Raw genomic sequence first — 65,362 nt, forward strand, 5'->3', positions numbered from 1 at the left:
TTCTGACTGAGCCAGCCAGACGCCCCCTATCAGGTTGTGATTTTAATTTATGTATCCCTAGTGACAAACTATGTTGAAATCTTTTCCTGTGCTTATCTGTCATTCATATATCTTTTTTGTTGAAGTGTCCAAATCTTTTGCCTTTCTTTTTAATTGAGTTGCTTGGGTTGTGGGGTTTTTTTAAGTTTTGAGAGTTCTTTATATATTCTGCATACAAGTCCTTTATCAGTATATGCTTTGCAAAGATTTTCTCCCAGTCTGTGGCTTGGGTTTTCATTCTTTTAACAGTGTCTTTTGAAGAACAAAATTTTAATTTTGAATAAGTCAAATTTATCAATTTTTTCTTTTATGGATTTGGTTTTCGGTGTCATATCTAAGACATCTTTGTCTAACCCAAGGTCACAATGATTTTCTCCTATTTTTTTTTAAAGATTTTATTTATTTGACAGAGAAAGAGACAGAGAGAGAGAGAGAGAGAACACAAGCAGGGGGGAGTGGGAGAGGAAGAAGCAGGCTTCCCACGGAGCAGGGAGCCTGACGCAGGGAGCCAATCCCAGGACCCTGGAATCATGACCTGAGCCGAAGGCAGACGCTTAACAATTGAGCCACCCAGGCGCCCCTTTCCTTTTTTTTTTTTTTTTTAGAACTTTCATAGTTCTATGAATAGTTTTAGGTTTTATGTTTAGGTCTTGATCCATTATCAGGTAATTTTTGTATATGATGCAAAGTATGGGTCCAAGTTCAATTTTCCTACCATTTATTGAAAAGGTTATCTTTTCTCTTTTGTTTTTGTGCCTTTGACAAAAATCAGTTGCCCATATATTTGTGGATTTATTTCTGGAATTTCTATTCTGTTCCATTGATCTATTTTTTATGGCAATACCACACTTTCTGTTACTGTAGCTTTATAATTCTTAGGATCAGGTGTTTTTAGCCCTCCCAATTTTGTTCTTTCTCAGGGTTTCTAGGCCCTTTGATTCCCATATGAATTTTCAAATTATCTTGTTGATTTCCACAAAAACACCTGCTGGAATTTCAGTCAGGATTCTGTTAAATCTATAGATCAATTTGGGAAGAATTGATCCATGAGCAATATGTACCTCTCCATTTATTTACCTTCAATTTTCTCTCAGCTGTATTTTGTAGTCTTCAGTGTTTTGGTCTTTCACATCTTTTTGTTGGATTTTTCCTAAGTATTTCATATTTTTGATGCCATTATAAATGGTATTTTTTATTTCTGATTTTTCATTATACCGTTGAATACAATCAAGGTTTTATATATTGATCCTATAGCCTGAAAACCTTGCTAATAAATTCACTTACTAGTTCTAGTAGCTTTTTTTGTAGATTCCATCAGATTTTTACATAAATGATCATGTCTGAGTAAAGACAGTTTTACTTCTTCCTTTTCAATCTGAATGCCTTCTGTTTCTTTTTCTTGCTTTATTGCACTGGCTACAACTTCTAATACAGAGCTGAATGGTGAGAGTGGACATCTCTCTTTAAGTTGCTCTATTCTAGTTTCCTAAGGTAGTAGCTGAGGTCATTTATTTAAAGCCTTTTTTTCCCCCCTCTAATACAGGTGTTCAGTGTTATAAATTTCTTCCTAAGTACTGCTTTAGTGACATCCCAGAAATTCTGATATGTTATGTTTTCATTGTCATTCAGCTCAAGAGACTTCTAAATTTCTGTTTGGTTTCTTTTTTTTTTCATTATTTAGAAGTGTATTATTTCGTTTATAAATATTATATTGGGGAATTTTTTTCAAGGATTTTTGTTACTGATTTCTAACTTAATTCTCTTGTGGGCAGAAACCATAATGGGCAGAGACTTTGTATGACTTGAATCTTTTGAATTTATTGAGACTTGTTTTATGGCCCAAAATATGGTCTATCTGGTCTACGTACACTTGAAAAGAATGAGTATTCTGCTGTTCTTGGTGGAGTGTCCTATAAATGTCAATCAGGGCAAGTTGATTGGTAGTGCTGTGGGCAAGTTGGTTGGTAGTGTTGTTCAAGTCTATGATATCCTTGTTGATTTTCTGCCTGCTTGTTTTATCAGTGATTGTGAGAGGGGTATTGCAATTTTTTACTACAATTTAGATTTGCATATTTCTCCTTGCAGTTCTGTTCTTGCTGTATGTATTTTGAAACTCTATTAGATGCATATTGTCCTCTGGATAAATTTATTCCTAATAGTAGTATTTGCTCTGAAATGGGACTCCAGGTCCCTGGGACTCCAGGATCATGACCTGAGCCAAAGGCAGACACATAACCGACTGAGCCACCCAGGGCCCCAATTTGTTTTGTTTCTTAAATTACACATATGAGTGAAATCATATGGTATTTGTCTTTCTCTGATTGCCCTATTTCGCTTAGCATTATACTCTGTAGATCTATCCATGTTATTGTCTTTTTTTTTTTTTATTTTTTTAAAGATTTTATTTATTTGCAAGAGAGAATGAGAGACAGAGAGCATGAGAGGGAGGAGGGTCAGAGGGAGAAGCAGACTCCCTGCTGAGCAGGGAGCCCAATGTGGGACTCAATCCCAGGACTCCAGGATCATGACCTGAGCTGAAGGCAGTCGCCCAACCAACTGAGCCACCCAGGCGCCCCTATCCATGTTATTGTAAATGGTAAGATTTCATTCTTTTTGATGGCTGAATAATAATAATTATATACATACCACATCTTTATCCATTCATCCATTGAAGGACTCTTAGGTTGCTTCCATAATTTGGCTATCGTAAGTAATGTTGTAATAAACATAGGTGTGAAAACAAAACAAAACAAAACAATAAACATAGGTGTGCTTATATCCCTTTGAATTGGCATTTTTATATTCTTTAGGTAAATACCCAGTAGTGGGATTACTGGATCATAGGGTAGTTCTAGTCTTAATTTTTTGAAGAACCTCCATACAGTTTTCCACAGTGGCTGCACCAGTTTGTATTCCTATCAACAGTACACAAGGGTTCCTACTTCTCCACATCCTCACCAACACTTGTTGTTTCTTGTGTTTTTGATTTTAGCCATTCCATCAGGTATAAGGTGATATCTCACTGTGGTTTTGATTTGCATTTCCCTGGTGATGAGTGATGTTGAGCATCTTTTCATGTGTATGTTGGTCCATCCTTTTACTTTTAACCTATTTGCATTTTATATTTAAAGTGGTTTTCTCGGGGCACCTGGGTGGCTCAGTCATTAAGCATCTGCCTTCAGCTCAAGTCATGATCCCAGGGTCCTGGGATCAAGCCCCACATTGGGCTCCCTGCTCGGCAGGGAGCCTGCTTCTTCCTCTTCCACTCCCCCTGCTGGTGTTCCCTCCCTCGCTGTGTCTCTCTCTCTCAAATAAATAAATAAAATCTTTTTAAAAAAATAATAAAAATAAAATAATAAAATAAAGGGTTTCTTTATAGGCAGCATATAGTTTGGTCTTGCTTTTCTACCCAACCTTGTAATCTTTGCTTTTTAAATGGAATACTTAGATTATTTACATTTCATGTGATTGTTGATTTGGCTAGGTTTAAGTCTCTAATCTTGCCAGTTGTTTCCTATTTGTCCCATCTGTTGTTTCCTTTTTCTTCTTTTTCTGCCTTCCTTTGGACAGTCACGTACTGTGGTCCCCCCTTATTTGTGACTTCGCTTTCCACAGTTTCAGCTACCTGCAATCAACCATGGTCTGGAAGCAGATGATCCTCCTTCTGACATATCATTAGAAGGTCAATGGTAGCCTAATGCTACATCACAATGCCTACGTTATTCACCTCACTTCATCTTGACATGTAGACATTTTATCATTTCACATTATCACAAGAAGAAAGGTGAGTACAGGACAATAAGGTATTTTGAGAGGAAGTGAGGTTGCAATCACATAAATTTATTACTGTATATTGTTATAATTGTTCTATTATTAGTTTTTATTATTAATCTCTTACTCTGTCTAATTTTAAGTTAAATTTTATCATGGGTATGTATGTGTAAGGAAAAAACATAGTATATATAGTGTTCAGTACTCTCTTGGGTTTCAGGTATCCAGTGGGGGTCTTGGAATGTATCCCCCACAGATAAAGGGGGAATACTGTTTGTTTGTTTGTTTGTTTGTTTTAAGTAAGCTTTACGCCCATCATGGGGCTTGAATTCACGATCCCAAGATCAAGAGTCACATGTTCTACCAACTGAGCCAGCCAGGCACCCCTACTGTATTTTAATCTCCTTCATTGGCTTACTGGCTATACCCTCTTGTTTTGATATTTTAATGATTACTTTAGGGCTTGTATATATATCTTTAACTTATCACAGTCTACCTTCAAGTAATATTAAACCACTTTACATATAGTATAAGAACCTTAAAATAGTATACTTACATTTCTCCCTTCCTAGCCTTCATGTTATGGTTATCATTCCTTTTTACTTTATAAATCCCACAATATACTGTTGCTATTTTTATTTAAGCAGTTGTCTTTAAAGAATTTGAATAATAATAAATCTTAGGTAAGTACCCAGGTAGGTACCATTTCCAGTGGTCTTCATTCTGTTGTATAGATCCAGATTTTCATCTGGTATCATTTTCCATCTGCCTGAAAGACATCCTTCAACAATTCTCATAGTGAAGATTTGCTGATGATTAATTATTTTAGCTTTTATATGTCTAAAACATCTCAATTTTACCTTTGTTATTGAAAGATATTTTTGCAGGGTATAGAATTCTAGGTTGACAAATTTTTTCCCCCTTTCCTAGTACTTTAAAGATGTTACTCCACTGTCTTTTATTGCTTGCCTTGCTTCCAACAACAGATCTGATGTCCTTATCTTTGTCCCCTCTGTATGTAACAAGTCTCTTTTCTCTGACTGCTTTTTCTATGTCACTGGTTTTGAGCTATTCAATTACGGATGCGTTGGTGAGTCTTCATATTTCTTATGCTTAGGGTACATTGAGCTTCTTAGAACTGTGTGTTTATTTTCAGTAAGTTCAGAAAGTTTTATACCATTATATCTTTGAATATTTTTTCTGTCCCCTTTGTCTCTCCTTCAGCAATTCTAATTGCCCGTATGTTAGGCTGCTTGAAGTTGTCTCACCACTAATACCCGCCCATTGAGCCTCTTTTCTTTTCTTTTTTTTTTTTAATTCTTTTTTCTGTATTTCATTTTAGATAGTTTCTTTTGCTGTGCCTTTAAATTCACTAATCTTCTGTCATGTCTGCTCTGCCATTAATCCCGTCCAGTATGGTCTTCATCTCAGACATTGCCTTTTTAATCTTTAGAAACTTGATTTAAGTGGGGGTTTTTTTATATCTTCCATATGTCTACTTAACTTTTTGTGTAAAATATGTGTAACATACAATAATTTACCATTTTAACCATTTTAAAGTGTACAATTTAGTGGCATTAAATACATTCATAATATTGTGCAACCATCACCACTAGCCATCTCCAGAACTTCCTCATCTTCCCAAACTGAAACTCTGTACTCATTAAACACTGACTCTTCATTCTCTTCCCACTGCAGCCCCTGGTGACCACTATTCTACTTTCTATCTCTGAATTTGACTACTTTAGTGGAATCATACAATATCTGTCCCTTTGTGTCTGGCTTATTTTACTTAGCATGTCTTCAGGGTTCATATACATTGTAGCATGTATCAGAATTTCACTCCATTTTAAGGCTTAGTAATATTCCATTGTATGTATATACCACACTTTGTTTATCAATTTGTCCACCAGTGGACATTTGGGTTCTTCCATCTTTTGGCTATTGTGGATAATGGTGCTATGAACATTGGTATACAAATATCTGTTCAAATCCCTGCTTTCCAATTCTTTGGAGATATATACCTAGGAGTAGAATTGCTGGATCATGTGGTAATTCTATGTTAAATTTTTTGAGGAACCACCATACTGTTTTCTACAGTGGCCACACCATTTTACATTCTCCTTATGAAAATTCCAATTTCTCCACATCCTCGCCAACACTTATTTTTCTATTTTTTTATAATACCCATCCTTGTGGGTGTGAAGTGATGTCTCGTGTTTTTGATTTGTATTTATCTAATGATAAGTGATATTGCCCATCTTTTCATGTGTTTATTGGCCATTTGTATGTCTTTGGAGAAATGTCTATTCATGTCCTTTGCCCATTTTTTTAGTTTAGTTAAAGAAGTTCTTTAAATATTCTGGATATTAATCCCTTGTTAGATATGTGATTTTCAAAATATTTTCTCCCATACTCTGGGTTCTCTGTCCCTTCTGTTGATAATGTCCTTTGATGCACAAAAGTTCAATTTTAATGAAGCCCATTTTATCTATTTGTTTTGTTGCCTGTGCTTTTGTTGTGACATCTGAGAAATCATTTCCAAATCCAATGTCATGAAGATTTTCCCCTATGTTTCCTTCTAAGAGCTTCATAGTTTTAGGTCTTACAGTTGAGTCTGTGAACTATTTTGAGTTTAATTTCTGTATATGGTATAAGGTAAGGGTCCAACTTTATTCTTTTGCATGTAGATACCCACTTTTCCCAACACCATTTGTTGAAAATACTGTCCCTCCCCAATTGAATGGTTGGCACCTTTGTCAAAAAATCCTTTGACCATAGGGGCCCCTGGGCAGCTCAGTTGGTTAAGCGTCCAACTCTTGATCTTAGCTCAGGTCTTGATCTCAGGGTCATTTGACTGTGTGTGTGAGAATATATTTAACTTTTTTATTTTATTTATTTATTTTTTAAAGATTTTATTTATTTATTTGACAGAGGGAGAGAGAGCGAGAGAGGGAACACAAGCAGGGGAAGTGGGAGAGGGAGAAGCAGGCTTCCTGCCGAGCAGGGAGCCCGATGCGGGGCTCAATCCCAGGACCCTGGGATCAGGACCTGAGCCGAAGGCAGATGCTTAACCAACTGAGCCACCCAGGCGCCCCTATTTAACTTTTTTAATGTATGAAATACAGCTATAACTTAATGTCCTTAATCTGCTCATTTTGACATCTGTTTCTGTTGTGGATTGGTTTTGATTGCTTGTTTTCCTCCATATGGATCATGTTGCCTGCCACTTCATAGGCCTGCTAATCTTTTTTTTTTTTTAAAGATTTTTATTTATTTATTTGACAGAGAGAGACACAGCGAGAGAGGGAACACCAGCAGGGGGAGTGGGAGAGGAGAAGCAGGCTTCCCGCGGAGCAGGGAGCCCGATGTGGGGCTCAATCCCAGGACCCTGGAACCATGACCTGAGCCGAAGGCAGACGCTTAATGACTGAGCCACCCAGGAGCCCCGGCCTGCTAATCTTTGATTGGATGCCAGACATTGTGATTTTTACTTTGTTAGGTGCTGGATATTTTTGTAATCCTACAAATACTCTTGAGCTTTGTTCTGTGACAGTTAAGTTACTGGACATTGTGGGCAGATATCCATTTCACCCCTGATGCTTGTTCCAAGCAAGTCATGGCTTTGTGCTCCCCCTTGCCGATAACACATTCAAGAGTGGACATGTTACCCGGTTCTGGCCAATTAGATAAAGGATCTAGAAAGTCTACAGTAGTTACTGTGAAAGGTTTTTTCCATTTTAAGGAAGCCATGGGAAGACACAATCAGCCTTCTTTGGAGTTGCCACTTCCTAAAGTGACTCTTGGAGCTAGTGCCACCATCTTGGCAACAAGCTGAGGATGGAACCAACAGGAAGGACGGCAGATCAGAGAAGAAGGTCTAAGTCCTTAAAGCTGCTGAATCAAACAGCCCCAAAGCCTATCTCACCTGTGGATGTTCACGTACTGAAAAAAAGAGAGTTTAAGTCAATTAAAGTTAGAGTTTCTTTTAGATGCAACCAGAAGCATTGTTGCTGAGCCAGCCACCTGGCAGGCGGGAGGTGTAAATGGAGGTAGGGCACCTTGCAGGGAATTTCTCCCTCTGCTAAGGAATTCCAAGTTCTCCTTTAGACGAGAAACAGGCTGAGAACTGCAGAAAGCCATGCCCAAGGCCACACAGTGGGGAATCAAGAACACGCAGGCCTACCAGCCTTCCAGTTGGTGCCTGCTCCACCACAGCCCCATGGCCTTGAGATCCTGAGTCAGCATTGATGGCGGGGGCAATGGGGTGGGGGCCTCAAAGTTCACCGACCCGAGTCAGTGTTCAGTTCTGCTGAGCGAGGGCAAACAGATACCAGAGACTTCCTTGAATTTCTGTGCTGAAATCATGTCCTTGGAGGAAAAAAATCAAAGTCCCCCAAAGTGTAATCAGGGCAGTTACAGGTAACAACTAATTACTATAGTTTCGGGACAGATTTTTCTGATTGTAAAAATTGTCCAAAGTTCCTTCCCAGGCCAACAGAACAGGGCGGACTCCTGAGAGCAGAGGTGAGCAAAGCCCTGGGGTCAGAGGCTCGTGTTGCTCTCCACCCCAGAGCAGGAAACCCCTCCTCCCCTCTTAGAGCAGGTGTAAGGCAGGCAGCCATCTCTCTGGAGGAGGGACCAGGAATGGGCACAGACACTCCCTGGAAAAAGGCTACACTGGCCGCACAGGGTTCCTATTCCTAGAGATAATCTTCCCCTTGCCCACCTGGAAGACCCTCCTAAACCTTGAGTGTGTAAAGTACTCACTGATTCCACAAAGAGTTTCTGAACCCCGACATGTGCCAGGGGCTATCTAGGTGAGGGGTATTCAGCAGTGAATAAAACAAAGTCCCCACAAGGGGAGGAAAAAAAAGCAGGTATGTAAGTGAATAAATGAATATAATGTCAGGTGGTTGTGAGTGCTCTAACAAAATTCAAGCCACAGAAAGGGAGGGAGAGCGACAGGGCAATTTATTTATTTTAGAAAGAGAAAGAACGAACATGAGGGGAGGGGCAGAGGGAGAAGGAGAGAGAGAGAGAGACTCTCCAGCAGACTCCCCATTCTGAGTGCGGAGCCTGTCGCAGGGCTCTATCTTATGATCCTGAGGTCACGACCCTGAGCCGAAATCACGAGTCAGACACTTAACCAACGGAGTTACCCCAGGCATCCCAACAGGGCAGTTTTGAGAAGGGGTCATCGGGGGGGCTTCCTGAAGAGATGAAATTGTAACAGATGAGCTGAGAAACCTTAAGGAATAGAAGAGCCAGCCTTGCATGCTTGTATCTGGAAAAGAAGGTTCCAGGCACAGGGCAGAACAAGCAAGTTTCTGAGCCAGGTTTGAAGACTAGCAGGAGGTGGTGTCGCAGAAAAGTGATCTGGAGGAGGTGAGCCAGAGGAGATGAAGTTAGAGAGGTGACAAGAGGTCAGATCATGAGGCTTTTGCAGGTCGTGAGGAGCACATTGGTTTTTCCTCTTGCATGTGATTGGAGCCTTTGGAGGGTTTGGAGCAGAGGAAGGACATGGCCTGACTCGGGTCTAGAAAGCCACTCTGGCTGCTGTGTCCATGGAAGCCCCTGGCACGTAGTATGTGCTGACTAAACGTCAGTGGTTAGTATCACTGCTTTCGGCCTCACCATTGGGCTCTTGAGGTCACTGAGGGCAGAGATCAGAATAGTCCTCTTGGGCCTCAGGGCCCATTATGGAGTGGTTGCTAAAATATGTGGATAAACAAATGAGTGACTCAGGATCTGAATGAGGGAGCAAGCAGAAGTGGGTTCTGAGGACAAGACTCCTGGCCCAGATGGGTGGCTGGGACACACGGCTGGCATGGCCCCTTGCTGAGATCAGTCACAGAGTGAAAGAAGCGTACCACTGGCCATGCAGCAGAAAGATCAGGTAAATGCCCGTTTTGGTAAGCACCATTGTCTAGGGCCTAAGGATGTGCAGCATGCGACTGGGCCCAAATGTGGCCTCTAAGAGCCAAAGTGCACCTGCCAACCACCAGGTGCAGGGCAGGCAAATGACTTGGGGCACCAGTTTCCAGGATCACCAGAATGCGTAGAGGCTCACTCTGATACCCTTGGGAGCATCACAAACAGGTGTCCGACACAAAAGAGAAACCCAGAGGAGGTAGCCCAGCCAGGCAGTAGTATCCAAAGTTTGGGTTCAAGGCTGCCACGTGGGAGGTGGCAGAGATTGTTGCAGGCAAGGGCAATCTTGGAGGGCTTCCTGGAAGAGCTGCAGCCTAAGGTCAAACTGAAGATACTAGAGAGCTGGAGTTGCAGACACTCCCCTCCCCTTGCCTCCAGCTGCCCTGTGAGCTCTCCTCCTCTGAACCACCTCTGATACCCCTCCCCACTATCCATGGGCTAACGCCTTGGCTTTGCATTCAGAGTTTGAGTTTCCAGAAAATGGCCTTACCCTACCCACCCAGCGTTGTCTCTTCCAAGCAGCCGCACCCAGGGTACCCGCTGTGGTACCTGAAATCGGGCATCTCCTATCCCCGTGCCTTTGGTCATGCCGTTGGCTCCCTCAGGAATTCCCTATCCAGCCCCACCTTACCTAAACTGCTGCCTTTGCCCCAAGGCCCAGCTCCCGTGTCCCAACATCAGGGGAGTCTCCACCCTCCGATCCCCCATCACACACATTTGGGGTAAGCTGTATGCCAATCTGGACTTTATCCAGATGTGTCAGAGTATTGCCCGGGCCCCGGCCGAGCAAAGAACAAGGCATTGTTCCTGCCCGAAGATTTTCGGCTGGGCAGTGACGGCCCAGCTCCTGTGTCCGTCAGGGGAGGCTCCTGTCTCTCTGTCTCTTTGGGGTGACGGTCCTGTACCAGTCAGGCTTCTTGTCCCGGAGTCGTTCTTAGTAGTGGCCCTTTCACTCCCAGATATGCTCCAGCTGCACAACACATCACGTGGCGACCCGTCAGTGTCGCTGTTCTCCCGCCCCATCAGAGGAGGAAGGAGAAGAGAGGAAAACAAGACCATTTCAGAGAGTTACAGTGATGTGGAGAAAATCACTAAGGGGCGGGAAGAAGGGATGGAAGGAGGTAGAGAATGACTTCAGACAGGCAAGGCCGGGACGGCCTCCGGAGAAGTGGCGTTTGACTGAGGCCTGAAAGAATGGAGGGAGCCAGAGAGGACAATATCTGTAGGAAGAAAATTCCGGAGAGAGAAAGACAAGTGCAAAACCCCTGAGGCCGGAATGTGCTCCGTAAGAAGCAGCAGAGAGGCGAGTGCAGGGGTGAGTGAAGAGGAGATCAGTGGGAGATGTCGGCAGGAGCCAGACAGTGCTGGGCTTTGTCAGCCCTGTTAAGGAATTAGGACTTTTTTTTTTTTCTGCCAATGGAGGATTCTGGAGGGGGGAGTAACATGATCTGAGTTATTTTTTCCCCAGACTGAAAGGTTTTTATTTCTTAACCATGCAGATAGAAGACAAAAGTGCCATGAATCCTGTTCTGATTGGACAAAGCCATCCCATGAACATTTCTCTGTTTAGAAGCAGAGACACCAGTTACAGCAATGCCCATTACATCATGGCGACCAGGGCACACAGTCATCAGGACCTTACAGATTTCTTTCTGGACAGAAACATGTTAACAGAACATGTTAACAGTTCCCAGTTTTAAGTCCTACAGAACCACTTTATTCATACTACTTCTGAGTACTGGGCTGTATTAACAGGCCACAACAACTTGATCACCACCACGAATAGCCACCTAAGTCTCCAAATGGCGTGGCATGGAGAAATTACATGGACATTCTTGTAAATGTTCTCAAGTAAAAGCAATAAGCAGTCCTAGACAGCTCAATGTCTCCACTGGGCAGAAACGGGGAAGGAGATGCATAGGGTCTTACTTAAAAGCAGTGAAATGAAAAATAGCATTCACTTTCCACATTCACAGGTCACACCTGGACCAAGAGAACCTCTCAAGTTTCAGTGGTCGGTTAATAATTCTCATTTAAAAAACATTTTGGTGAATCAGAAAAGTTTAGAAGAACCAGGGGACTCTGCTCCCTGCACCCCATGGTCTCTCAGCCACCCGAACCTTCCCAGCTGCCTCTGCTTCCATTGCATTCCCCTGCGGAGAGCATCTGCCACCATGTTTTGTGTCAAGGCCTCCCCAGGTCCTGGGAAGCAAAAGACCAGGCCTTCTACCGGAAGGTGGACTTCGGGAGGCAGCTAAACTCTTCCACCTACACAATCCCACAGTGGGGGTTGGACCTGGTGGAAGGAGAAGAAAGGAGTTGGTCTAAAAGAACACAGCACAGAACAAAACAAAGAACTAGCCCCGCCGGCGGGGTGGGGGGGCGGTGCTTGCTAAAGGGGCGGGGCACGGGAAAGAGGCTGCGAAGACCCAGCGCAGCAGTCTACGGCACGACCCTCCTTCTCTAGAGCCGGTCAAAGAGGGGCAAATTCATTAAGAAAGACGGCCTCCTTAGCTGTTTTAAAACTGTGCTTCTTCAATTATTTGTTTCTGAGCTGTCATTCTAAAGAAAATGAAAAGAAAGATGTGCGATCTGGGCAGGCCCCATGACTAGAAACACCCCTCCTGTACCTGCAGCCTGGCAGCCTAAAAACAGGCAGAGACTGGGGGTGGCGGTGGGGGGCTGGATTCCGTGTGAGCGCAGTGACTGGGGCTCAGGAAGGTAGGCTCCTGGGAGGGCCCCCCATCATGGCCCCTGCCTGAAGCACATGCCCAGTTATGCCAGCGTGCCAGAGTTCCTAGGAAGTTGGGGGCTTTCTTGTGCCTTGGCAGGTGGTTGTTGAGGTCCTTACAGACCTGGGAGCAGGCAACAATGTTGGTGGCAGCCCCGGCAGAACTCAGACACTGGCACCGTACCACAGATCTTGAGAAGCAGATAGCAGGCTGTGCGGTAGTACCAACACGGGTAAGAAGAGCAGTGTGATTATAAAGAATGCCTGGGGGCACCTTGTGGCTCGGTTAAGCGACTGTCTTCGGCTCAGGTCATGATCCTGGAGTCCCGGGATCGAGTCCCGCATCGGGCTCCCTGCTCGGCGGGGAGTCTGCTTCTCCCTCTGACTCTCCTCCCTCTCATGCTGTCTCTCATTCTCTCTCTCTCAAATAAATAAATAAATAAAATCTTCAAAAAAAAAAAAAATGCCTTGCCCACTGCTTCCGGCCCTTGACCTCAACCATGCCCAGTAGTTGTCTACTGGCTGTGTGACCATTCTACCAGCTGCCCAGGAGCCAGGAGCCTGGGGAAGCTGGGCCTGTGGTCCTGCAGTCCTGAGGCCCTGAGGATGGAGTGTCCAAGGCCGACTGACAGCCAGCACCAAACGCACCTACTTCTTCTTGGGTGATGAGACTCAGTTTGCCACAACCAATATTCCGCACTCATAAATATGGAGCCCAACATGTTGTGGCCTTGAAGTAGTAGGCCTCAAAGAGGCACTGGTCCTTCTAGCAATGACTTGCGGGTCCCCATGTCAAAAATGGGTGGGAAGGGGGTGTCTGGCTGGCTCAGTCGGTAGAGTTTGAGACTCTCAATCTCAGAATCATGAGTTCAAGCCCCACGATAGGCATAGAGCTTACTTAAAAAAAAAAAAAATGGGTGGGAAGGAAGGCCAGGATCATGAAACTGATGGCAATACCCATCCATAGCACTGGGTGCTTGGTAGACACTGTGGCATGTGATGCATGAAGGCCACATGGAAACCGAAGAGCTTGGCCATGGAGGCCACAATCTTGGATCAGAGTCCACTGAATGTTCAGAGGGGCCAGGATGCATGAAAGTGCAAGCAGACAGAGGGTTATGTCATTGGCCTAAGCACAGGTAGAAGGGAGTCTTATGTAGGGGCCAGGTCCTAGCGAGAGACTTAGCCAAACTGGAACTTGAGAGCCTAGGAGGGGCCTCTGTGGGCCACCTTGCCAGGCCTCTCCTGGCTCTGTGGGGCCTATCCTCCAGCAGGTGGTACTGCAGGGGTTTGGGCCACAGGTCCTCCTTAATAATCTGGGCAACCTTGTCAGCCTCTGGGAGACTGTGCTGCGACAACCAGGTGAAGAAGCTGCAGACGGTGTCCCGGTGTACCAGAACGGAGCGTTCCTGGCCCGGGTGCCCTCAGATTCGAGTTCCAACTGACACCACCGGTCCTAAGGATCTGCACTCATACTCCTTCATGAGCACCTTGTTCCGGAAGTAGGGGTTGTTCCAAAAGCGGAACTTGAACTTGCATTGGGCCCTGGCGTTCCTGAGCTCCCTCACCTCCAAATGTATCAGGTGGCAGAGCATGTCTTCATCACGAGTTATGATCATGGCTAACAGCTGCGGGTGGTTCAGAAAGGCGGTGACCCAGAAGCCAGGAATATTCTGGACGACGAAACTCCTAGGGGCCAGGTGCAGACGGCGGATGCGCCCAAACCTGCGCTGCAGCCGCAGGTAGGCCCTGTCTGCCTGGGCACTCCCAGCCTCCAGCTCCCACTGGATGGCCTCCAGCGGGTCCACCGCTGGCCCATCCAGGTTTAGGGGCCCCGGGCCCTGCTGCGCCGCCGCTCCCACCTCCAGCTCTTCCTCCTCCCACACACCCCCCAGCTCCCCCGCTCCAACTCCTCCCCGAGCCGCGGCTTCTCCACCCCTCCGCCTCTTCCATGAAGATGGCGCCCTGCCCAGTCGTCACTTCCTCGGCCTTCGCGCCACCTCCCGCCCGCGCCCCCCGCCCCCTGGCGCCGCAGGTCTCTGGGGCCCCGGCCCGGGCCAGGCCGCTGCCCGGCGCCCCAGAACAGGCGGGGCGGTCTCGGGGTGGGGGGGCGCCCGCGTGCCGCGCCTTCGCGGACCCCAGCGGCGAGGTCTGGTGGCGGGCGCGTGGCGGCTCCAGGCAGAGCCCCCCCCCGCCCCCTCGGCCGCCATCACCTGCGGGAGCCTCTGGCCTGGAGGGGCTCAGGGTGCATGGGCGACACTGCGGGTCCCGCCAGAGGGGCGGCGCGGCGCGAGGTGGAGAGGCGCCGTCTCCTAGGGGCGCGTTCCGCCCCTCGCGCCCCATTTCGGCGTGTGATTCGCAGGGGTGCCCAGGCTGCGGGGGACAAGGGGCCTGCCAGCCTGGCGGAGTGGCAAGGGGCTGCCTGGTGGGAATGCGACCGCGAGCGCCAGACAGAACTGGCCCCAGATTAGGAGGGCGCTGGAGGTGGAAGTGGGGTGAAGTGCAGGGGTGTACCAAGCAAGGAGCAGCTCAGAGCGGGCACCAAGGATCAGGCGTAACTCCGGTCACGGACAGATAGAACTTTCCAAGAACTTTCCATCACAGCCACCACACCAAGGGATTACTCTTCCCCCCCATCTGCAGTGGGCAGTGGGGGCCGCCGGGCGCCCGCACTCGACTGTGGTTTGCGGGGGGGCTGTCGGAAACTAGTAGCTTTGCACAGGATAAACGACTCCAGCATATGCAGAACAGGCTAACCAGACTCAAACTGGGAGCCGCAGATGATCGTAGTTGATTGGCACATGGAGGTGCTGGAAGTATTTATAGAGAAGGGAAGAAACAAACTTGGAGTGTAAGGATCTTGGGCAAGGGAATGTCTCAAACGCTGTGAACCTGGAGCAAACTGCCACGGGTATGTAGGAACTGTATCCTCCTGGGCTTGTAGACAGAAAGGTGGACACTTCCTCCTTGTCCTAGGCCCAGGCTACCTTTGCTCTATACCAGACATTTCACCAATGTGAACTCCAGTCTGAATTACAGGGAATGTGCTTGGATAGGATGAGCCTGGATGAACCAGCCATGCAGCCCTGCAAATGCATCTGTGCTCCTGTGGTCTTGGCTCCCAAACTTGTGGCCTATGGAGGTCAGCACACCTAATACCCCCTCTGCCTGGAAGTCCCGGCCACCTCCTCCAGAGAGCCTTCAGCTTACTCCTGCCCAATGAACAAGATCGCTCTGAGCTCTTGGACCCACTGTGAGGTGGGTTCCCTTGGGGCCCCGGCCAGGGATCTGAATGCACTGGGGTCAACACTGAACATTTATGAAGTAGATGGAAGGCCAAAGAGATGAAGGGCCAGCACACTGCCTTTGTACACAAAACACCTGTTATACACACATTAACACTTGTTACTGTCCCACGGACTCCTGGACTGGACTCAGGAGTGACTTACCCTGTGTGGCTATGGACACTGGCTCTAGACCACAGAAAAGCAAACTCAGTCTTAGCCCTGGGTGGGAGGATGTCAGGAAGAGCTACAGGGCCCAAGATGGTGATGACTACCTTTGTTAGAGACTGGCCAAGTGGCAAAGTCAGAAGCTATGTCAGTCTCCCAACAGTTTGTTTGAACCCAGTGGGTAGGCCCAAGTGTGAGCAAGGTGAGGTCCTAGCTGTCACTTCCCAGCTGTGTCCCCTGGGCAATGGATGGCATGTCTTTTCTTGGACAACCAGCATTCGTTCCCCACCCTAACTGTAGCCCGTTTCCTTTGAGAAACCACTCCTTCTGTTTCACTCAGCCTTGTCATCGCTGGCTGGTTTGGGGGAGGGCACAGAGCCCTATCAAGGCCAGTGAGACAGGAGATGCCTCGTGGGGCTTTGTGAATACAAGAACTCCTCTCTCCTTTCTCTTCCTGGTCAGCACTGTGTGAGGATGACAGGGATGGAATCATGGCAGCAATCTACTTCTTCACAAAGGGACGAGCCACTTTGTAGGGCCTGAGGATAAGTCACAGCTACAGAAGATAGGGCCAAGACACACAGGAATGCTAAGGCCAACCATGTCTGAGTGGCTGAACCAATTCTAAAAACTGTGCTACATCTGGCATTTTTAGTTATGTGAAATTTCATTAAGCCAATTTGATCTTTCTGACCCTTGCATCCAAGTTTAAGTGATAGTATGATGCCGCTTACCTCAAAGACATCCCATTAAGATCTTTAATTTTAAAGTACAAAGTTTGTAGGTGCTAATGTGAAGGGTTGTTACTGTCTACCCTACACTCACCATCCCCTTGGAGGCTAGAGATGTCTGGAGTTTCTGGTTCCCCAGGCTCTCTCCAACCCTTTCCCAATCAGACAGGTTCACAACTTCAAAACACATCATTCAGAAGTTTTTAATAAACAACTTCATTATAAAAACTTTTTTTGAAAATGTAATTCTGTAAAACATTGAAAAATCTACTTTAACAAAGATACGCCCTGTGCATTTTCTAATGGCACTTATACTTTACAATTAAAAACCTTGTTTTATATAAAGCCAAAAATACTCCAAGAGGTTATTCACTGTGTTTACAAAGTGCTAGAAGGCTTTTGTCTTGTATTTTTCTCTCTTTAAATAATCTGGCATTATGAAAGAGTGGCCCCAAAGCCTTGATCACTGGGAGGGAGGGAGGCGAATGAGAAGTGGTGTTTCAGGAGTTCTGGTGCCAAGTAGTCAGAGGTGGAGGGGGCACCTACGGAAGTGAGCGTGCATCTGAAGAAACTGGGCTGGGATACTTCTTCCAAACCCCTCCACAGAGGCACTATATCATCATGGTGAATCCTTCTCCTGTTAGAACCAGAACACCCCTTCCCTTGCTGCAGACCCTACTCCAGTGGTGAAGGTCATAGCCAATTCCTTCCACAGCAGGTTCAGAGCTCCAGGAGAGGCCAGGGTGGGGTCCTAGAGGAATCTGGACTTTTCTGGCCAACACCTGCCTAAGGCAAAGTTTCTTATTACATAAATATCCTTGTTAAAAAGCAAAATATTGATCCTGTACAATATAAACTGTTAAAAAAAAAAATCGTGCTTAAAAACAGCTCCTAGATAAGAGGGGAGGTAGAGGGAATGGGGAAAACAGCTACCAAAAAGAAGGTGGGGCAGGGATTCAGACTACTAGGGGAAGTTTAGGGCAGTGGAAGAATCTCAACTTAGGACAATATCTACGAGCAAAAAAGTAATCACACCTGCTTCCCGGATTTCCATTAAATGCCATTTGTAAAAGGTTGGGGGGTAAACTCATTGGTGCTCCTTTTCCCACCTCTTCCCTCTTTAAGATGTGCACAGATCCTTGGAGCTGACACAGCTGGGTAGATCATCCCCTGGCCCCCAGGACTGCACTCAGCCTTGACCAGCTATATGCAGGATGGGAGGTGCCTGCCCCGTTGTTCAGGGCGGCTCATCGCTGAAGCTGGAGGAGGTGGTTGGGAAAGGGGGCATCGCCCCTTTTTCCTGGTCCCTGTTTGGTCTCTGCCACATGCCATGGCTCCTGTCCTGGGCAGACACCCCTCAGGCTCTCATGGCCTCAGTAAAGGTACTGAAGTGGGTTTGGTACTGAGTGCAGGATAAAGCTATTCTTATCCTTCAAACAACCAGGCCAATAAGGCTTTTTTTTTTTTTTTCCTTTAAATTTGGGGAAGGGAAGATTAAGAAACGGCTGGGTGGCTATGGTCCAAGAAAAGGTGAAGGCAGATGTTCCTATGTACCAGCAAAGTTCACAGTGATAGAGAAATTCCTTGTGTGGTGAGGGCACTGAAGGAAGAGGAAAGGAGGGTGGCAGGATGGAGGGGGAGGGAGGGGCAAGGCCCCAGTTACAAGGCTTTAAATAGTTGCTCTGCCTGTTCTAGGAGTTTCCCAACATCACTAATGGGGGAGAGAATTCAAGGAAGGGACAGGAAAGGACAGGCAGGGAAGAGTGGACTCCTCTAAGCCCAAGACTTTCTATTCTGTGGCCAGAGGCCCACCTGCCCCTATAAACGAGGGGTGCAGGGAAGGTGGCAGAGAGCAGGTGAAGGGCTGCTGGGTCTAGTGATGAAGACCAGAGACGATAAGAAGAATGGCAGCACCGAGTCCTGCTTGGACCCTCACGCACCATTTCCTGTAATACGAGTCCCAGTAACATGCACAGCATGCAGGAGGTGGCTGCGTACCAAGGGGGGACGCTTTTAAAAATAAACCTTAATTAGTCCCTGGGACTCACTGAAACTAGTTTTCAGAAGCAAATCACCTAGTCTGATTCTAACCTTGCCAGACATTTTTATATCTAGTTTTGTTTTTTTTTTTTAAAGGTATCCCAAGCTACCCTGCCTAAATCAAAACATGCTTATTCACTCCACATTGCTTCCAATCAAGGGCCAGGGAGATACATTTTAAGGCTTTCACCTCAAAGAGTACTGGCCTGGGCTGAAGCAGAAGCCTGGGTCTTGGACCTGCTCAGTTCCTGATGATAGAGCAAAGTGATTTCTAGAAGGAAGGGGGAACAGGAGGACTGGGACGAGGCTGAGGCAGTTCCTTGGTAGTTTGTCCTGAAACCCTAGTGGAGAAGCCAGCACGAGGCCCTGTGGAGAGGTGCCCACACACGACTGACCGCATCTGTAGGAGTTAACAGTAAAGAGGTAGAAGTGTGTTTCTGAATCAGAGTGGAGGTGTCTCATGAGGGTCCCACACTGGTGGTCCCTGAGCTGCCTCCCTCCCATGAGTGGGAAGAGCGAAGCCCATGCAGAACTGAGAAATGAAGCAGGGATGGGGTTCGGCTGGGCAAGGGCTGCGTGGTCTGTGGCAGGGAGCCCCACAAGCCAGAAGAGAACCAATCATTTGTTGCAAGAAACCCTATTAAGTATTGGGGGCAAACTGCGGGGTGGGGGGAGCACAAGCATAAGGTGGAATTCCTTTGATGGAGAGCAGAGAGGCCTAGGCACAGTGGCCCTGAGTCCATGGTAACTGTAAAGAGGTGGAGAGAGAGGGGACACTGTGGAGAAGAGAAAAGGTTAGTATGGGAGCCAATGACGTACCCACAGGTTAGGACTCAACTGTCTGCCCAGCCCTAACTTCCTGAAAACTCTTCTTCCAACAATTCTACAACTTCCTGGAAAAGGGACAAGTAGGAGAGAGATGAATCAGGGTTTCACACCCTCCCCTTTGCTATCCACACCAGCTTAGAACCCGAGTGCCTCCTACTGAGACTAATGATAACAGTTCATGATGTCTGGGGTAGGGGTTGGGGAGTGGGGGCGATGGAAGCGGGCATGCCTTTCATGTCTTCCCCTCTCCAGTTCAAGAGGGGGGGTGTCATGATGTACTTGGAGAAGAACAGAATTGCAGACCTGGGAGAAAACGGCTCCAGTCTTCTTGCCTGTCTCGCGGACACTGCCGAGGAAGGCAGGAACAGACACAGTCATGGAAGATGGCAGAGACTGAAGCAGTCCAAAGTCAGTTTATTTCCCCACAGGGGAAAAATGTGACCTCAAGTGAAGAGAAGTCAGCAAGACCCGACTCCGCCTTGTAAACAGGGCTCCAGTTAACACCAGGTACCAAATGGTTCCGGCTGGTGCCAACTGGAATGGACTGGTGGGAATGGATTCACGGCGTGTAAACAACGTTCACTGCAATCACTCTAAGGCTAACAGCTTGGCAAGGGAGGTGAATGGGGTGTCTGAGACGACTGTGTAAACGGTACCGCTGCTGGACAACACTGACTGGAAATGGAGGTGTCGGTATAGGAGGGACGGGGGTGGTGGGAAGAAGAGGCCCTCTCTCCTGCCCACTGGCTGGAAGCAGGCAATGGAGCCAAATGACCCTCTCTCTGCAGCAGGGCCTGACCAACTGCTGTGGGGTCTGCAGGTTGGGACCAGGAGGCAGGCTTCTTGGGCTATTTCTCTCAAGGTCATCCAAAGTGAAACCCCTCTGTCTCTCCAAGAGACCGCCTCCTTCTCCAAAGAGAAGGAGGTTCTGACGCTTTGGAGGGGGAGAGGTTAGCTAAGTGTGGCTCCCGATTCAGATCAAAAAAGTAAAAGTAAAAATACCTGAAGTTCTATGGTATGAGATCTTTTCATGAGGCTGGGGCTCAGGGCTTCTCCTGGAACTGATCCTGGAGCCTGAACCCCCAAACCAAGTGCTCCATACAGATACTGGAATTTTTTCTTTTTGAACCCAGCTCTGAAAGCTCAGCTGCCTTCATGGGGGATGCAGATAGGGTGGGTACAGAGGCTCCCTGACAGAGCCTAAGACTGGACTGAGGGCCTCCTTGGGGGCTACTGGAATGCCTGGTGGAAACGAGGCAGGGTGGTGGTGCTCAGGCCAGAGGTGAAGACAGGAGGCAAGGAGTGCAGAGGTCCAAAGTTCAGTGGTCCCCCAGCTCCTGGGGAATCTTGAGGCTGAGCTTGCAAAGTGGTGAGCAAGGGCTGCGCCTCGGCCTGGGAGTAGCCCATGACCAGGCCTCCTGTGGCCCCAGGCGGGTTACACGGGGGGAGGTTGAGTGGAAGAAAGCCCAGTAAGTGGGAGAAGTCCACATTAGCAGCGCAGAGGGCCTCGGAGAGGTTGGCGGGGCTCTTGGTGAGCAGTGCTTCATCTAGGAGGGCCGCAGCTGCCGCCGGCTGAGGTGAGGCGGGCTGGGGTTCAGCGGACGAGAGAGACAGGCTTCCAGGAAGCTCCGCCAAAAAACTATCCACCTCCACTTTGGGCAATTTGTCAGGCAAGTATGAGGTAGATCCAAGCTGGTATTTTGGAGGAAGCTGAGCTGGGGAAGAGAGAGGTGAGGATTCCAGAGGGTAGCTCATACCCATGGGCAGCGTGTTGTGCACCAGGGAGTGTGGCATGCCCGTGCTGGGCATGGTAGGGATGTGGGCGCCATACATGCCCATGGGCAACATGCCAGGGAAGGCCTTGGCCCCCATCACGTCCCGAGAGGCCATGCACAGCACAGGGCTCAGCTCTTCCTTCACGCTGACTGTGGAGCTGCAGCTGAGTAGGCCTAACATGTCCACTGGCTCTGTCTTGATTTTGAGCAGCTCCTGCGAGTGGCTCTTCTTGACATGACGCGTCAGGTGGTCCTTGCGGCCAAACCGCTGGGCACAGTACTGGCATAGGAAGTCCTTCCGGCCTGTGTGCACCACGAGGTGCCGCCGCACATCCTTGCGAGTGTAGAACCGCCGGTCGCAGTGGTCACAGGGGTGCTTCTTCTCCTTGGCACCACCTGCTACTCGGCGTGAGTGGGCCTTCAGGTGCTCTAGCAGGGCCTGGGTACTCTCAAAGGTCTGCAGGCACACCTTACAGCTGAGGTCACCGCTGCTGGCGGCATGCATAGCCAGGTGGCGCCGGTAGCCTAGCTTCGTATTGTAATTCTTACCGCACTCAGAACAGTGAAGGGCCTCTTTGTTGGGGTCATGGGTCTGCAGGTGGTTCCGCAGATGGTCCTTGCGGTGAAACATCTTATCACAGTACATACACTGGTGGGGTTTCTGGGCTGAGTGGGTGGCCATGTGCCTGGGGGTAGGGATGGAGGATAGAGGAGAAAGAAAGAAGGGAGATCACAAGGGCTGGCCAGACAACAAAGCTGTCCACTGACGGAACTAGATACAAAAATTATGGTCAAGCCACGTGATGGAATGCAATGGGATACTGTGCCAGTCAGTGTCTAAACTCTATAGATATCCTCGCCCACCTGCAAAATCACATACATACTCCTAGTCTTTGTAGCACTGTTTGTAGTAGTAAAAAGTCAGGAACAATCTAAATGTCCATCGGTAGGGGGGGGCGCCTGGGTGGCGTCTGCCTTCGGCTCAGGTCACGATCCCAGGGTCCTGGGATCGAGCCCCGCATCGGGCTCCCTGCTCCGCGGGAAGCCTGCTTCTCCCTCTCCCATTCCCCCTGCTTGTATTCCCTCTCTCACTGTGTCTCTCTCTGTCAAACAAATAAATAAAATCTTAAAAAAAAATTTTTTTTTAAATGTCCATCAATAGGGAACTGATGAAATAAATTATGGTTACTTCACGAAGACTCAACTTTAAAAAAAAAAAACAAGGCAGCTTTATATGTACCCTCAGGGAACAAGCTCTTAGGATATATGAAGTGGTAAAAAGCAATGGGACAGAACAGTGCAGGCAGAATGGTACTATGCATAGGAAAAAGAGGGAAAATGATGTATGTTTGCTTGTATGCACTCAAAAAATATTTCTGGAAGGATATACAAGAAACTAACAACACTGGTTGCCCATGGGGAGAAGAGATAGGAAGCTTATGGGTGTGATGGAGAATTTCCATCGTATACCTTTCGGTACCTTGTGAATTTTGTTTTATGTGCATGTATTTCCTTTTCAAAAAATTGTATTTAAGGGGCACCTGGGTGGTCAGTCATTAAGCGTCTGCCTTCCGGCTCAGGTCACGGTCTCAGGGTCCTGGGATCGAGCCCCACATCAGGCTCCCTGCTCAGTGGGAAGCCTGCTTCTCCCTCTCCCATTCCCCCTGCTTGTGTTCCCTCTCTCGCTGTGTCTCTCTCTGTCAAATAAGTAAAATCTTAAAAAAAAAAAGTTTTTTTAAATGACACAATAAAAGGAGGAAATATATCTAAACTTCCCGATCTAGAACAATCCCAAAATGTAAGGGGTTAAGTCAAAAAAGGAAGTTCAGTATAGTGTGTGTAATACAATCCCTTGTGAAAATAAAAAGGGAAGGGAGTACATGTTTCAATGTCTTAGCAAGGATACACAAGAAACTGGCCCCACTGGACACCTCTGGGGAGGAAAATGGTAGCTTTCAGCATGAGGACAATTCATTTTTCACTGAGTGCCCATTTGTACCATTTAAAGTGTTTGCCATATAAGCCAGCAACACTTAAAAAAGTGTTCCCATGGTTTACCTGCTCCCTTCTGGAGGGACAGCAGCTCAGAGTCCAGGAGTTACAATCCAGAGCTCCACAGGACATTCAGAATCAACTCAGTAAGACTTCAGGAACCCATATTTACCAGGCCCTGTGTGAGCTGTCATTAAGCTGTTCTCCACAAGAGGCCAAAGCACAGGACAGCTCCACCCACCAGTCAGTGAGCGGCAGAGGCTGAATTTGAACACAATCCTTCCCGAAACCTGATTTCCCTTAGGTCTGCTACCACTGCCTTCACTATAGCACCCAGTGATCCTTCCAACCTGGAAGGTATCAAACATAGCCATTACACTCATGCTACGTGAGTGCCCACGCCTGAGGGTTACTGCGAGCCTCCTGGGACATAACAGACAGGATAACAGATGACAGGGAGGTGTGATGAGTGAGCCCCAGTCCATTTCCTTCATTTTACAAGTGAGGAACCTGAGGCCCTAAGCAGTTTGGTACCTCGCCTAAGCTCACACAGTGACTACAGCTGGAGTCAGGGCTCGTGCCCCCCAGAACAGGATCCTTCCTGCAGCCTCCCACGGACACCCAGATTGTACTAAGAAAGTCTAAGAGGATGACCCAACTGGAGTCCACCGAAGACACAGGAGCACACAGAATCAAAGCATTCCTGAGAACTACAGAACTGTCATGAGGACAATCCTGGTCACCCACTACCCCGTTACCTGTTTTAGTTCCTATCAACTGTTTTCCAGACAAAGAACTAAGGCGTTCTGTGGTCATCTTGTTCATGAATTTACTTGTTTGCTGTCTGTCCCCACTGTTAAGATAGTGAACTCAAGGAGGGCCAGCACCCCCATCCGTCTGGCTCACTACTGCATCCCTGGCACTGAACACTGTGCCTAGTATGTAGCAGGAGCTCAATAAATCATAGCTGGCTAGATGAATGGATGAAGGGGTGTGCATCGGGTAGTCTATCTCATTTGTAAAGGGCATGTTCCTGTTCCTCTGATGGAAAGGCAAGGATAAAATCTGAGCAGTGCCCCCCCACCCCCACCTTCCAAGCTGCTCTGCCGTATCTACGTTATACCAGGACTTTCACATTCCATTTCACTTTATGTAGGGCTCCTGGGCTTACAAGTTGCAGAACAGCCGCTGACCCAGAGGACACCAGGGATTCTACAGAGACAGAAGTAATCATGTGAGTAGCAGGCTGGTTCAGAAGAAGAGGCACTGCCACTCTGAGCCTCTACTTTAAAATTTACAGATTGGACCAGAGGGTCTCCTTTTCCTTCTAAAGTTCTAAGACTAATTCATAATTTCTGGCTAAGAGTCTCACCATTACCTGACAAAGGTGGGGAAGGTAGTAATGACAAAATTGTTCAATCTGGTTTGTTTATGACTGTCTGATATTTCCCCATCAGAGTCTAGTGTCTGCATACAAATACCAGTATTAGCTTTTACTGAGTAAGTTCAAATGGTTGGCGTCCAGGGTACACTTATGGGCCAATTAACCTCTACTCTTCTATCACAGATAAAGCCTCATACTCAGTGAAGTCCCTCTGGCTTTGACCTCTGGGACCCCCAGGGCAGGAAGAGGTATGGGAGTGTCACCTACCTATATAGCTTGTACTTGGAAGCAAAAGCCTTGCCACAGTGCAGCTGAGGGCAGCTATACGGTCTCTGCTCTGGATGGGGGAGGCTGTGAGGCCTCAGCTTCTCCCCATTTGAGAAGGGCGTCCCCGAGATTTCACATTGGCACTTCACTTGACTCTCCGCCTCCCGGCCCCGAGGCCTGGGAACTAGTTTCCAGCCCACTTCCTCCTCCTGCTTTGCATCTTGAATCCAGGGGGGGACGCTGGTGAAAAATGTGGTCATGGCAAGACTAATGGCGAAGGGCCATGTTATTCAGAAAGCCTCCCCATCAGCTCCACACGGGCTCTCTGCTCTGTCACGGCCTCCAACGCAGCCTTCAGAAAACAATCTCTTCACCTGAAACATCAGAACACCTGGTGTTAGGGAGCCCAATGCCATGAAAACATGGGCTCTGGAGGCAGACAGATCCCATTCCAATCCCAGCCCTTCCACTTAAAAGCCATGTGAATTTCAGCCACTGACTTACTTCCCTGAGCTATCTCCTTATTTACAAAATGGGCTTAATAATCTCCTAAATCATAAGAATAGTTTGAGGATTGAATGAGATGAACAGAGAGTATTCAGCAGAAGGTGGGCACCTAGTAAGCGCTTAATGGTAACTATTATTATAAGTACTACCTAGGCTAATAGTAAGCAAGATAATCTGAGGAAGTAAAACCCCTAAACTCCAACTATTCTCTTCCAACTCCACTTTTATATTCTTTCCACTAAATTTAGAGCTAGCAGCTTCTCCTCCTCTTTATCCTACCTCCCCCTCACCCACTACTTTCCACAATTCTCCTCCTCATGGAGGTGCTAAAGAGCAATAAAATGCCCAAAAGGCAACAGGGAAGGAAGAAGACTTTGCTTAGGAATTTACACCCTGGAAAGTCAGCCCTGGAGCCAGATGTGTTTCTCAGCAGAGCATCAATAAGAGGTTCTGCCTAAGGAGGCAACAGCAGATTCAGCATTTCCCCTAAACCAGTACTGGTCCCATCCTACCCGCCACCACCTCTCTGTGTGTCCCAGGCCATGCTTCTTTAGCAAAGCCTGTCCAACACCCCAGGTGCTGAGTGCCACCCCCCCCCAGCCCTTCCAAAGTGGGGAGCCAATATCTTGAAGTCTGATCCTTTCTCTTGTTGAGGCAGGGGGAGGGTGTGAGAAAGGGGAAAACTGCAGCAAAGATGACAGAGCTTTTTTCCTGACATCAACTCAAAGGGAGAGGATGGGAGTTATTGTACGGACTCTCAAAAGGGGGACAACAGACCCCTATCACTCACAAACTCCTCACAGATTACCAACTGCAAAGCAACTTGCTACAACAGGGGGATTCCTTTTGAAGAGGTCATGCCAAAATCTGGTCATGAGGCTTTTCCATGTGAAGGGAGCAAAGGGGGTATCTGGGGATTGTCCACGAGAATCTGGGGATGGCTCCAACCGCACAAACAGCTGTGGGCCACAGAATGCTTGCTCAGCTCGTTAGCACCTGCTGCTTACAGTGACCATTCATCCAACAGACTGGCCGTGAACGAGATGATGGGATCAGCGGGTTCATGCCCCAGAGAGCTTTGCTCATCATTAACATGAGCTAAGTCCTGTTCAGGAACCATTCCTCTTGTTGAAGAAACATTGCAGTGTAATATGATAAACATTTCCCCATCACGAGTGGAGATCTGCCTAGAAAGATCGGCACAAAGGTGGCTGCATTTTGCATGAGTCATGTGCTGGGAAGGGGTAGGCAGCACTAAAAACTAGTCCCACTTGAGCCTTCAAGTCATCGTGGGGTATTTGCCTGCTTCACTATAAATCTCAAAGGCCTCTGACGTCTGCCTTTCATGGTTTAAGTCCTTCCTTCTTCTCAAGGGTGGAATTACCTGTTTATAATGCCAGTGATTACTACGCACCTTGGAATTGGGTAGAGAGCAAGCACGAGTTTAAACATCTAGTTTGGAGGGAATTTCCCCTACCCTCAAAGTCAAATTCTGTTCCCCTCTGCTACCCAAAATCATGCACCTCAGCCCCTGGAAAGTTGGGAATGGCAGCCAGAGGAAAGCAAGTCGCATCACTTTGGCCGATGTGAGAGGGGAGCCTAGCCCTGGAAATTCCACAAAAACTCAGAAAGAGAACAGTACGTCCCCCACCTCCCACACGTCCACCTCTTCTGTTCTCCTGAACAAGCACAAACAAGACACAGCAGTTTAGTACGCTGCTTCTGAAAGCGTGAGTAATGGGCTTCTAGGAAAGAGGCCAGTGGTGGCTAAGGAGAGCTCACGAGGTTGTACTGACAGAACCAAAGGATGGAGGCAGCCATGTGCTTGCCTTGATCTGCGTTTAATGGGGCTACGACTTTAAAAGGAAACAGCCAGCACCCTGATCCTATTCTCCCCTTTTAAAAAGGCACAGTGGAAGTCCTTACCTATACTCACCAACAGCCTGCTGGATAACCAAAGCTGCCAGTGTTACCTTAGGAACCCTTTTGGGAATCTACTCTCTCTCCCTCTGTCCTTTGTCTGCAAACTCCTCTCCTCCAGGAAAATTCCTGGGCCTCTCTCCTTCAGACTTCTTCCTCGGCAAAACTGAAAGAATTCTGCTTCTCTTTCAAAGCTGCTCTTCTGGTCTCACACTCTAACCTTAACAACTGTAGAGTAGCTCACGGAACCTGTTCCCATAAAACAAACACAATCAATCCCTCCCAGTTACTGGTATAACTCGGTGTATTTTCATCCAAAGATTCCTTCTGGCGCCTGATCTGAAGAGGGAGGCAGCGTGGAAAGAACCTTGGACTTGCTATCAGGAGAGCTGCCACTTACTGGCTGTGAAACCATGGGCAGGTTACTTTGTTTCTCTGAATCTCTTTTTCCTCAATTTCTAAACTAAAGATTTATTCTCCTTACCGATAATAGTCTCATGGAGGATGAAGTATCTGATATAAAGTGTGTGAGTACATGCAGTGCCGTCTCCGAGGTCTACACTGTGTCTGCCTCTTTTCCGCACGGGGCCTGAGTAGTACTTTTTTTTCCCCCTTTAATGTTACTTCTCAGGCCTCTGAGTGAGTTTCCTTCCCTTCACAACATCTCCCCAGAATGCAGCCTTCCCCTTTTCCCTCACAGTCAACCCACAGCACATCCCCTCTAACCAGTACCCCCTGCGCTCCCCTCCTCCACCACCACATCCTGGGCCACCGTTCTCTCACCTCAGGAATCTCTTCTATTACTAAGGCTCTGTACCCCAAACACAAATGCTTTCTAAAAACTCTCGAAGGCCCTCTCTGGAAGCTGAAAGGAGACAAACTGCTCCCTAGTCTGTCCTGCTGTGTGCCATGATGCCTGCTGCCCTCTGACGAAACCATAGTTTGTATGATGTTACATCATCTCTATAGAAACTGCGTTCTTTCTCCATTATTAGCCTGTTTCCTCATCTGTAAAGCTAAAAATACTTACCTCACAGACTTGTTGTGAGGATTATTTTAGTCAGGTATGCAAAGGGCACAGCATAGGGCTTGGCTTGCTCTAAGTACCCAACAAAAGGCAGCTATTATCTTTGTCTTTGTATTCAGTTGCACGTTTCTATCCCACCTTCTGCTGTGGCAGGAAATTCTCCCAACCCTCCCAAAACTGTGGAGAAGGAGCCCCCGCCAGCAACCCCCCCTCCCCGGCCGCCGCAGCAAAGAAAGGGTTAATCTCTAAGTGTTCTTAACTAGAGAGACCCATAGAGGATTAACAGCTCCACTTCAGGGACTACCCTAAAATAGCTTTTATCCCTCCAGCCCAAGAGCTACTTGGGGATCTGAAGAACTCAATTCAACACCTGCCGAGGAGGAAACACAGCCGGGAACACACCCTGGAACGTTCCTTAGGGTGGACAGAATCTTCCCTTAAGCAGAACCCAAAATAGTAACTGGGAAATTATAAACAGACTGAGAGAAAAAAGAAAAACAAAAAAAAACAAAAAACCCAGGTCTTGACCTGAGCACCAGAAACAAATCCAAATGACACACTGACTGGCTGGAAAACAGTGAGAAGGAAAGGGGGGAATGGGAAGAGCCGCCCCCCTCCCTCCCTCCCTCACACACACTCCAGAGTGGTGGGAGAATTAAATTACAGGGAGGCCAGAGAGTTTCAATGACTTGCATCATTCCAAGAGACATCAAACAGGATTAACAGGGGTTGGATTTACTCTCGGGCTGCTAGTTCTTCTGTCACTGTAGATGGGCCCTCTTTGCAGTCCCTTTGATTCACTCTTTCCTCCCATTCCCGCTGCCTCTCACTCCTGAGGAGGCCTTGAGCAAATGGCTGCAACTCACTACAGCCCCATTTTCATTAGGAGGAAACCTGGCTAGACACCCCCAAGGATTCCCCCCAACAATGGAGTGGCCTCATTGTGGGGAGCAGGGTTAGAAATCCAAGGCCAGACTATCACAGTCCCAAACAGGTGGAAAAGCATACAAGCCAGGAGACAGGCTACTCTTGCTGGTGAAAGCACCAACCACCACCCCCCACACACTAGTTGTCCCCTTATCTTCCACCTTACAGGTCCCTTTCCCCCACCAAACTGGAGCGGGAGCCTGGGACTGGATTTACAGGGAATAACCAGGCTCCTCGGGCAGCTTCTAGACCACACCACTATGTGGTGGGAGAGGTTCAATTCCCCTGGAGCTGGAAGAGACAGGAGAGATGGGAGTGGATGCCTGCCAGAGAAGGGACAGAAATTCAGGGAGAAGTCTGGAGGAGGTCTCAGGGATGGGAAGGAAGGGAAAGTATGATAAAAAATCATTAGCAAGTTAGCTGAGTCTCTAAGGGACCTCCCCCTTCCCTCCCCCCCAAAAAAGAAAGAGATGGTGGATTATAAGGGCTGGAGGATTCCAGGGGTTGAAGATAGTCAGAAGTGAATTCTCTGAATTTCAATGGTCTCAAAAGGGTAACCAGATGGATGATATCTAAGGTTTGGGAGTACAGTCACTGAGGAGGAAATTATAGGTAGAGCTTACTGGGGTTCCCCAGAACCAGATATTTGACGGAAGCCTCAAAATGGATTATGTGATTCTGGAAAATGAAACAGTAAAAAACGGAGTATTTGGAGCAGGAAAGGGGGTTATGTGGGTCCGGGTAGGCGTGTCTGAGGGGAGGGAGCAGGTGCAGCTTATCTGCGTCCCCCAGACCCGGGTCCCTGGTAAGGTCAGCAGCGCGTTATCTGGGTCTCCAGGGAACCTAGGGGTCAAGAGCAGGGGACCCTCAGGGCTGAGTCTCCGGGTCTCGGTAGGGAGGGGACCAGTGGGGTTTCTTCCGGTCCCCCGACCCAGGTATCGGGTCCGCGGAGAGATTTCGTCACCCTGGGGCCTATCGGGGCCCGAACTGGCGTGGAGGGGGCCCCCGGTTGGGGGTGTGGGCGACCTAGCCGTGGGGCCCGAGATGAGAGGCGCCGCCGCTCCGGGTGCCGGGCGCGCGGGCGCAGCGAGACGGCCTCCCGCCCCGCTCCCCGCCGTCCCCCGGGGCCCTCGCCGGCACTCACCGCGCTCGGGGCCCCGCGCTGCGGGCCGGGCCGCACTCGGGCTCCGCCAGGCCCGTTCAGGCCCCGGTAGTGGCGGCGGTCGGGCCATTGTGCGGTGCATTGTGGGAGCCGCGCGAGCGGGCGCTCGGGCCGTGGAGGGGGCGGTGCCGCGGGCTCTCTATGGTCCCGCCCGCCTGCCGGCTAGAGCGGCCGGGGCGGCGCGCGGGCAGCGCGCGGGGACCGCCGGGAGCGGGGCGGACGCTCGCGTCCCTCTTCTCCCCGCCTCCGCACCGTGGCGCGCTCGGGCTCCGGAGCCGTCATGGGCGCCGCCGCGTGGGCATCGTCCCCCTTGGCGCTGCGTGTGTCTCTCTTGCTGCTGATTCTGCCGCTCCCGGGGCTGCCCGCGGGCTCCTGGGACCCGGCGGGTTACCTGCTCTACTGCCCATGCATGGGTAAGGCCTCCCGAGCCTTCTGCTCGAATGGGGAAACTGAGGCCCAGAGAGGAGAAGGCCCTCTTCTGAGGCGCCCAGAGATACCTTGACATGTCCAGGAGAGAACCCCAGCGCGGGGCATGGCCTGCTCCTCGCCTCTCTGCCTCAGTTGCAACGGCCCCGAGGGGCCTCTGTGTCCAACCTTACATTTGGCAGATGAGGAAACTGAGACCAGGAGAGGTTATGTGTCTTGTGCAAGGTCTAAGCCAGCCCAGAGTTCAGTAAATGGAGTTAGCGGGGCAGGACTTGATGTCACTGACTCAACGTTGCCTCTGGACGATTCTTTCATCGTTCAACAAATACTTATAGGACCCCCTACTCTGTGCCCGGGACTGTTTTCTGTTCTGGGGATACAGCAGTGGTAAGACAGAAAATGCCATGCCTTTGTAGAACTTTCATTTTAGCTAGGAAAGACAGACAATAAAAGATACACACAATAGACAAAAGATACGGACAATAAAAGATAAAAAATGAGTAATTATACATAGTATTTTAGAAGAGGATGAACACTATGGGAAAATAAAATAGAGAAGAGTAATGGAGAATCTAAAAGCTGCAATTTAAATGGGATGGTGGATTGTCATTGTAAAAGTCATTCCTTCTTAAAACCCTCCACACTCCAGACCCTGATGATTTGGCCCTCCGCCCATCATTACTATCACTCCCTTCTCCCCAGATCCTCCAGCTGTAGCCACTCTTATTCTCTCTCTGTTCCTCACACATTTTCAGGTTCTGAAACCTGTGCTATTCCCTCTGACCGGAAAACCTTCCTCTTCGCTTCTGCCAGGTCAACTCCTTCCCATTCTTAGGTCTCAGCTTAAATGTCACCAGAAAGGGCTTTGATGACCTCAACACAAATAATCTCCACCTAACTGTTCTCTATCACCAAACTTTTTCCATTTCTTCCTTGAAATTATCAGAATTTACCACTATATACTCGTTTACCACTATATACTTGTCTCTCTAGCTGGCCTGTGAGTGCCTCGAAGGCAGAGACCTTATCTTTCTTGCTGAATCCTGTATTCCAGCACCAAACAGAGAGCCTGGCACATTGTGGCCTCTCAGTATTTGTGGAATGAATGAATGGATGTCATGCGGGGGCTAACGAAAAGAATCAGACAGGGTCCTTGCTCCTGAGGTATTCACAGACTGAAGAAACAGCCAGTACAAAGGCCAGAAAGTGGGAAAGGACATTTGAGGAAAAGCGAAGAACCATAAATAGTTCCAATCCAAAGTGGGAGGCAGAGGAGGGGATTGAGTATAGCAGGGGGTTGATGAAAGGATACCAGTGAATGAGGTGTTGGAGTTGCCCCTTCATGCACAGATGAATGGAGATAGAGGTGGAAGGGCACCCTTGGATGAAAGAAAACAGGAGCAAAGGCATGGGGTCAGGATGGGAGGTGGCAAGGAACCTAGAGCGACTGAGGCAGAAAGGTAGGACTTGAGGGCCTTGAGTGTTAGACCCACGAGTCCAGACTTGATCCTATGCTGCCAGCTCCCCTGGCTCTCCTTGGTGTCCTGGACCTCCCCACCCCTGGCCCTGCATCCTTTCCAAATCCTGCATGCCCCATGCCCTCGGTGTCCCAGGCCTCACCTCAACCACCATATACCATCCAGGGCGCTTCGGGAACCAGGCTGATCACTTCTTGGGCTCCCTGGCTTTTGCAAAGCTGTTGAACCGCACCTTGGCTGTACCCCCTTGGATTGAGTACCAGCATCACAGGCCTCCCTTCACCAATGTGAGTACCTCCCCTTATCCATCGTACCCCAGTCCTGCTTACCCCCTCTTGACACCAAGTCCTTCTCTGGGCTTTACCTCCTGCTCCTCTGAGCCTTCCCCAATCCCCACCCCAAACTGTCTTCCCTGGCTAACTGACTAACACTTATCCAGTGCCTTCTGTCTGCCAGGCACTGTTCTGAGCACTGCATTAGGACTAGCTCTTTTCTCCCTTATCACATTCCTATGAGAAAATGGGCTTCAAGAGGTTAGGTAACTTCCTCAAGGTCACACAGCTTGTGAATAGTAGAGCTGGTACTCAAGCCCATGTCTGATCTGAACCTAAAGCTCCATTTCCACCCCTGGTTGGTCCCACCTTCTGCTCATCCCATTAGTCAAAGGGTGATGGATGCTATTGTCAGTTTGAAGGAGAAACTGAGGCACAGGTTAGTTAATATTGTGTTCAAGGCCACAGACCCAGACAGTCTGGCTCCAGAGCTGTCTCACCCCATCATGGTGATACTCAACATCCTCTAATTCCTTGCTTTTTCTTTGTGTCTTCCACTGATCCTATGTCTGTCTTTGTTCACACTGTATCCCCAGGGGCCTGGCAGTAGGAACTGAATTAATCTAATGAATTGACTCTAAAAGTTTTTAATAAACTTTAAAAAATTATATTTGTATGTACAAAATGCATATCATTCTTACAGCCTTTTCTCTGCATAGGTTTTTATTATTATTATTATTTTGCATGTCTATGTTAAGAGAGGTTTTTATCAGTTAGAGGTTAAAAGCCAGAGGACCTGGGGCGCCTGGGTGGCGCATTTGGTTAAGCGTCTGCCTTCAGCTCAGGTCATGATCCCAGGGTCCTGGGATCGAGTCCCGCGTTGGGCTCCCTGCTCCGCGGGGGCCTGCTTCTCCCTCTCCCTCTGCCTGCCTGCCACTCCCCCTGCTTGTGCACTCTCTCTCTCGTTCTGTGTCAAATAAATAAATAAAATCTTAAAAAAAAAAAAAAAGCCAATGGACCTGAGATCGTAGTTTGGCTTTATTACTTAACTAACCATGTAGCCTGGACAGAGTACTTGATTTCTTTGTGCCTCAGTTTTCTCATCTTTAAAAGAGGCCGGTAGTAACAGTGATTACCTCCCATAATGAGTTAGTGATTGTAGCATGCCTTGAATATTGTATGCCTCTCTCTTAGAATCAATAGTTCATCAGTGAAAAGTGCTTAGGACATAGGAAGTCCTCAGTAACTGGGAGCCACTGATGTGCTGATTTTTTGCACTCACTGTTATAGTTAGACATTGTCTGTCTCCCTATGCCTTGTTTTCTTTCTCTCGCTTGCCTTCTCAGCCAAGAATCTTTCTGAGTCTCTACTTTCTATGGGTTACTCAACCCATCCCATTAGGCTCCCCTTCCCCACTGGGACTGTTCTCACAGAGGCCACCAGGGACCTCAGAATTGCCAAATCTAGGGGTCATTTCTTAGTCTTCCAGCTATCCTCCTGGGTGGCACCTGGAACTGTGAGCCTCTCATCCCTATTCTTCTGTCTTCTAAGACATAGTCTGTTCCTGCTTTAGCCTGACTTCTCAGCATTTTTCTCTTTGTGCTGTATGGGGGGCTTCTCTCTCTCCACTCACTGTTTAAATGTTGGTGTGCCTTGGGGTGCCTGGGTGGCTCAGTCAGTTAAGCGTTCAGCTCTTGATTTCGGCTCAGATCGTGATCTCATGGTTGTGAGATTGAGCCCCGAGTTGGGCTCTGTGCTAGGCGTGGAGCCTGCTTAAGATTCTCTCTCTCGGAGCGCCTGGGTGGCTCTGCCTTTGGCTCAGGTCCTGATCCCAGGGTCCTGGGATTGAGCCCTGTGTCGGACTTCCTGCTCAGCGGGGAGCTTGCTTCTCCCTCTCCCTCTGCCTGTTCCTCCCCCTGCTTGTGCACACTCGTTCTCTCTCTCTCTCAAAAAAAAAAAAAAAGATTCTCTCTCTCTCCCTCTGCCCCTCCCACTACCCCCACCCTCTCCCGTGCATGCACGCTCTCTCTCTCTCAAAAAAATAAAATAAAATAAAAATAAAAAATAAATGTTGGTGTGTCTCCTCTTTCCATTATTAGCTATGTGACCTCAGATGAGTTATCAAGAGTCTGTCTGCCTGGGTTTCTTCATAAGTAAACTGGAGATGGTTGTATTTCTACCTCTTAGAATTAGATGAGCAAGTCCATGAAATGTGATGAGTACAGCACCTGGCACTAAGTCAGCACTCAATAAATATTAGTTGCTATTATTACCATCATTTGCTTTGCTATGAATTTCTGTTGAGTCTTGTGGCTTTCACTATTCTCCACGTATCTCCCAATCTTATCTGTGGCCCAGACTCTCCTCTGATCATAAGCCTGTGTTTCTAATTCCTAAGCCCTTGAGTCTGCTTGGATGTCCCAAAGATACCTCAAATTCAGAGACAGAGCTGAACTTGGCATCTTTCCCTCTCAAACCTGTGTCACTTCCTATATTCCCAGCCTTAGTTTATGTTACCTCCATTCACCTGCATACCAAGCCAGGAACCTAGAAGTCATCCTAAATGCCTCCTTTTACCCTCTACTCCACCTTCCTTTACCTCTCCTAAGCTGTCCATGCCCTCCATCTTCACTTGGACTTAATGCTCAAAAATACATGTTGAGTGAGTACTTGAACAAATAAAAGGACCATTGTAGTAACCTCCTTATTCCTCTTCCTACCCTAATCTTACCATCCATATGTTCTCTCCTCTGCCACCAGAGTGATCTTTCTAAAAGGCAAATCTCTTATTACTTCTGTTCGAAATCCTTCAGCAAGGGGCACCTGAGTGGCACAGTCGGTTAAGCATCTGACTCTTGGTTTCAGCTCAGGTTGTGATCTCAGGTTATGAGATTGAGCCCCGTGTAAGGCTCTGTGCTCAACTTGGAGTCTGCTTGAGATTCTTCCTCTGCCCCTCCCGCTCATGTTCTCTCTCTCTCTCTAAAAAGTAGATAAATAAATCTGCGACACCTTTGGGTGGCTCAGTTGTTAAGCATCTGCCTTCGGCTCAGGTCATGATCTCAGGATCCTGGGATCGAGTCCCGCATTGCTTCTTCCTCTCCCACTCCCCCTGCTTGTGTTTCCTCTCTCGCTGTCTCTCTGTCAAATAAATAAATAAATACAGTCTTTAAAAAGTAAATAAATCTTCAAAAAAATAAAATCCTTCAGCAAGACCTTGTTGCTAATAGTTAAATATCCCAAATTGTTTGTTGAAATGCCAATGGCTCATGAAGGAAATCAGTTTGGGAAATTATATTCTCAACTCCCCATCCTCCAAAACTGGAGATTCAAAATACACATTAGCATACTGAGAAGTCCTATAGTAAAGAAATCAGCTTAACACAGCATTTCCCAGGTCTATTTAACTCTGGAGCCTTTTGATTGCAGATTATCCCCATGAACTAGTGGAACATGCTTGGGAACCCTGACCTATAGGATAAAGTCTAAATTTTTATTCCATGGTGTTCTAAGAAATTTTTTTAAAATCTAGAGAACTACAGAGATTAATATAATCACCGTCCATGTACCCACCTCTAGAAGTGATCATTATTTAACATTTTCTCTTTGCTTCATCTTTCTTTTTTAAATAAAAGAAATATAATATTACAGATGAAGTTGTTGAAAGATAAAGTCTCCCGTGGCTCCCGAGGCTAGTCTCACTCCCTCCTCCCAGCCCCAGAGGCAGCCACTGTCGTGGACGTAATGTCTTCAGTGTGACTCCTTCTGAGGTCTTTCTTGTACTTCTGCTGTGGCACTGAGCATACCTGTACCCATCTCCCATGCAAAGTGGAAAAGCTTCTCTAGGGAAAATACAGAGAGGTGGAAGGAACATTTTAAATTCTAGTAGATGCTGCAAGATTACATTCTAAAGTAGTTGTTCCAGAATGTACATTTCGACTATCAGCCATATACAGCAGCCCCTATTTCCCCACTTCCCTTCCAACAATTAAAGTTAAGCTTTTAAATTTTTGCTGGTCTAATAAGTGAGAAGTGGCCTTGTAACTGTGACTTGCTTTTTTCTAGTTACTTGTGAGTTTGTACATCTTTTGAGTGTATTGGCTATGTGGGTTTTCTTTGCTGTGAGTTGTTCACTTCTGTCCTTTGCTCACATTTTCCCTTACATCATTTGCCTTTTTTCATCTAGATCAGCAAGCATTTCTGAACACAAAAGATGTTACTGTTTCTTCGTTAGTTTGCAGATAAATTCTCCCAGTCTTTTTCTCTTCTAGCTTTGGTGTCCTTTTCCAAAAGTTTTTAATTGGTTTATAGTCTGAGCTGTCTGGGTCTTGGAGTGTATGGTTTTAATGAATGTCTTATTAAAAGAGCCACTAGGATACTGAGGAGGAATCTCTGCCTCTCCTTCTGCGCCTTTTCCTGTAGCTCCATGTGTCCTACCAGAAGTACTTCAAGCTGGAGCCCCTCCAGGCCTACCATCGAGTTATCAGCCTGGAGAACTTCATGGAAAAGCTGGCACCCACTCACTGGCCCCCCGAGAGGCGGGTGGCATACTGCTTTGAGGTGGCAGCCCAGCGAAGCCCTGATAAGAAGACGTGCCCCATGAAGGTGGGTCTGGGGGACCCTTTCTGCCTGTTCCTTGTCCTCTAGGCCCCTGAGACACTGTGACAACAATATGTGGGGAAAGGCACTAGAAGGGTTAGCGTAGAAAGATGGAGATTTAAGTCCCATTTCTGACGTCCGTCAGCAGTGTCACTTTGGGCAGAGGACCTTGATTCCTCTGAGCCTTTATCCCTGCTCTGTCTCACTCAGTAATGTCACAGGGCCAGGTGCAGGAGTGCTTATAAACTGTAAAGTGCCACATGAGTAATAATAACTAATACTTTTTTTTTTTTTTTTTCAGACCGAGAGAGAGAGTAGGGGGAGAGGCACAGGGAAAGGGAAGGGAGAGGGAATCTTAAGCAGGCTCCACTAGCCTGATGACTGGGGGTTCGATCTCACAACCCTGAGTTCATGACCTGAGCCGAAACTGAGTCAGACGCTTAGCCAACTGAGCCACCCAGGTGCCCCAAATAATATCTAATACTTCTATGGCACTTACTACAAGCCAGGTACCATAAGAGCTTTACACATATTAACCCACTTAATCTTCCAACTGCTCCATGAGGGAGGTACTATTAATATCCCCGTTTTATAGAGAGGACACTGAGTGCAATACAGAGTTTCGATATTTTGCCCAAGGTCACATAGCAAATAAGCTGGGATTCAACTCCAGGTAATTTGGCTCCATTATCCACCCTCTTATCTTGTATACATTCCTGCCTTTCAGCAGGTAAATAAGAAACAGTCATATTTCATCAGGAGAAATTTGTAATTTTCTGGTACTTTGGGAATAAGACAATCCCCAGTATGTCTTTCAGTGCTTATGCTAAAGTCTAGGGAGGGTAGTTGAAAGAGCCATGAAATTTGAGAAAGGAGGCTTGGCTTATAGCCACGACACTGCCCTTACTTGCTGTGTGACCTTACAAGGGTCTTACGCTGTCTGGGCCCTGGTTTCCATCTTGAAAATAAGGGCATTGTGTTAGCTGGTCTGAAAGTCTCTGAAAGCTCTAGTCCAAGATCTAAAGCCCAAATTCAAGATCCACTTCCTTCCTCTACCCCCACTAGAGCTGCAGGGTCAGTGGGATGTGGCATGTCAGTGGGTAAGACTCCTTTAGACACTGTGGTGAACGTCTGCTGGAAACCAGACTGGAGGCCGAGTTGCTCTCCTCAGTCCCCAGCTCAGGATTTACAAAGTGACATTCCTATTGGCCATCCTATGAGGGGTTTCAACCTAAGTCTAGTCTACCAGGGTTCCCCCACCCACAGTTCCTTGGCCCCATACCCAGAGGGCTTTCCCTCCTCAGTAAGTCTTTGATCTCTCTCTTTCTGCAGGAAGGAAATCCCTTTGGCCCATTTTGGGATCAGTTTCATGTGAGTTTCAACAAGTCTGAACTTTTTTCAGGCATTTCCTTCAGCGCCTCCTACAAAGACCAGTGGATCCAGAGGTACTTGGAGGGGGCAGTGTTGCTGGGTTTAGGGGAGGGGCATGGGGCCCCTGAGAATGCAGCACTTTCCTGACCCTCTCCCCGCCGTACCACACCCTGATGTTTGAGACCAAAGGTGCGGCCCTTCTGTCTGTTGAACTTGGGATCCTGTGTGATGTGTTCCCATCTCAACGCCTGACACGGTGGGACGTTGACCTGCCACAAGGTTGAGCAAGAGTTTATCGGCCGATAAAGGATGTCATAAAAAGAGTATTGTGCAGTCACATGGGTCTTGATTTCCTCCTCTAGGCGTGAGAATCACTCCCCTGTTACCTTCCTCTTCACAAGGTGAGAATTGGAAGCAGCTTCTAGAGAAAAGCAACTTCAGGTGCAGACTGAGAAATGATGTCATCCTGATAATAATTGGATGTGCTTTATTAATTGCATTCCAGTAGGCCCTATTAAAAAAAATAGGTTAGCAGGGCACAGGCACAGGCTGTGAAATATTTATAGGCGTCTGTCACGTAGGAGACATAGTGCTCAAAGGCCAGAGGTGATATATAAAAATGAGGAAGACCCAGCCTCAGCCTTCAGGGAGCCGCATACCAGTTATAATGATGCTAACAAACAGAGAGCACTTGCCTTGATTCTATAGCATGGCAAGAAGGAACGTGAGCTTAAAAGTCAGACTTGGGTTCAGGGCTGTGAGGAACATGTGAAGTCATACATGGTCATAGCCCTCGGCATTCTGTAGACCAAGGATGCACTGATGTAGAGAAAGGAGTCCGCGCTCAGGATCAGACAGACCTGGGCTCGGACTCAGCCCTGCCTCTTTCTCAGGAGCCCCTGAGCAGCCTCTCCAGCTCTCCAGCCTGAATATCCTCGTGGTTGAACGGAAGGAGCCCTGTGGCATCTGCCTCCGAGGGCATAGAGCGCGTGGTTCATCGTAGGGGGCCAGCCAGTATTAGCAGTTAATATTATTATTCACATGCTTTATTTCATATAAAGAGAAACTTTGGGAAACTCTATGAAGTGGGTTTAATGATTGATTTTCATTTGGCAGAAAAGGAAACAGCTCAGTGAAGTAAGATAGCTTGCCCAGGGTAACCTAGCTGTTGAGAGGGCAGCTGCAGGCCGAATGTAACTCTTTAATACATAATAAAGCTGCTATTTATTTAGTGCCTACTGCGTGCCAAACACCGTTCTAAGTTTTCATTTCACTACCTAAGTCTTCTAAGGTGATAACTCATTGGATCCTTCCACAAGTCTGTGCGACAGGAGTTACTGTCTTCTGTGCTTTACACATAGGGAAGTTGAAGCAAAGAGGAGTGAAGTCTCTTGCCCAAGGTCGTACAGCTTAAAGTGGCAAAGCTGGGATTTGAACCCAGGCAGTCTGATTCCAGAGCACCCATTTTTTTTTTTTTAAAGATTTTATTTATTTATTTAACACAGAGAGAGACACAGCGAGAGAGGGAACACAAGCAGGGGGAGTGGGAGAAGGAGAAGCAGGCCTCCCGCTGAGCGGGGAGCCCGATGCGGGGCTCGATCCCAGGACCCTGGGATCATGACCTGAGCCAAAGGCAGATGCTTAACAGCTGAGCCACCCAGGCGCTCCCAGAGCACCCATTCTTAATCACCGTGGAGAATAGCTATGCCTGTAACAGTTGCCAATTCCCATTTGGGATTTCTGAGCTAATTCAGGAGCTACTGAGGATACTCAGTCATGGCAGGTTCTACTCCTCCCTCGTGGTTGATCTCAGATAGGGTATTTCCATTTGATCACCTCCTTGTTTCCAGAAGATATAATGCCACGAAGGACATAAACAGGTGATGTGTGGTTTTAGGGCCAAGACCTTATCTCAGTCAGCTCGGGCTGCTATAACAAAATAGCACAGCCTGGAGGCTAAAACAACACGCTATTTCTCATGGTTCTGGAGGCTGGGAAGTCCAAGATCAGGGTGCTAGCATGGTTGGGTTCCAGTGATCTTTGCTTGCTACCTTTTTGCTGTGTCCTCACATGTTAGAGAGCAGGCTCACTTATAAGGCACTAATCTCATCATGGGGGCTCTATTCTTACGACCTCAACTAAACTTTATTGGCTCCCAAATGCCCTGCCTCCTAATATCATCACATTGGGGGTTGGGACCTCAACTATGAATCGGAAAGGCCGGGGGGTGTGGCGCACAAACATTCAGGCCATGAGAGACCTGAAGGGAAGGAGCCATCCATGGAAAAAGCTGGAGGGAAAGGTAGTTCTTCATGGTGGGGACATGGAGCACAGAGGCTCTGAGGCAGGAACAGGCTTGGTGTGGTGGAGGGGCAGACAGCCAGTGTGGCTTCTTGGAGTGAGTGAGGAGGAGAATGGGGACTGTTCCATCGTTTGTTACTGAATAATAAACCAGTTTTGGAATGGTTCCCCAGCAGTGGGTAATTATTTCTCAGAGTTCTGTGGGTTGACAGGGGTCAGCGAGGCAGTTCTGGTTTTTGGTTTTCCATCTTTCTAGAATCCCAACTGTACAAAGTTTCAATCCATGTTAAACATCTAACTTCTTGCTATAAATATCCTTTAGAACCCACCACAGATTGGGTGGGAGATTTTTAAATTTTTAATAAAGAAGAGAATTACATTTGCTCATAATCCACCACTCCCTTCAAAAAACACTCTTAGCAGCTTGATGTATATACTTCCATCCTCCGGTACTTTTATACACACCTATATACCTACACAGGTTAGCTTAAAATGAAACTACTGTGTGTAGTTTGTGATCAAGTATTACTCAACTGCCTTTTCTGAGGAGGGATTGATATCATTATTTACCAGGTTAGTAAATATTGCTAGCAGGATCAGTTCTAAACATAAACACGAGATTTCAAAAAATGGTTACGGGGATGTATATGTGTATTTGTGCCAATGGAGAGTGTGTGTGTGTGTGTGTGTGTTACTTAGTTATTTTGTAACCACGTTTTTAAGTATACATTCAGTAGCATTAAGTACTTTGCCCTGTTGTATGCAGCCACCACCACCATCCGTCTCCAGAACGTTTTCATCACCCCAGACAGAACCTCTGTACCCATCAAACAACTTCTCCCCATTCTTCCATGCCCCCCGCCCTATCCCTCTATTCAACTTTTCTGTCTCTGAATTTGCCTATTCTAGGTCTCTTATAAGTAGAATGATATGATATTAGTCTTTTTATTTCTAGCTTATTTCACTTAGCATAATGTCTTCAGGTCTCATCTGCGTTGTGGTATACATCAAAATTTTAGTCCTTTTTTTTTTTTTTTTTAAAGATTCTATTTATTTACTTGAGACAGAGAGAATGGGAAACAGAGAGCATGAGAGGGAGGAGGGCCAGAGGGAGAAGCAGACTCCCCGCCGAGCAGGGAGCCCGATGCGGGACTCGATCCCGGGACTCCAGGATCATGACCTGAGCCGAAGGCAGTCGCTCAACCAACTGAGCCACCCAGGCGCCAGTCCTTTTTTTTTTTTAAGATTTTATTTAATTGATGGAGAGAAAGAGAGAGACACGGCGAGAGAGGGAACACAAGCGGGGGGAGTGGGAGAGGGAGAAGCAGGCTTCCCACTGAGCAGGGAGCCCGATGTGGGGCTCGATCCCAGGACCCTGGGATCATGACCTGAGCCGAAGGCAGTTGCTTAACCAACCGAGCCACCCAGGCGCCCCAAAATTTTAGTCCTTTTAAGGCTGAATAGTTCATTATGTGCACGGATCACATTTTATCTGTTCATCTGTTGATGGACGCTTGGGTTAGCCGGTCACTTCTTGCTTTTGGTCTCATGTGGTTGAAGTCAGCTGTCAGCTGGGGCTGGAGTCTGGAAGCCCTGCTGGGCTGTGTGTCCAAGAGGGCTCGCTCATGGCTAGCCAGTAATGCAGGCTGTCATCGGGGAGCTCAGCTGGGGCAGTTGGCTGGTGTGAGTACACAAGGCCTCTCCATGTGGCTTGGACTTCTGATGGCATATCAGCCAAGTTCTGAGAGGATACAACCAGGGAGTGAATGTTTCAAGAGATGGGAAATAGAAGCTGCTGGCTCCTAAAGCCTGGGCCTGGTGACTGGGACAGTGTCACTTCTGCTTCATGCCGTTGGGAGGGGACACAGAGTCCACCTAACGAGAGGAGATTTGAAGAATTAATCTGCCATACAGGCAAGGAGCTTGGAGAAGAAGTGGGCAGGGGTCAGATTGCACAGGGCTTTATAGGCCCTGGCAAAGCAGGCTGATAAGCAGCCTGAGTGCTTTGTAGGAGTGAGCTGAAGAGTGTATATATTCTAAACATTTTCTAAAATAATGGACACTTGCTTGCTGTAGAAAGTTGTCCTTTGGGGGCAGGGGTAGGGGTGTAGGGAGAATGGCATTGGAAAGGGTCAGGCTTTTCCCCGGCTCACTGTGTGACGAGGTAGATTGCTTCCCTTCTCTGGCCACCATTCCATCTGTAAAATGAAGGGGGTGAGAAGGTCTGTGGTTTCTGTACTGTTCCTCAGAGTTCTTGAGAAGGGCCTCTAGTGCCATGAGGCTGGCAATGCAGGGCCAACCTGGAGGGACTCAGGTCCCTCCCACCACCACCTTTAACCAGTAATCCTCTTGTATATCAACTAAAAGCTTGGATGGCCACAGGTCTAGGTATACCAGGCTTAATTTAAGCCACATGTTACAGAAAACCCCAAATAACAGCAGATTAAGAAGATAGAAATGTATTGCCTTCTTAAGTAAGAGGAGTACTGAGGTATGCAACCCACCACTCGATGGCAGCTCCATCGTGTTGTCAGGACTCAGGCTGCCAACTCCGCCCAGCTGACCCAGTACCGGCTTTTATCCTCAGTGTCCCCTCACAGGGCTGATGAAGCTTTAGCCATTACAACCTTGCCTCAGGCAGCTGGAAGGAAAAAAGGGCAGAAGGGGGGCACAGCCTCACCTTTTTAAGCAACCTTTCTAGAAGTCCCATATAGCCCTCTTGCATCTCGTTGGCTAGTTCTTAGACACATGGCCATATCTTAGCTGCAAGAAGTACAGAGAAATCTCTTTATTTGGGGCTGCCATGTGTCCAGCTAATTCGAGGAGAAGGGGTAAGAGGTATTTCTTCCCCACTAGGTGATTTCTGAGAATCCTTCTAGCTCTGCTGCTTCTGAGTCTGTGAATACCCTGGCAGAGGTTTAATTCAACAGATATTTATTGCACATCAAATGTTGAAAGACCATGGACCATTATGCTGAACCATTCTCGTGGCGTGAAGGTAACAGGTATTTGGAACTCCTAGGAAAACCTGACTATCACCATCACCATCATTGTCCTATTGCATGAAACCCACTGCAACTTTTTAGAAATTCAACTTTATGTTTTAGAGACTTGGCCACGTTGACCGTGTTAGCTTCTCTCGAAGTTTTCCATTTTGCACGAATAAGCACAGCAGGGCTGCAGTGGGCACGCCCCTTTCTTCACACCCAACCCAAACACCTCGGTCTACAAACACCTCCCAACCCTCCAAGACCAGCTGCCACTCCCAAGCCTCAGCTCCTACGGGAGGGCTCCTTGTCCCACTTCTCCTTTGCTGCCGTCTGCACACTGACGTGCTCGACAGCCGTCTTCCCTGCTGCAGCGTCAGCCCACAAGGGTAGGGGCCTGGGCTATTCCGCTCCCCACAGTTCCCACACACACTGGCCCAGGGCTTGTGTCACAGAAGCTGACATCCTGGCTCTACATGACATTTGTTTCATTATAATAATCTTATATGTACATGTATGTGAATCACGGATCGAGCCTTATTATGTGACAGGCAACGTTCTACTTGCTTTACGTGTATGAACTCATTTGGTTCTCACAAGAGCCCTGTGAGGTAAGCACTATTGTTATTCTCCTTTTACAGATGAGGAAATCGAGGCATAGAAAGCTTAAGTAACATGCCCATGGTCATGCAACCAGGAAATGGTGGAGCTGGGATTTGAATCCAAGGCAGTCTGCTCCAGAACCTGGTTTCTTAACTATGCACCTCACTCCCAGCTCCCCCAATGCCATCAGTGAGACCCTCAAAAGCGGAGTCTGCGCCCTCTGTTTCTGATCTGTAGTCCCTAGCACAGGCCTCAACGCACAATGGGTACATCAATATTTTTAGAATGAATGATTGAAGGAATGAGGATTCAGGGGTCTTACCAGAAAAACCAGGCCAGGTTGTTAGGGGTTAGAGGAAGAAGAAGTGCATATGAGCTGAACACCTACTACCATCCGGCCCTCAGCCAAACTCCTTTCTGAAGTCACCTCCAAAGATTTCAAAAGTAGAAAGAGTTTGTGATCTCCCAGGCAGTGGAACAGTAGGAGAAATCAGGAACTGTGTGCTCTCTGACCTCTTGGAGAGCATCTGCAGCTGACCCTTGGTGAATTCTAGATTTGGAATGTCCATCCCCTCTCCCTAGATCTGGATCAGCACATGGCTGCCCCACTGGGACATCAGCTCTGACCTGATGAGCATCAAGAGGCCCAGACTGATGTGCTCATTTACTCCCAATGAGAGAGGAGAGTGTTGTTTGGAAAGAAAGGGAGTGCTAAGGGTGTTGTTTGGAAATAAAGCTTGACCAGCTCCATCTGCCCCTGAGCGCCCTAGGTCCGGCCCTTAGCCTGGTCACTGTCCAGCTGAAAAAGGCATATTCTCTTGCTGCTGGGTGCAGTGAACTTCTGGGGTTCTTCCCCACCACCCCTCCACTACTGAGATTCCTCCACCCAGCTGGAGTTTCTCTATACACAGCATCCACTGATGTGCCCGGAGTACATATGTGGGACAGTAGATGAGCACCATACTGAGTGAGAAGGATGAAGGAACATGAAGGAGGCAGGGCCTTGCTCTCAACGTCCCTGTCAGGAAGGACTACCTTTCTCTCCCACTCTTTGCAGGGATGGCTCCTCATCCTTCGGGTCTCAGTCTGGTCCCAGCCCTGCCAATTACATGTCACCTGTTTACGGCCTCTGAGGAAGGCTGCAGCCTGGGAGCACACTAACAATAAGGGCTGATGGTGGAGCAGGGAAGACGGCTGTCGAGCACGTCAGTGTGCAGACGGCAGCAAAGGAGAAGTGGGACAGGGAGCCCTCCCGTAGGAGCTGAGGCTTGGGAGTGGCATCTGGTCTTGGAGGGTTGGGAGGTGTTTGTAGACCGAGGTGTTTGGGTTGGGTGTGAAGAAAAGGGTGTGCCCACTGCAGCCCTGCTGTGCTTATTCGTGCAAAATGGAAAACTTCGAGAGAAGCTAACACGGTCAACGTGGCCAAGTCTCTAAAACATAAAGTTGAATTTCTAAAAAGTTGCAGTGGGTTTCATGCAATAGGACAATGATGGTGATGGTGATAGTCAGGATTTCTTAAGAGCTTTCTATGTGCTGAGTACTGTTCTAAATGCTTTGCTTATATTAATCCATTTAATCTTCTCAAGAGCCCTGCGAATCAGGAGCTATTATTAGCTCTATTATACAAATAAGGGAACTGCTGCACAGAATGGGTAAGTCACCTGCCCAAGTTAGTAGGTGGCATAGTCAACATTAGCACAAGGCCATCTGGCTTGACAGCCTGGACCTTTACCATTACATTGTGTGAAAAGCACACAGAATAATACCTTTATGCACAAATAGTAAAAGTGTAGTCATGCATAAAGCCACTGTATCTTCTGGGAAGAGGAAGTAAAGGAGGGAAAGATGATGGGATAGACCAGTGTCTCTTTTTTAAAAAATCTGAGGGACACCTGGGTGGCTCAGTCGTTAAGCGTCTGCCTTCGGCTCCGGTCATGATCCCAGGGTGCTGGGATCGAGCCCTGCATCAGGCGCCCTGCCCAGTGGGAAGCCTGCTTCTCCCTCTCCCACTCCCCCTGCTTGTGTTCCCTCTCTCGCTGTCTCTCTCTCTCTGTGTCAAATAAATAAATAAAATCTTAAAAAAGAATAAAAAAATAACAAATCTGAAACACAGTGAAGTATTAATATCTGCTAATTTGGGTCATGTGTATGTGGGTTGTAAAGTTATTTTCTGTATTTTCCTGTTATGCTTTGAAATATTTAATAACTTTTCATTGAAATTTTTATTGAGGTAATTGTAGATTCACATGTTGTAAGAAATAATACAAAGACAAGGAAGGAAGAAAGGAAGGAAAGAAAAGAAAAGAAAAAAGAGAATACAAAGAGGTCCCAGGTACCCTTTACCCAGTTCACTCATTGCTGGCATTTTGCAAAACTGTAGTGCAGTATTGGGCACCTGGGTGGCTCAGATGGTTAAGCGTCTGCCTTCGGCTCAGGTCATGATCCCAGGGTCCTGGGATCGAGTCCCGCATCGGGCTCTCTGCTCCTTGGGAGCCTGCTTCTCCCTCTGCCTCTCTCTCTCTCTCTGTCTCTCATGAATAAATAAATAAAAATCTTTAAAAAAACAAAAAAAACTATAGTGCAGTATCACAACCAGGATGTTGACATTGATACAATCCACCCATCGTATTCAGATTGTCCTAGTTTTACTTGTACTCACTTCTGTATGTGCACGTGTGTGTGTGTATTTAGGTCTGTTCGATTTTACACACATGTAGGTTGTAACCTCCACCACAGTCAAAATACCCAAACAGTTCTAACTTCACAAGGATCCTCTGTGACCAGTATATGACTACACCCATGTCCTTAACCATGCATGTGTGCGCATGCGCGTGCACGGACACACGCACACACACACGGGCACACACACCCTAGCCCCTGACAACCACTAATCTCTCCTCCATTTCTGTTCTCTGCTCCATTATGTCATTTCAAAAATGTTACATAAATGCAATCACAGTATGCAAGATTGAGGGCTTGGCTTCTCTCGTTCTGCATGGCTCCCTTGAGATCCATCCCACGTTGTTGCCTGTCTCGGTAGTTTGTTCCTTGCTATTGCTGTCGGATTCCGTGGTGGGATGCACCATGGTTTGGTTAGCTAGTCACTTGGACAGTAGAGCTGTTTCCAGTTTGGGGCTGTTATGAACAAAGCTGCTCTAAACATTCGTATACTGGTTCATGTGTGAATATAGGTTTTCATTTCTTTGGGATAAATGCCCAAGAGTATAATTGCTGGGGCATATGGTAACTGCATTCTAGTTTTACAAGAAACTGCCAAACTGTTTGCCAGAGTGGCCATGCCAATTTCAGAATTTTAAGAAAAGGCTTTTGGCTGACAGAGGGAAGGCAGTCCAGGTCAAGGCAAGAAGCATACAGAGATCTGGAGCTTGAAAGTGCATTCGAGTTGATGGAACTATCAGGATGTTTCGTGTTGCTAGGACAGACTCTGGATTTAGCTGGAGGGAGCATGGGTTTTCTCCTCACTCATTCAGTCAAAAAATATTCACTGAGCTCTTACATGTGCCAGACACCGTCCTGGTCACATGGAGGCATGCCTTCAGAAGTCTGTGTCTAGTAGAAAAGACAGGGTGAAGTAATTACAAGGTGCATTGTGTACAAGGAGGAAGGAGAGCCTTCAGGACGGTACGACGAGGGCATCTGTAGATGGCAGGTGCTTTTCACAAGGGCAGGGATCATGCTTGTCTTGTTCTCCCCTGGGCCCCAGCACGTAGTAGGCAGTCAACAAATATATGTTAAATGTTGCACGAATGGCCTCACCCAGTGTACACATTGCCTGTGAGCCTGACCTGTCCACGGCCCTCTGGAAGCCGCTGCATGTCCCAGTCCCGCCATGTGGGTAAAAGGGCAGAGGCGCAGTCCAGACACCCCACCCCGGAGTGAATTACCACACCACAGACTGGAAGCCAGCATGACATACAAAAGGTTGGAATGCTCTACTGTAAATTTTTAATTGTTAAGCAAGCAAAGAGGGTTGTAAATTCTATGCGGCGGGACAGTATTGTATATTGTGCCTGTTGTCGCTGCCACGGTTCCTTATCAGCCTATTGGGGTTTCTCAGCCTCTCGTGCTTCTTGCATGTTAGCGGGGCCCCTTTGCAGGGTCTCTGGGCCATGGCGCAACACCATCCTTTGTCCTGTGGGGGAGGCGGCCAGGCTGTGTGTCCTCTGTCTAACTTCCCCTCATTCGGTCTCATGCCTAGATTTTCTCCAAAGGAACATCCAGTGCTTGCCCTGCCAGGGGCTCCAGCCCAGTTCCCCGTCCTAGAGGAACACAGGCCACTCCAGAAGTACATGGTATGGTCAGACGAGATGGTGAGGACGGGAGAGGCCCACATCCGCACCCACCTCATCCGGCCCTACGTGGGCATTCACCTGCGCATTGGCTCTGACTGGGTAATTTCTCCCTTCCTCTCAGGGCTGGCTTGGACATGTCCCTGATTAGGGCCCATGCCTGTGGATGTTGAACCCTGAACCCACTGCACCGAGTCCCAGCCAGGGCAGAGAGGTCTCACTCAGCCAAGTCCACGGGGCTGTGTTCCACGATCCTGCCTTAGACACATGAGAAATGTGGCTGCAAAGTGCTTGCTTGCCAGCGCTCATTTTAATAATAGCCATTTTTGTCCTTATTTTGCAGATGGTTAAATAAACATCAAGCTAGACTCCAAGTCAGGCAGCAAGCCAGAGAGACACCCAGAGCCCAGGAGTCTTGTGGTCCAGCTAATTGTTTAGCCAGTAGACTCTTTGTTGAAAAACAGGCTCTGGAGATTGGGTGGGGCTCTCAAAACTGAAGATGTCATCCTCCAAATTTGGAGGCTGCTTAAATGTGCAGAAACCTCATCAGATTATCTTCTGTGTAAAAATAACAGGAGAAATGTAGACATCTCCTTAATTTACATAAGAGGATATATGTATGTATGTATGTTAGAAATGCTCATTGTTGAAGACTTGAAAAATACTGCAAAGGATAGAAATTAGATCAAAATTCACTCAGAGTCAATTGAGGAGGTACAGTTGACCCTTGAACAACATGGGTTTAAACCACATGGGCTCCCTAACATGCTGATGAGGTTTTACAGGGAGGTGTTGTACATGGGTTTTCTTTTCCTTATGACTTTCTTAGTAACTTTTTCTTGTTTCTAGCTTCCTTTATTGTAAGAATACAGTATGTGATACATATAACATACAAAATATGTGTTTATCAACTCTTTATTTTATCAGTAAGGCTTTTGGTCTACAGTAGGCTATTAGTAGCTAAGTTTGGGGGAAGTCAAAAATTATATACGGGGTGGGGATGGCGGCCCCTACGCCCTGTGTCGTTCAAGGGTCAACTATAGTCACACATTGACTCCCTTCCTGCCCTCCTTCCATAAAGAAAAGGAACCAGGCTCAGAATATCTTGTGAGTGGTTTTAGCCAAACCTTTAAGAAACAGTTTCCATCTATACATGCTTAGAACATAAAAAGACATAAGATGCTATTTTTCACAAAGCTAGCATAACACTAAACCAAACTCGGATAAGGTCAATTCAGAAGAGTAGAGCTCATTCTCACAAACATAAATGTACAGATCCTAAGTAGAATATCAGCAAGTAAACTCCAATAACATATTCCTTATCCCAGGAATGCAATGAAATTCACTATAGTAGCACCCAAAGAGGAAAAATCATATAATCATCTCAATAGAGGCCAAGAAAGCATTTGATAAAAGCCGACACTCAGTCATGATTAAAAACAAAAACCTCTTAACCAACTGGGAATTGAAAGGACCCACCTTAACTTGATAAAGGCTATCTCTCCGAAACCCACAGCAAACATGTACTTCATGGGAGCTACCAGAAGTGTTCCCACTGAAGTCAGAAATCAGATAAGGCTGCCCGTTATCACCACCATGGTTCAGAATTCTGCTGGAGGTCCCAGATAACCCAGTAAGACTAAGAAAAACATATTTTGTAAAAAGCCAGTATCCACTCTACAGAAACAGCCGCTGTTACTGTCTTGATGCATTTCCCTCTTCCCTCAGTACTTTTTTTTAAAAACATAGTTGAGCTTCTATGTAGCCTTTTTCCACTTAGTGGCTCTTGCTTCTGGGGCCCGGGCCAGCTGCTGTCTTTAACCCTGTCCCCCTACGACCCTGCAGAAGAATGCCTGTGCCATGCTGAAGGACGGGACTGCGGGCTCCCACTTCATGGCCTCCCCGCAGTGTGTGGGCTACAGCCGCAGCACGGCCACCCCTCTCACCCTGACTATGTGCCTCCCTGACCTGAAGGAAATCAGACGGGCTGTGAAGCTCTGGGTGGACGCGCTGAAAGCCCAGTCAGTCTACATCGCCACGGATTCCGAGAGTTACGTGCCCGAGATCCAAGAGCTCTTCAAAGGGAAGGTGTGTATGGTCTCAGTGGGGGTGTAGGGGGAAGGGAATCCAAGAAAGCTCCAGGGTGGTCCCACCGCTCCTTCTACATGCTTCATGTCCTCCCGACACTTAGATGTCCACTTCTTTTTTTTTTTTTTTTTTAAAGATTTTATTTATTTATTTGACAGAGAGAGTGAGAGAGCACAAGCAGGGGGAACAGTAGAGGGAGAGGGAGAAGCAGGTTCCCCGTCAAGCAGGGAGCCCGATGCGGGGCTCGATCCCAGGACCCTGGGATCATGACCTGAGCCGAAGGCAGACGCTTAACCAGCTGAGCCACCCAGGCGCCCCTAGATGTCCACTTCTGCTCCAGTTTCTATCCTTCCTTCAAACCCCAGCCCAAACACCTTGGCACATTCTCTCCAGATTTCCCTGCACTCTTGTAGCTTCCTACTGAAGCCATCACTGCATTTTATCACATCTGCTCTGGAGGCACTGTCTAGTCTGCATGAGGCCAGAGACACGGCCCATTTCCCAAGAGTTGTGGCTCCTTAAAGGCAGAGTCCAAGGCTGACTCACTGTTCTGTTCCTCAGCATCTGGGGGCCTTGCCATCACCAATGTCCAGGACAGTGCCTAACACAGTAGATGCTCAGTAACTGTCGAATAAGGACGTAAAGAGTGCGCCCTCGGGAGAAATCCAGTGTAGCAGAGAGATTAAGGGCTTGGACTCTGGGGCCGTAGAATGTGAGCACTACTCACTGTGCTATCTTGTGCAAGGTACTTTAGCTCTCTGTGCTTTTGTTTCCTCTTCTGTAAAGTGGGACTGAGAGCGGTCCTATCTCATTGGGCAGTAGTGCAGATCAGATATGAAGAAACAAACAGTTCCAGGACAAAACAAGTCCTCAATAATGTTAGCAGTCGCCAGTAGTAGGAGTAGGTGATTGATGAATAAAGGGAAGGCTCTTTTGTGCTTAGTAAGTGCTTAAGGAAGTGGTGAATAGTAAATATTCAGTGTGTGAATAAAGAGTGGATGTGTTTGGTACTCCATCAGTGGAGAGTAGGTAATAAGTATGTATCGATAAAATGACTGAATTAATGGTAAGCATTCAGTAAGATTTTGTGGATGAATGAAAGCCCTAAATGCTTACAGAGACCTTAAAAGGTTGGCTTTCTAGCAGTGAGAACCCTTGGCTTTATGTGAGGGGCCCTGTTCTCCCTTTTACCCCAGACACGGGCTGGAAGCCCTGACGTGTAGAGAAGGTGCTGAAGCCGAGCATCCTGGCCTCCCTCCCACCCACCCACACTAAAGAAGACCATCAGAGCCGGGAGCCCTTGCGACTCCTCTAACCCAACCCCTGTATTTTATAGCTGAGGAAACCAAGAAGGGATAGAATTTACCCAAGAGGTCTCAGAGCTAATTATAGTGGGCCTGACACAGAGCGGGTAAGTTTCAGAGCGTGGGTGGAATTGCTCGGGGATTTTGGCCATGATTAAACTAGTATTATTTCTTTGCTACCGTCCACAGAGCAAGATGATGATTTTTGTTACATCAGAAATCTCTGTGTGACAGCAAAGCACTTTCAGCCCCAGCTCTGCCCACACCCCCACCTCTGTACTAAGTTGAAGCATTTGGAGAGTCCCAGGGAGTTTTTTTGTGAGTTTTTAGAGTTGATATATTTGTTACACCTTGAGCCTCTTGCCATTTTCTATTTCCTGTTCCTGTGCCACTGTTCTTGCCCTTCCCCACTCCTCAGCCCCTTTCTCATGGGCTCAGAGCCCACCCTTGCACCTCATTTAAGCTGGGGCCCTGCTGAGCTGGGGATACTGATAAATAAGATGTGGTCTTGCCCTGTAAAGCTCCCAGTCTAGACTCAGGAAAAGAGACTTTGCACAGAACTCTAATATATGCTGCACGAGAGGTCCAGGAGCTCGAGTAGGGGCAGGGGCTCACTCATTCGCTTGTCTAGTCAATAGATGTTTATTGAGGCAGGCCCCAGCCAGCAGTGACCAGAAGGCTGCCGCAGCCCTGACCCCATCAGGTTCAGGAGACAGATATTAATCAGAGTAGAAACCACAAACTGAGGTGTGTGCTGCAAAGTAAAGGAATGTGGTTTGGGAGAATGTAGAGCAGAGGACTCTGGCCTAGATTGGGGTCCACAGAGGTGAGACTGGAGCTGCAGAGTGAGGGTTAAGTAAGAACTAACCAGACAGGGTGCCTGGGTGGCTCAGTTGGTTGGGCGACTGCCTTTGGCTCAGGTCATGATCCTGGAGTCCCGGGATCGAGTCCCGTATCGGGCTCCCTGCTCAGCAGGGAGTCTGCTTCTCCCTCTGACCCTCCCCCCCTCATGTTCTCTCTATCTCATTCTCTCTCTCAAATAAATAAATAAAATCTTTTAAAAAAAAAAGAACTAACCAGACAAAAAGATGAGCACCCCGAACAGAGGGAGTGCATGCAAAGGTCCTGAGGCAGGAGGGAGCCTGGTGGGTAGTGGCTGGAGCTCAAGGGGAGATGGGGAGAGGTGGAGAGGTGACTTGAACAGGGCTTTGTAGGCCCCATTCAAGATTTGTCATCTTTTTCTGAAGAGCAGTAGGGCACCATTTAAGAGTGTTCAGCTTAGGGTGCCTGGATGGCTCAGTTGGTTAAGTGTCTGCCTTTGGCTCAGGTCATGATCCCAGGGTCCTGAGATCGAGCCCTGCTCAGCGGGGAGCCTGCTTCCCCCTCTCCCTCTGCCTCTCCGCAGCCGCTGGGCAATACTGCTGCCAGAATGCCTGACCCCATGTCCTAATCCTGTCTGCCCCACCTTCTGTGTCTGTCACTTCCGCACGAGGGAAGAGAGCTGAGGGTATGGCTGCAGGCCTTGGCCGAACTGGTCACCACCCTGGTGAAAACATTCTTCCCTTCCTCATGCAGGTGAAGGTGGTGAGCCTGAAGCCTGAAGTGGCCCAGATCGACCTGTACATCCTTGGCCAAGCTGACCACTTCATTGGCAACTGTGTCTCCTCCTTCACTGCCTTCGTGAAGCGGGAACGGGACCTCCGGGGGAGGCTGTCCTCTTTCTTCGGCATGGACAAGCCCCCTCAGCTGCGGGATGAGTTCTGATCCTGGCTGGAGCACATCACCAGTCTGAGCTGGTCCCACTTGCCAGGCCTGGCAGCCAGCAGTGCTCCCAGCATGGATTCCCAAGAGTACAAGCTCCTCTGCTCCCCCGCTAGAGACAGAAAAGCACCAGGGACTTCTGGAGGAGAAGGACTCCATCTCCCAGGGCACAGGGCTTTCAGGCTCCTGGAGCCGGAGCATCTCTGCTCCCTGTGTGCCTCCTGCTGTTTCTCCTGGGAATTTCGCACACTGGCAAAGCAGTCCAACCTCTGTCTTTTGGTCTGCCCTGCTCTGAGCAGCCTGGGGGGCTAATCTCTTCAGTGATTTTTTATAGAGAGAGAAACAGAGATTCTTATAGTTTTGATATGAGATCATGATTACCCGAGAACTCTCCCTCATTTTTAAAAATCAGTGAAGTTCATTAACGTAAGTACCTAAAGTGACCTTGAATGAGGATGAGGCCAGGGGTAGAGTGGTTGTATTGACCCTTTTTCCAGATGACCCAAAGTAGCCCTTAGAGCAGGCCAGAGCCATCCCCACTGCCTGGCCAGAGCCATTGTCAGCCCGTCTTCCGAGGCCATTTCCAGGGTTTGGGGCATGAGCACTCATCTCTATTATAAACACTGTGTAAATGGAAGTTATTGATCAGGATGCTGTGCAGTACTCTGCAGACAGTGAGTGCTGCTCACAAAGCACATTCCAAGCAAGGAGCAAGTGCCATCAAGCCAGACCATCATGGTATTGCTGTCAGAGTCTCCTAGTGGTTGGTGGCCTGCCACAAACCTGGCTTCATCGAGATCTTGGAGCACCAGGGCCCAGGGCTGGATGGCCTGGCTGGATGGCCTGGTGGCATCCTTCTGAAGGCTGCCCTCTCCCCTTTCACCTGTCTCCCTAGGGGCCTGGTTGTAGAATTTTGCCATTAAGTTGCTATCCAAGGCCTATCCCTCAAGCCTCCCTCCTGGGGCTGGAGCCCTCAGGCCATATTCTCACCAGGGCATGTTTGCTAAGCTTCTGACCCAGAAGCCATCAGATTCGCAATCTGCCCCTTCCCATCCAGTGGAATCTCTGCCAGCCCCATGAGGCTTAAGGTATTAAATCGTGAGTTTCTCTGTCTCTCAGATGCTAGAGTTGTGATAATCCATGACTCCTAAGAGTCTGTGATGTTTTGGCCTTGTGGTTCTAAAATTCATGTCTAACACCTGCTGTTCTCTTCCCTACCGTGTGACTTCCCTTGGCCTTCAATCCTGGGAAGGTAGAGGAAACTGATGAGAGCCAGGCCCAGAGCTCCATGCAGGGCCTCCCCCTCGGATTACCTTTGGGAAGAAACACTGTCTCTGTCGAGGCAGACTGGGCCAGAGGTGGCAGAACGACAAGGATCTCAAACACTAAAGGTGGCATTTGCTGCTCAGAGCTGTCGCCCGACTTGAAGCAGAGAAACTAGAGAAAGGGCTTTTGTGTTTTCCCTTTTGGGAAAACTAAAATATTCTAAATCCTGGGTGGACTCTGAGAGATGGCTCGTCTGTCTGGACTTGTTCACAAGCTTCATTCAGAGGTACGGGAGCCTGAGCACCCCTGCCTCCGTAGGGTCGTTGGGAAGGTGTGGCTCATTGGCTGATTTTGTTGGCTGAATTCATTTGCTGATCACAGGCTCACACTAGGCACATGCTTTAGAGTCTGGGGCTCTAACGGGCCGTCCAGACCACTTTGATTAGCATTGGCAGTGATAACAGCTGTGTTTCTGGACAAGAGGGTGCCGGGTTGTAGTCAGATTCAGTTGTGTTCCATAGGCAAGCACTTTGCTCCTCTTTGACCCAGTTGCCTTTGACCCAGTTGCCACTCTTAAATGGACCCAGTAGGGCACCATTTAAGAGTGTTCAGCTTAGGGTGCCTGGATGGCTCAGTTGGTTATAGGTGTTCACCTATAAAAATGATGATAAAACCGACAGGGTGGTTGAAAGGCTCCCATTAGATAAAACAGGCATAAGAGCACTTTATAAACTGAAAAGAGCCAAAGGCACGTATATATATGGCTGTTGATTAATTTGATGGCCTCTTGTCGCACACCTACTCTGTGCCAGGCACTGTGCTTATTAAGTGCTTTATGGGACTTGAGACCTAACTCCAGGCCTGGGGAGTAGGAGCTGTTAATATCCTTCTCCTTCTGCACAGGGAAAAACTAACGCTCAGAAAATTCTCATCATTTTGTCAAGGCCACATAGTTGGTGGTGTTAAGCCAGCATCTGCCCTCCCAAAGCCATTACCGTTAGCCACACGCCCTACTGCCACCACTTCACAGGATGCACTTTACAGGGGTGTGGGTGTAGGCCTCGGGTGGGAGACCCGTCATCCACATTAGTTCCCACTGGGCTCCTGCTGTGTATGGGTCTGTCACTGCCAGGAGGTTTGGGGGAAGGAGAGATCACCCAGGAAGGAAAGCCCACATGAAACTTACAGTTCTTTTGAGTGTTTAGTCCACCATTCTTTCATTCAAATCACCTGCTGTGTGCCAGGCACTGTGCTAGGTACGAGGATTCAGCAGAGAATCAGACAGAAAGCCTTTGTTCTCAAGGGATTTGCATTGTATTAAGTATAGGACACAAGGAACAAACGCATCAGGGAGGGTATTGACTAACTGCTATGAAGAAAAATAAAGGGTATGGGGGAGTTGAGAGAGGGAGCAGTGCTGTTTTGGATGAGGAGTTCAGGTAAGACCTCTCTGAAGAGTCACCAGGAGGAAGGAGGGGGCCATTCATTCAGATACCTGGAGGCAGCACATTCCAGGCAGAGGAAACAGCAGACGCAAAGGTCCTGAAGCTGGAGTGAGTGAGTGAAGCATGGCAAGGAAGCCAGCTTGGTTGGAGGAGCCAGAGCAAGGCAGGGAACAGAGCAGTCAAGGTCCTATATCCTGGAGGGTAGTGGTGGTAAAGTCAAGACTTTTATTTGGAGAAATGGGAAGCCTTTGCAGGATTCTGAACGGAGGAGGGTCATGATCTGTTTATAGTTTGAAGGACCCCCCTAGCTGCCACATGGAAAAAAGATGGGAGGGGTAGAAGCAGGGAGACCAGTGCGGGGCTGATGCAGGGATGCAGGCCAGATGGTGGGGCTCAGGCAAAGGTCGTAGCGTTGAAGGTAGTGGGAAGTGGGCAGATTCTGGATATATAAAATTATTTTTAAAGTTCAAACTTTTTTATTTTTTTAAGATTTTATTTTTAAGTAATCTCTATACCCAACGTGGGGTTCAAACTACAACCCCGAGATCAAGAGTCAGATGTTCTGACTCAGCCAGCCAGGCACCCCATTAAATTTCAATCTTTTTTAAGGACAGGAGTCTTTGTATAGTTTTAATCATACAACATATACAATTTAATGTCTTGTTTTTCACTTAATAGTATATCACATTTTCCATGTTGGTACATGGCCTGAATAAATGTTTTTAATGACAAAATTGCATTGAGGAGTGTCCCACAGTTTATTGTCCTATTAGGAGAACTTAGTAATTTCCCAATTATTCACTATTATTATTTGAATAATATTTTTATTTGCACTTTTTTTTCTGTATCTAACATGTTCATTAGGATAAATTCCCAGAAATGGATTTTAGATCAAAGACTTAAAGATAACAATTTTTATTATGGAAAAACTCAAATCTGCATAAAATTTGTGAGTAATAAAGTGAACTCCCAATTTCAACAATCCTCAGCATTTTACCAGTCTTGTTTCATTTACCATTCCATCCCCAAGTCCATGTACTAGAGTCTTTTAAAGAAAATCTGAATATGTTTTGAAAGAAAAGCCAATAGAATTTGCTGACCCGCTGAATGGAGGCTCTAGGAAGGAAACCGAGAAGTCCAGGATGCTCTAAGGTTTAGGGCCCAAGCAATGGGAAGTTGTCCCTGATTTGCAGACTGACTTTGAAGGTGGGGCCACCTCCCTCCAAGCTCCAGATGCTAATGGTGTCCAAAGAGTGTCAGAGGTGGTCTCCAGATGTTCCTTGGAGAGCTGGTTGACAAGGCAGAGTCCAGGGACCCACCCTCCTGAAGAATCAGAACATTTTGTGGGTAGTGCCCAGGTACCTGCATCTTTTTTTTTTTTTTTTTGTAAGATTTTATTTGAGAGAGAGAGCAAGCAGGGGGAGTAACAGAGGGAGAGGGACAAGCAGACTCTGTGCCGAGCCCAGAGCCTGATGTGGGCTCGATCTCAAAACCCTGAGATCATGACCTGAGCAGAAATCAAGAGTCAGACACTTAACAAGCTGAGCCCCCCAGGCACCCCAGGTATCTGCATTTTAAGAAGCACCTACAAGTGATTTTGATGCCCAGTGGCCCAAGACCTACTTATCTTGTAGGAGTAGGACCAGCAGTAGGACTCCTCAGACCAGCAGCATCAACATCACCTGGGGCAGCTTGTTAGAAAGGCAGACTCCCAGGCCCTACCCCAGGCCTGCTGAGTCAGAAACCCTGGGATGAGGCCCAGGAATATTTTAACAATCTCTCCAGGACCTAAAGTTTGTGCAACACTATGCACTGTGATCAGCCAGCAAGCATTCAGGGAGGGCCTTCTCTCCAGGCCCCTCCCTGGCAAGCCTTGAAGGTTCCTCCAACCATAGTCAGTGGGGTAGCTTTAGGTAACTGGTAGTGTTCAGTTTGGTTTGTAACATTTTTTTTTTTCTCTTACTGTGCGTTGGGGGAAATGTAGAACTAGACAGAATTTGATTTAATGGATTTCACTGTTTTAGGATGGGACCAATTTTATATAAGTAAAACAATGGGAATTACATTTTTAAAAAATGAAGTAACTACCAGTAGAGGTGGGTTATATATTAGGCAGAAATGGAGAAGCTGATATTCAAAGGAACCAAGGCTGGGAAACGCTATCCTGATACATCATAGATCCTTCAGAAACATGCATCGGAGGGGAGAGGTGGGGGGAAAGAAAAAAAAAAAGAAAGGAGAGAAGAGATGGAGGAAGGAAGAAGTGAGCTCTCATTTCTGTGTTCCGATCACTTCAAAAAAGCTTAGTGAATAATAAGATTTCCCTGGCCCGAAATCAAGGTCCTTTTTCCTCCTCCGTTTTCTCTCTTTCATTAGTGGAGTTGACAGAAAAAAAAAAAACAAAAAACCATAGCCGGAAGGCAAATCCTGCACTCTGGATCATGTTGTCAGAATTAATTCATATTACTTGAAACCTGGTTTATTTCAGGGTTGAGACGTTTACCCTGAAATAACATTATTTAAGGACAAGCAGGTTTGGTTTGTTTTTACATCTAATCCTTTATTGATCATCAGCTCAGGACACCAAGCCCAACCAGGTAAACAGCAAGAGGGACATGGAGAGGGACAAAAGGCATTCCCCAGAAACTGCCTCCTTCCCCAAGTACAGTGATTCAGCAGAAGTGGGGAACAGTGCCCACCCAGGGTGGCAGAGGGGGAGACTGGGAGGATGCCCCATCCATCTCTGAAAATCTGCCTCTCTAACATTTAAAAAAAAATTGGCAACACGCCAAACCATTTCACATGTACTGTCTTGTGAGGGGGGATATTTCCCTTTCTAACAATGTGTGTGATGTTTTAGGGCACTAGCAAAAAAGAGAGAATTATCTTTTTGTTTTCTCAGTCCTGCTAACAGTGCCAAAGAGAAAGTCTCAGTTCAATGCCAACATGTCATTAATTTCTCTACCATTTGCTAATAATCTGTCCTGGTAACAGAGAGCAGACCTCAGAGTCAGACATCAGCTTGAATTTAGTGACACTGTTTTGCTTTCATTATATTTCTGTTGGAGATGCTTTGTATTTGCGTTTTTTTCATTTACAGATGTGGTTTACAGTTTCCTTCTAAGAAATTTAGTTTACAAAAAGCAAGTTGATTTTAGTTTATTTAGTTTATTAAGTAAAGGATGTGGTGTGGATTATGAAGATGAAATCTGGGAGAGCAGATCTCTCTGCTAGGCCCTGAAGACCCCCAGAACAAGACCCAGGAGGCAGTCAGAGGGGGAAGCTAGTCTTGAAATTAACTCTACTGTGCATTCATACGCCACTTCCCCTTCACATCTCCACACTATTGTCTAGGCTTTCTCTCTGCTTATATCATACTCATTAGTGTTTCTAGATCTTACTCTAAGAAATTTTCCTCTCCTGAGCTGCCATAGCACCTTGAAATTGTGGTAATAACCAGTATGTATTGTTTACCACTTGCCAGGCTGTGTTTAAGCACTTTATATAAGCTAAACCATCTAGCTCACCGAATAATCCTGTGAAGTTGGTCCTCCTATTATCTCCATTTTACAGATAAGGGCACCGAGGCACAGAGAGGTAAAGCAACTAGCTCAAGGTCACACAGTTTGTGAGTGGCAGAGCTGGGACTTGACCGCTGGAAGTAGGAGATAAGAGCCAATGTACTTAACCCCCGAGCTGCGCTGCCTCTTGGGTCACTTATCTGAGGACATTTGCTTCTTGGTTTCCCCAGCTAGACCGGAGCTTCCCCAAGAGCAGGGACCATGCCTGATGTATCTCCCTATACCAGCACCTGACCTGGTACGCGGCTTTGAAGAGTGCCCACTGAATATGGGTTGAATGACTGAAACGCAGAGAAAGTGGTCTGGGAAGCTGCGATGACTTCTGACCTCGTGCAAGATTCACGGAGAAGGTTGGCGTTGAGTTGAATGATGGCTGTGTTATCAACAGGTGCATGCGCGGAAGAGGAAAAAATTCTGGATGGAGGACACCATGTGAGCAAAGATACAAAGAGGAGACCACAGTTTGTCTAGTTTAGTTGGATTGGGGGAAGAGTTTGGAAAATTCTTGCTGTTGGAACATGGCGGGGAGCAGTGCTCAAAGACAAGAGTGAAGAGCTTGTACTCCTGGGAGCGTCAGGGACCCGGCGATGGAAGGGAAGTGGCACTGGCAGAGCTGGGCATTGGGGCGGTTGATGTGACTGTGGGTTTAGAACAACTGAGAGGAAAGACTTAAAGTGAAAACTAGAAAGAGAGCTAAGTCTGTGGGGAGCAGTGAGCAGTGCCGTGCGGGGATCCAGGGAGGTGGAGACCGGAGATGAGGCTGTACATGTGTGTGTGAAGGACCTAAAATACCAAACTAAGAAGTGTGGCTTTTCTCTTGGGGAGCCAGAGGAGGTTCTGAAACCTAGAGTGTTTGATCTGATTTTTTTTTTTTTAAGATTTTATTTATTTATTTGACACAGAGAGAGAGAGAGAGAGAGAGAGAGATCACAAGCAGGGGGAGTGGCAGAGGGAGAAGCAGGCTCCCTGCTGAGTAGGGAGCCCGACAGGGGGCTCAATCCCAGGACCCTGGGATCGTGACCCGAGCCGAATGCAGACGCTTAACTGACTGAGCCACCCAGGCGCCCCTGATCGGATTTTAATCAGGTCTTGTCTCTGGGTCAAGGGCAGATGGTGATGGTGGAAGGAGGGGCTTTTCAGGGCTCCTCTGAGCCCTCTATGAGGGAAGGGTCCCCGTGGTGCCCCTTGAGGGCAGTGCCAAAGGCAGAGCTCTGACTGTGTAAGTTATTCAAACATTTTATTGAAAATAAACTCACGCTCAAGGTAAAACATTGAAAAAAGTACAAAAGAATATACCTGTAGAGTGAAGAATGAGTGCCTGCTCTAGCCCAGAACGCTCCCAGAGGCAAACGCTGTATGTCTTCCAGAAATTTTTCATACTCTCTCTAGAAATACATCCATGTGTATATCCTCTAAAAAAAAAAAAAAAAGAACCCACAAAATCATACTGTCTGGCTTTTGCTTTTTTCGCATAACACAATTAGAGTTTTTTCAATAGCAGATATGCAGATCTTTTTCATTCTTTTTACCCTCCTCCGAATATTCCACAACATGAATGGACTATAATGCATTTAGCCTATTGTGAGATATTTAAGTGTGATGTTTCGGCCACCATAAACAAAGCGGCAGTGCGCAGGCGCCATCCCCCACACGGGCAAATACATCAGTAGGATATGTTTCCAGCAGTGGAATTTGTTGGTGAGATGCCTCAGCTTGTCTTCACAGGATTGTTTGGGTGTCCTCACAATACTGGCTGGCTTCCCCGAGAGTGAGTGATTCAGGAGACCAAGACAGAAGCTGCAAAGGCTTTTATGACCTGGCCTCTTCAATCATACCCATCACTTCTGCCGCTTTTATTGGTCACACAGACCAGCCCTCTCCAACACAACGGCAGACGTATGAGGAGGTGAGGATCATTGTGGGCCATCTTGGAGCCTGACTACCACAGGTTTGTTTGTTTGTTTGTTTTAAAGATTTTATTTATTTGAGAGAGAGAGAATGAGAGAGAGCAAGCACATGAGAGGGGGGAGGGTCAGAGGGAGAAGCAGACTCCCCGCCGAGCAGGGAGCCCGATGCGGGACTCGATCCAGGGACTCCAGGATCATGACCTGAGCCGAAGGCAGTCGCTTAACCAACTGAACCACCCAGGCGCCCTGTTTGTTTGTTTTTAAGCTTTTATTTATTATGAGAGAGAGAGAGAGAGAGAGCATGAGCAGGGGGAGGGGCAGAGGGAGAGGGAGAAGCAGACTCTCCACTGAGCAGGGAGCCCAGTGTAGGGCTCGATCCCAGGACCCTGAGATCATGACCTGAGCTGAAGGTAAGCACTTAACCAAATGAGCCACCCAGGTGCCCCTACCACAAGTTTTTTTGTTTATTTCAATTAACATAGAGTAAAATTCACTCTTTTTTTTTTTTTCGGTATGTAGGTCTACGAATGTTAACACATGTACATTTACGTAACCACCACCACAAACAGGAAACAGAACAGTTCCATCACCTCTCAAAAAACCCTTGTGTTTCCCATTGTAGTGACACACTCTCCCCACCCTTAACCTGTGTTAACCACTGATCTATCACTATAGTTTTGTCTTTTGGAGAATGTCACATAAATGGAATCATGATGCCATTGAGACTCATCTGAGTTGTGCACTGGACTCCTTCTCCCGTCCTTTCTGTTACTCTGACGATAGCTCTATCGGACCTTGAGCTATTGTGCTACAGGTCCCATAGACCCTGTTTATTTTTTTCTTTCAACCTTTGTTCCCTCTGTTGTTCAGATTGGGTAATTTCTACTGACCCAGCTTGGAGTTCATAGATTCTTTCTTTCCTGTGACATCTCCGTTCTGCTGTTTAGCCCATCCACTGAGCTTTTCAGTTTGGGTTATTGTATTTTTCAATTTCAAATACATGTTTGGTATATATACAGATACCAAATGAAAATTTTAATATATATCTTCTATTTACTAAAAAGCTGAAGAAAGCTCAGAGTCTTCATCCTTATTTCTTGGAGTTTTGTTTTTGTTTTTGTTTTTTAAGTAGGCTCCAGGCCCAACATAGGGCTTGTACTCATGACCCCGAGATCAAGAGTCGCGTGCTGTACCGACTGAGCCAGCTAGGCCCCCCTAAAATTTACCATTTTCATCAATTTTAAATATACAGTTCAGTGGCAGTAAGTGCATTCACACTGTTTTGCAACCATCACCACCATCCACCTCCAGCCCTTTTTTCTTCTTCCCAAACTGAAACTCCATCCCCGTCAAGCACTAACTCCCCGTGCTCTCCTTGGAGGATTTTTGCAGCAGTTACTTTAAGGGCTTTTTCAGATCATTCCAACATCTTAGAATTGGCGTCTTTTTCTTGTCTTTCCTCAAGCCAGCTGAAATTTTCCTGCTGCTTTATCTTGCAAGTAATTTGCCCTGGACCTTTTTAATATTATGTTAATATTAATTTTAATTAATATTTAATATTAAATGCTCTGGGCCACATTTAAATCCTGTAGAAGATATTGATATTTTTGTCTTCGCAGGTAATTGGCAAAGTGGGTTCAAGCTGCAAGCTCTGCCTACCTTCTCTGGGTTGTGGTTCCAGGGTCAGTCCTGTTTTCAAATCCTGTGTGATGCCATGTGCATCTGCCCCTTGTGAGTGTTACTCATTGGCCCGAACTCAGGCATTGGCCTTCGTGATTCAGCTTCTCAAAGTCTGTGGTAAGCTGTTTAGGATAGATCTACTCATGTGCACCTAAGGGGTGAATCCAGAAATCCGTACATAACTTTGTGGGGTCACTTTCCCAAACTCCTCTCTCCTTGCCAGCTGCCTGCAACTTTGTGGTTCCCTGAGGCTTTATTTAGCAGACTCTGATGTGCATTTCCCACAGCTGCACCCACATCTGGGGCCAAAGCAATATGGACTCATCCCACCATCTTGGGACCATAGCTTCTTCAGTTAGAGTGGAAGGTTCTCCTTCCTCATAGTTTCAGGTTCCTGAGAGCACTCACCACTACCTCCACCACCTGGGAGGCCTGGGGGCTAGGATAAAAGAGAATGGGGGGATAAATGGGGATCTCTTCACTCTCTCTGAAGGTTAGGAGACCTCATTCTTCATTCCTGTTTCTGGAGCCAGAACTAGAGGGTATCTCCTGATATTCCCTCCACTTGCACCAATGCCCTGTCCTAGGTTCAAGGCTACACTGGCACAGCCCAGGGAATACCAGAGGAAAAAACAAGTGTAAACCCACTGCCAGATTGGTGGTACTTCCCCCTGGTCTGCCTGCTACTGTTGACTTTTCGAGGCCTGACCTAACTGCTCCATGCCTTCTGACCAGAATTTGGAGCTACCTTCAGCAGCAGAGGTAGGGTGGAGACTGTTCACCCATCTTCCTGGAACTGGAAGCATGATCCTGGGTTTCATCACATCAATCCCTCAGGCTGTCAAGCACACAATGGACTGACAGGGCTAGGTTGGAAGCAAGGAGACCTGTGGGATTGAAAGGGGAAGAGTCATAGAGATGACCCCTCGTTTGAGTCTTAAAGATCAGTGGTTGTTTTCATAAGGGTGGGTGGGGGTAGAACATGCAAGGCAGAGGGATCAGCGTGAGCGCTGTCTTAGAGGGGTTTCAGAGCAGATCGCAAGTCTGGGGTGAAGGCTGCAGGACTGAGGCAGGGTGAAGGGGGAGCATTATGGGAGAGAAGTCTGGAGAATAGGCTGGGACTACAAGTTGGGAGGTGAATGGTTGGTTTCTGATTTCTATGGGTTGAAGAAAAAGGCCAGGTAATGTTTTCCACTAGTGTGCACAGAAAGGCAGCCCCCACCCCCAGACCTGAGACAGGATGTGGGGATGCATGTGGGTGTCTGAGGCCTTGGCAGGGAAAAATGGCATCTAGGCCGAAAAGGCCAATGGCCCAGTTCCTGTGGAGAAAGAAGGGCACAGTTTTACAGCTGCTGAAAGGGAATGCCATACTGCTGCAGCCTTTCTTTTTTTTTTTAAAGATTTTATTTATTTATTTGAGACAGAGAGAATGAGAGACAGAGAGCATGAGAGGGAGGAGGGTCAGAGGGAGAAGCAGACTCCCTGCCGAGCAGGGAGCC

At 47.5% G+C, this 65,362-nt stretch overlaps 3 protein-coding genes across 7 annotated transcripts; 1 reads left to right on the plus strand and 2 right to left on the minus strand.

Annotated features, from left to right (window-relative positions):
- Positions 1–13,404: 13,404 nt before the first annotated feature.
- On the minus strand, positions 13,405–14,818 carry LOC102728338 (putative testis-specific Y-encoded-like protein 3). Its single transcript, XM_081832278.1, is given in 2 exon segments — positions 13,405–14,440; positions 14,748–14,818. Coding segments are annotated over 2 exon segments (915 nt in total). The 3' UTR covers positions 13,405–13,596.
- A 2,027-nt stretch (positions 14,819–16,845) lies between these two features.
- PLAGL2 (PLAG1 like zinc finger 2) lies at positions 16,846–30,605 on the minus strand. 3 transcript variants are annotated; one of them, XM_081833063.1, is made up of 3 exons: positions 30,470–30,605; positions 24,945–25,318; positions 16,846–21,987 (listed from the first exon to the last, which is right to left on the minus strand). In XM_081833063.1, the coding sequence occupies exons 2-3, from the start codon at positions 25,202–25,204 to the stop codon at positions 20,757–20,759; spliced, it is 1,491 nt and encodes a 496-aa protein (XP_081689189.1). In that variant the 5' UTR covers positions 25,205–25,318; positions 30,470–30,605; the 3' UTR covers positions 16,846–20,756. The 3 variants fall into 3 exon arrangements, with proteins under 3 accessions (XP_081689189.1, XP_081689190.1, XP_081689191.1); XM_081833064.1 differs by having other exon boundaries at positions 24,945–25,335; positions 30,470–30,589; XM_081833065.1 differs by lacking the exon at positions 24,945–25,318 and having other exon boundaries at positions 30,470–30,590.
- A 77-nt stretch (positions 30,606–30,682) lies between these two features.
- POFUT1 (protein O-fucosyltransferase 1) lies at positions 30,683–57,679 on the plus strand. 3 transcript variants are annotated; one of them, XM_081833066.1, is made up of 8 exons: positions 30,684–30,900; positions 32,557–32,678; positions 37,083–37,265; positions 38,592–38,704; positions 38,993–39,031; positions 48,741–48,933; positions 50,677–50,919; positions 53,799–57,679. In XM_081833066.1, exons 1-8 carry the CDS (start codon positions 30,768–30,770, stop codon positions 53,985–53,987), a joined length of 1,215 nt encoding a protein of 404 aa, XP_081689192.1. In that variant the 5' UTR covers positions 30,684–30,767; the 3' UTR covers positions 53,988–57,679. The 3 variants fall into 3 exon arrangements, with proteins under 3 accessions (XP_006747027.2, XP_081689192.1, XP_081689193.1); XM_081833067.1 differs by lacking the exon at positions 38,993–39,031 and having other exon boundaries at positions 30,686–30,900; XM_006746964.3 differs by lacking the exons at positions 48,741–48,933; positions 50,677–50,919; positions 53,799–57,679 and having other exon boundaries at positions 30,683–30,900; positions 38,993–39,035.
- The last annotated feature ends 7,683 nt before the right edge of the window (positions 57,680–65,362 follow it).

Source organism: Leptonychotes weddellii, chromosome 10, assembly GCF_054177405.1.
Source record: "Leptonychotes weddellii isolate Sample4059 chromosome 10, ASM5417740v2, whole genome shotgun sequence".
Lineage (NCBI taxonomy): Eukaryota > Metazoa > Chordata > Mammalia > Carnivora > Phocidae > Leptonychotes > Leptonychotes weddellii.

Excerpts from the sequence above, each read along its gene's own strand:
- POFUT1 (XM_081833066.1), top strand. The coding sequence starts at position 30,768 with ATGGGCGCCGCCGCGTGGGCATCGTCCCCCTTGGCGCTGCGTGTGTCT. Across the intron at positions 37,266-38,591 it reads AGAAGACGTGCCCCATGAAG|GAAGGAAATCCCTTTGGCCC; the intron begins GTGGGTCTGGGG and ends CTCTTTCTGCAG. Across the intron at positions 48,934-50,676 it reads TGCGCATTGGCTCTGACTGG|AAGAATGCCTGTGCCATGCT; the intron begins GTAATTTCTCCC and ends ACGACCCTGCAG.
- PLAGL2 (XM_081833063.1), bottom strand. The coding sequence starts at position 25,204 with ATGACCACATTTTTCACCAGCGTCCCCCCCTGGATTCAAGATGCAAAG. Across the intron at positions 21,988-24,944 it reads TCCAAGTACAAGCTATATAG|GCACATGGCCACCCACTCAG; the intron begins GTAGGTGACACT and ends CCCTACCCCCAG.